The sequence below is a fragment of the Eptatretus burgeri genome, chromosome 8 (assembly GCF_056783735.1).
Source record: "Eptatretus burgeri isolate ZD-2024b chromosome 8, Ebu_testis_v1, whole genome shotgun sequence".
Lineage (NCBI taxonomy): Eukaryota > Metazoa > Chordata > Myxini > Myxiniformes > Myxinidae > Eptatretus > Eptatretus burgeri.
The window spans coordinates 97,150,154-97,222,242 of NC_140968.1; the positions used below are offsets into that span (position 1 = coordinate 97,150,154).

General features: G+C 44.0%; 1 long non-coding RNA gene across 1 annotated transcript; it reads left to right on the forward strand.

Annotated features, from left to right (window-relative positions):
• Positions 1–27,911: 27,911 nt before the first annotated feature.
• Positions 27,912–47,682, forward strand: LOC147022340 (uncharacterized). The gene is made up of 3 exons (XR_015061194.1): positions 27,912–31,215; positions 33,014–33,128; positions 47,430–47,682. It is a non-coding gene; the product is annotated as an uncharacterized LOC147022340 (long non-coding RNA).
• The last annotated feature ends 24,407 nt before the right edge of the window (positions 47,683–72,089 follow it).

Sequence of the window (72,089 nt, forward strand, 5' to 3'; positions counted from 1 at the left end):
ATGAGGCTGGCACTGAGCCTGCTGCTGTTGGTGCCGTGACTGCAGTGCTGTGGAAGCGATTTAACTCGTTCAATGAAAACGATTTCAATTTCCGAGCACCAGCGTCCAAAAACAAAAGGCGAGTGACAGGCATTTATTAAAAGTGAAGTTGCAGCCTATGAATAGAAAATCTCACGTAATCGTAGACGATACGCTGCCACGCTATGCGTATGTTCGACTATCGTTGGGCATAGGTTGTGGACGCCTAAAACACGCTAATCAATCGTTGGTTTAACTTTTCCATAAGTTATCGAAGCGTTCTGTGTTCATTACTAGTACATTATGCATTTGTCCAAGTCGTTTTGAATACTTTAAAAACTGAAACAAAAATATAGTTCATCGTGGGAATGAGAAAAAAAAATTAGCTGAAAAGAACATCGAACAATGGTGCAAAGTAGTCTCCTATTCGTGGACGCAACGAGGATTCATCATCACCCACACCCTCCCCATCACGCTCACCTACTACTACTGACATGGACCTACTACTACTACTACTACTACTGACATGCTCACCTAATGCTACTACGACTGAAACTGCTGACATTGACATCTACTCAACATGGAGTCTGGAACACTGACGGGTTCCTCTTGTGAAGCTCATTTGTATATACCAATTCCCCTAAACGCTGCCAAATCGCCATTATACGGTAGATGTAAGTTAGAAACACGTTCAGTAAGTTCTGTGGTCGTCCGGAAGACGTCAATCAAATTCGTCTACATACGACAATGTGCGTTTGAGATATGTTACACATAGGTTCAAAGCACGCTACTCATAGGTTCAAAGCACGTTACTCATAGGTTAAAAATTAAGTTTCGGGTATGCTAAACATTACCTCGACGTGTTTCGACTTATGAGTAACTTACAAGTAACGTGTGTCCGATGTATGTCAACGATTGCGGAGCGTGCCGAGAACTTATGCCAGCGTATGCGGAATTTGTGAGCCATACGTCGAATACGTCGTAAAACTTTCAGCATGCTTGAAATTTCACGACGTACTAGACGTACCACGGAATATGACAGCGTACTTCATTGTTTTTCAGCATGCTCCTAACGTATACACAACTTACCCATACCGTATTTGACGTGTGCCAGCGTTTTAGGCACATTTTTCATAGGTCGGCATACGCTGGCTAAATCGTCAAGGTGCGACTGCGATGTTGACACTTCCAATTTTCAGGCGGTTATGATTTAAATCTGCGTGTGGCTGGTTTTTAACAGGCTACACCACGAGTTCGTCGGCGATACATGCAGCGCGCTATGCTTAAGTTAAACTATCGTTTGGCATAGGTTGTGAACGCCAACAACAGGCTAAGTATTCGTTGGTATAAGTTATCTGTAAGACAACGAAACATTCTGTGCCCATTACTAATATGTTATGCATACGACCAACACGTTATGAATACGACCGAAACTTTAAAAGAAACCTCAAAACTTCAGCGTACGCCAACGTTTTACATACATTTTTATACGTTGCCATTGCTGGCTAAAACGTCAAGGTGTGACAGCGCCTTAACATAAGCTAAGATTGCAGAAGTGTATCTCAAGTTAATTCTGCTCTGTGTCCTTTTTCTTTTTGTACATAATTGCATTTTTTTCTCCACACCCACCATTCTTTGCTGTCTCCTGCTATACATTCTGTGAATCTACCCTTTTACTGTGCCACATGACTTTCCTTGCCCTCGCCTGTAATAAACTGCTTTTGTTAAAAATGAACCCAGCCCATTTCATCTTTTCCTTCATTGGTCCAGCATGGTCCGAACCTTGATTTAGCCAGGAAATTCTGCCCCACTTAATTTGCTCTTGTTAGCCAGCGCACAGCAACTGTATTGCTCGGCAGTAATCCAGATATGCACTGAGGGCGTGAGACCCCAATTGACTCAGCCATCCACAGGTAAGGTATCACACGAAGTAGTGTAACCCTGCCCGGATTGGCAGTGCCAAAGTTGCTTATCAACCTCCCGGTGTGCAGAGTCATTTCTGCCTGGCGGCCTCAGGACCGGTTAGTCGGGAGGAACCCGAATGCTACCCCTCATGGCGAGCCTCGAACGCGGAGTCTGCAACAATATAAAGAAAAGTTTGCTCTTTGTTCATTTATGCATTGTTTTGGGATGAGTCTTGACTGCAGTAACCAGTGCAACCAAACTTTTCATGGCTTCCTCTTTCATCCAGAGGAAGGCTGAAGGCTATGTTTGAATTTAAAAAAAAATTGACCCCCAGATAAAATCAGAAAATTGGCCTAAAGGGCTCAATCAGGTCTTGTGCTAATACATTACCTGGGTATTTCCCATGAGCGATCGAGTAATACATATTGCGAAGATCGTATGTTGAAGTTATGCCGAGTGTTGGCTTAATGGTTAGGATGGCAGGCTTGGGATCCTAGGGTCCTGAGTTCAAATCCTGCTCAGCTGTCGAATTAACACCAGGTGCGGTTAACTCAGCCTGTCATCCTTCCGAGGTTGGCAAAATGAGCGCCAGCTTGCTGATATCCTGTGTCGGAGTGACAACCCATCCAGGATTGTGCCCAATAGCCAAGGAGACTGCTTATGCAGCACCAACACTCTGTACAAAGCATGGTCCCAATGGATGGATGGTATGTTGAGGTTGTCGTGATTTGTTGTCAAGAACACAAATTTTATTATTGTGATGTTTACATGTCTGCGGTTCAAACCCCTGCCAAGCTATACCAAAGACTTTACAATGGGACGTGCTGCTTCCTTGCTTGATGCTGAGCATGTAAAATGATCGGGCATGGACAAACAACCCTATGTTGGTAAAAAAATAGCGCAGGTTTTGATTGGCCTGATTGCCTCCTCCTGATTGGCCTTGTGAGGGAACTCATATTATTCATTCCCCTGCTTGCTTTATTCAACTGTTGTCTCACTGCCCCATTGTCACTTGTCAGTCCATGGCCTTGTTACCCTCTGTCTCATCTGGTAGCAATAGTTGGTGTAAGTTAAAGATCGCCTGATATTCGTCATGAAGGCTAGGTGAGTTATTGCCGGCATGGCGGTACCCTGAACAAATTACAAATTCTTGCTTGGACCGCAGGTAGCAAGTGGTCCAGTATTACTGGAGGTTCCTTGACACCAAGTTACACTGCTTGCTGTCATAAAGGGTGGTTGGTGTCTAAGCAGCAGCTTCTGCACCACAAATAAATTAACCAAGTGGTTGGCACGTAACATGTGAATGGCCTTCGGTTACGAAGGGCAACCCCCACCACCACCACCACCACCACCACCACCACCACCACCACCACCACCCTCAAGCCTTGATTTTGTATATAAGAAAATAACTGATTGCACTGAAATCTGGATATAACTAAAGGGATTGTAGAAAAAATCTTGATATAATCAATCGTTTAAAAGCATTTCAAAGTGTGCAATCAACATTATTTTTCTCATGCTAAATTTGAAGTTCCAGATATGGTCTGTTTTGAATCAGCGTCACAGCCATATTTTGCAGGTTTTAATGCTTAACGATCATATTTTGCACTGCATGGTGTAACTAGAACGGCACTCAGTAGAGCACATGCATATCTCCGCCAGGATGAACAGTTTAACTTTTGTTCCCACTGATAGGCTGGATCTGGATTGCAATCTTCACCAAAATCGAATCAATTCTTCCTTGTCACACATCCAACCTAACCTGTTCACCAAGCTTTGTGTGAATTCATTCACAACTTTTTGAGAAGGGTTCAATTCTGGCTTAACTGGCAGAGGGATACAGTGAGCATCACGTTGCTTCCATCCTTAAAATTTCAAAGACGGCAGTTCATAAGAACAAGGTCAAGCAGCAGACATTGGGGACAAAAAAGCTACAGACTGGCAGAGGGTGAAAACGACTTTCCACTGACCGGGATGACCACCAACTCATTCGAATGTCACTCAACAACCGTAGGATGACATCAAGTGACCTACAAAAAGAATGGCAAACGGCAGCTGGGGTGAAGTGCACGGCGAGGAGGGTTCGAAACAGGTTTCTCGGGGCAGGGCTGAAGTCGTGCAAAGCTAGAAAAAAGCCCTTCATCAATGAGAAGCAAAGAAGAGCCAGGCTGATGTTTGGAAAAGACTGTAAGGATTGGACCGTAGAGGACTGGAGTAAGGTCGTCTTCTCTGATGAATCCAATTTTCAGCTTTGCCCAACACCTGGTCGTCTCATGGTTAGACGGAGACCCGGAGAGGCCTACAAGCCACAGTGTCTCGCACTCACTGTGAAATTTGGTGGAGGATCGGTGATGATCTGGGGGTGCTTCAGCAAGGCTGGAATCGGGCAGATTTGTCTTTGTGAAGGACTCATGAATCAAGCCATGCACAAGGTTGTCCTGGAAGAACACTTGCTTCCTTCTGCTCTGACAATGGTCCCCAACTCTGAGAATTGGTTTTTCCAGCAGGACAATGCTCCATGCCACACAGCCAGGTCAATCAAGGTGTGGATGGAGGACCATCAGATCAAGACCCTGTCATGGCCAGCCCAATCTCCAGACCTGAACCCCATTGAAAACCTCTGGAATGTGATCAAGAGGAAGATGGATGGTCACAATCGATCAAACAAAGCCGAGCTGCTTGAATTTTTACGTCAGGAGTGGCATAAAATCACCCAACAGCAATGTGAAAGACTGGTGGAGAGCATGCCAAGACGCATGAAAGCTGTGATTGAAAATCAGGGTTATTCCACAAAATATTGTTTTCTGAACTCTTCCTAAGTTAATACATTAATATTGTGTTGTTTAAAAATGAATATGAACTTGTTTTGTTTGTATTATTTGAGGTCTGAAAACACTGAATCTTTGTTGTTATTTTGACCAGTTGTCATTTTCTGCAAATAAATGCTCTAAATGACAATATTTTTATTCGGAATTTGGGAGAAATGTTGTCAGTAGTTTATAGAATAAAACAAAGATGTTCATTTTACTCAAACACAAACCTATAAATTGTAAAACCAGAAAAACTGATAATTTTGCAGTGGTCTCTTAATTTTTTTCCAGATATATATATATATATATATATATATATATATATATATATATATATATATATATATACATATATATATATACATATATATACATATATATATACACATATATATATATATATATACATATATATATATATATATATATATATACATATATATATATATACATATATATATATATATATATATATATATATATATATATATATATATATATACATATATATATATATATATATATATATATATATATATATATATATATATACATATATATATATATATATATATATATATATATATATATATATATATATATATATATATATATATATATATATATATATATATATATATATATATATATATATATATATATATATATATATATATATATATATATATATATATATATATATATACATATATATATATATATATATATACACATATATATATATATATATATATATATATATATATACATATATATATATATATATATATATATATATAGTTTTTGGTCCAATCTCTCAATGGTGAAGAATCACTTTTTAAAAATTCGCAGATTCGGATCCCAAAACTAAACGTTGCTGTCCTTGGCCGGTCACCTACACACACAAAACATTTCAGAACGATTGCTTGAAAAGTGTAGCCAAAATTGGTGTGATTAACAGATAAACAGACAGACAGACAAACGCTAAAGACCAACATACTTGGCAAAAATTTTTTTTCGAAGTAACAAACAAGGATGAAAACATAACCTCCTGTATTTTCATTGATTTCCCCCCCCCCCCTCTCCCCACAGATATTGGGGCAATTAACTTATGACTGCTTGAAGACGTAATCTTACTATAACTAGAAGCACCCGCTCCCTATGGGAGCCGATAAGGCCTTTGACTCAAGGGGGTCATGTTATTATATTTATACCTTTTTTACTCCAAGGGGTCCCAGGATTACACACCCGAAAAATGGTTACAATCGGTTCAGCCGTTTTTGTGGTATCTGCGAACAGACAGACGGACGGACGGTGAATCTTACTCTCTTACTATAATTCACCGTCCATCCGTCTGTCTGTTCGCAGATACCACAAAAACGGCTGAACCGATTGTAACCATTTTTCGGGTGTGTAATCCTGGGACCCCTTGGAGTAAAATAGGTATAAATATAATAATAACATGATCCCATTGACTGCTCCCGTAGGGAGCGGGTGCTTCTAGTGGTAATAAAATTATTTTTCAGTAATATCAGTTGCAAACTTAAAAACTCTTACTAATCGTTAAATAAACATTGGAGAGCAAGAAAATTCATGTTATCTTTATCGGCGAATAGGATGGTAAAGTATTAAGCAGTGGATCAATGCCAATTATTGCTCCTTTTCCCTGGTCAAAGGCATGGGAATCTCTGGAGACACAGCCCTGACCTCTTGTTTGAAGATCCAGTGTCTTCATTCATTGTTGAGAGTGAAGCAGCAGTGAATCGAAAATTCAGTGATAAAGAGAATCCACATCGAGCATCACAGATCAGGTCATTCGAGAAGAAGGATGCTGTCTGTTGCGATGGTTGATGCTTTGATTTCACTTACAACTGGAGCTAAGCTTACTGGCCTCGAGATGAGTGGATCTGTTTTTGTAACCATCTTATAGACATCATGTTGATTGACTTCCAAATACATGGAGATAGCCTAAGGTGAAAGACAAGTTGAAGAAAGCCGGCGGAGGAGAAGCAAGACTACGAGGGCAGAATATGAGCACCGATACTATCTGGACCCATTACCAAGGAAGAATCAAAACTGGTCAGAGCTTTCTCTAACTTCTCTTGTGAAAATGTCAGTGTCCAAAAAGTGGTGGGTATAGTGGAGTGGGGATGTGAGTGGATGTTGTCAACCGTTTGGTTGGCTACATAAGCTTTGGAGGCAAACACCGAGTTCAGACATTTTGCCTTGGGTTGAGCATCTGTCTGTCATGAGGCGATTTATAGTGAGGGACGCATCCGAACAGAAGCATACACCAGATACCAACCTAATCGGGTAGTACTGGGACTATGAGGAAGGAGGTAGGTTGGAGAGTTGATTGTTAAGATTAGCTCGACAATGTTTTCTGGCTCACCTGAGAATGGATACACACTTGTGAGGTTTGCAAAACTACCTGATGTTGTGCTTGGTTGAGTAAACTCTCCAAAATAAGAGAGCCAGCTGTTTAGTAACGACTGCCGTGTGTGTGTGTGTGTGTGTGTGTGTGTGTGTGTGTGTGTGTGTGTGTGTGTGTGTGTGTGTGTGTGTGTTGCAGAAAGAGAGAAAGAGCGTTTATGACAACATTTTTAGGCAGGCATGGGTGGCATAGTTAATATCATTGAAGACCATTATTTTTTATGAGGGAAGATTTAGAGACCTGCCAGCCAATGCAACAACAAGACATGGTGGCTCCAACTATAACCACAGATATGTAAACATTCACAAGAACATGGTCAGATTAGCCAAGTGTGGCAGGTGAGGGACAGGAGAGGTTTCAAGGAAATGATGTCATTACCGGGTCGAGGAAGCAAGATGGACCTTTAATAGAGATCCATGTTGCAAAGTTCACAGATTGCGTCAAACCCAAGGAGTGATATAAGTCCTTAGATGCAATGCTATGGCAGGTGGGTGATTGTCGAGCGAACTCCCAGTAAAATGGTTTGTTGGCTGTGGAAATCATCATAAATGAGAAAGGGGGGCAGAGAGACAGGGGGCAGAGGGGCAGAGAGGCAGAGAGACATGGGGGCAGAGAGGCAGAGAGGCAGAGAGACATGGGGGCAGAGGGGCATAGAGGCAGAGAGACATGGGGGAAGAGAGACAGAGGGGACAGAGGGGCAGATAGACAGAGAGCAGCAGGGCAGAGAGGGACAGAGGGCCAGAGAGACAGAGGGCCAGAGAGACAGAGGGCCAGAGAGACAGAGGGCCAGAGAGACAGAGGGCCAGAGAGACAGAGGGCCAGAGAGACAGAGGGCCAGAGAGACAGAGGGCCAGAGAGACAGAGGGCCAGAGAGACAGAGGGCCAGAGAGACAGAGGGCCAGAGAGGCAGAGGGCCAGAGAGGCAGAGGGCCAGAGAGGCAGAGGGCCAGAGAGACAGAGGGCCAGAGAGACAGAGGGCCAGAGAGACAGAGGGCCAGAGAGACAGAGGGCCAGAGAGACAGAGGGCCAGAGAGACAGAGGGCCAGAGAGACAGAGGGCCAGAGAGACAGAGGGCCAGAGAGACAGAGGGCCAGAGAGACAGAGGGCCAGAGAGACAGAGGGCCAGAGAGACAGAGGGCCAGAGAGACAGAGGGCCAGAGAGACAGAGGGCCAGAGAGACAGAGGGCCAGAGAGACAGAGGGCCAGAGAGACAGAGGGCCAGAGAGACAGAGGGCCAGAGAGGCAGAGAGGCAAAAGAGGCAGAGAGGAAAAAGAGGCAGAGAGAGGCAGGGGGCAGAGGAAGCCTGGCAGGCATGGGTGGTTAATAGTTGGTCCATGTTGGCAGAAAGAAGGAAGTATATGGAGTCATCATCATTCGGTGGATCATACACTGTACATTAACATTAGGTGGTTGCACAGAGGAAAGCATAGACAGAGGTATTCCAAAGATTTCTGAGGGGTTCATGCCAAACATGAGCTGCGAGGAATATGGAGATCATGGAGTGCTTCCTCGTACAGTTCAGAACAAAAAAACACTTCTAAAAGTAAATCAAAACAATGTCTCAAACCATGATACTTGGTAATAAATTGCAAATGTTTTTTTTTTTCCTGAATTAAATTATTGTATTGTAGATAAGCCTGAATTTTTAGTTTCCTGATTGGCATCTTCCTTTCCCAAATCTCTGTTGTGCAGCAGTCAGCGAGACAAGCGTTCAGCATGTGCACCCTTCTGCCGTCTGCCAATCTACCAGTTCCCATCCGCCCCAAACCCCCAACACTTTGCCAGGAGATCCGGTTAATTTTTTTTTACAAATTAAGGCTTATAATCTTGCTTCCTTAAAATCAACAACAACCACAAATTCAAACAGTAACCGTTTAACTTGAAACACAATTAGCTCAAGATAAACAAAATTCCAACAGCAACAACATGGTGAACATTGCCAACTGTTGGTTCTGGGTGGCTGAACATTTGGTTTTAAGGACTTTGTGCTTGTTTGAGAGATTTTGACCAAAGACAAGGAAAATGGACAGGATTGTTTTTCACCTAACACCGTGTTGAGCTCCCTATAAAATGTCTCATGTATCCATTGCTGTGTCTTGATGTCCGTTTGTTTGATTATTATGTTGCAACATGGTAGGTAGTAAACCTCATGTGCGAGTGTTCTTGCCAAATCTCAGTTGTTCTTTATATTTCTGCCTCATTTTTATTTTCTTCCTTCCTATTCATCACTGCTCCTGATATCTTATCCCACTGCCATCTCCCCAACCTTCACATAATATAACACGTTACCCTTATCAAGAGGTGGAAAGATAGCTTGGGGTTAGCAGACTCACCTTTGTCTAGTCTTGGTGGGGTTCCCTACCCAATTGCAAAACACGAGCAGAAGCCCCTTAGTAAAAATACTACGATAGATAAAAACACAGGGGGAAAAATGGAATCCGTTTTATTCTTGTGCTGGTTAAAAGAGTTGGATACTGGGACGTTCAATAAGGAATGGATCGAGGTGTTGTGTGCACCTGGCACTTAAAGAAAAGAAGGGTAAAATGAGTTTAACAACTTATTGATTTATTCAAATAATTTGATTAGTTAAACTTCCCATGGATTGTATGAACATAATTTTAGGGTGAGGAACGAAGTACAGGCTGTCCACAAAGTCTTGTTCCAGTCCTAAAATTATATAACAACGAAACCAAAAGAGATACAATGATGTGGTTTGTTGCATTTTGTCACATAATTCATAACGCTTATTTTGTTCTTCAGTACACCTCAACATGTGCACCTTTAGTGGCATAAAGCACATCCAAGCGAGAATCCACTTCAATTCACGCGTTGGCCAGCATATCCCTCATCACATTGCTGATGAAATTGGTGATCTTTGCATGAAGTGTTTCAATGTCAGCAACAGAGGTTTGGAAAACAATTCTTGATATACACCCACATGAAGAAGTCGAATGGTGTCGCATCGAGAGACCTTGGAGGCCAATGGGGACTGCCACACCACATCCAATCCATCCACGGGAGGTTCTCAGTTCTAAAGGTTGCACTATTTGCACTTTATATTCCCACAAATGCAATCTCTTGTGTACAACTTTGTTTTTTATATGATAATTTTCCTGCAAGTTTGGATTAATTTGAAGCAACTTTTACCAAAAAATGTTTTCTCCTTCCGAGGAGCATTTCCATGTTTCAGGGTGGAAGAGACAGACAGACAAACAGACAGAAAGCATTAGCCAACTGGATATAGACATGATCCTGATGGCTTTTCAGGTAGGGCATTACCTAAATGGGAACACCGACCCTCCTTTTGAGTGATATTAATACTTGCATGTGAGCCATGGTGTAGCTTAACGTTTTGGGTGGCTGGCTTGGGATCTTAAGGTCCTGAGTTTGAGCACTTATCAGTCGTTGAATTAACACCAGGTCGGGTTGACTCAGCCTGTCATCCTTCAGAAGTCGGCAAAATGAGCACCTGTGTACTGGTATAGGGGCATTGCATTAGTGGCACAGCCGCGCCCTCAGCCAATGATGCAACCTCCAGCCGTGTGCTGCGTATGAAGAAGGAGTGTGTGTGTGTGTGTGTGTGTGTGTGTGTGTGTGTGTGTGTGTGTGTGTGTGTGTGTGTGTGTGTTCGTGCGCACGCTAGTGTCCATCAAATTTAAAGATACTTGTCCTGACATCCAAATATTTTGTAATTTCATGGATAGTAATCTGACGATTCTCCCAAGTTATCCGCAGAGCACGTTTCACATTTGCTTGAGCAAGAGCAGTTGGTTGCATTTGAGAATGATCAAGATTACTCACCAATTCACTGCCATTTTCTCTTTCACTAATTCCTCCATTGAAACACATAACTACATGAAAAGTATACCTCGACAAATTCTGCAGCCACTCCTTGGGTACAATCTGCCACCATTTCTCTCCCCACCCACAGGATCCTGCTTCAAGATTTTCTTTTCAGGAAAAGTTAACTGTCATCGTGGTTCCACAACAAAATATTTCCCCCATCGCACAGTATTTGCACCGAAGGCAATGTCCGCAGTCAGCATGCCAGCAAAGAAATAAGATCAACATTTTTGGCCCCCACTTTTTATTTCAATGTTTAATGTTCATCGTGTAAGCATAGCTCCCTCTGTACCTGGTGCACAGGAAACAGGCTTTGGCCCTTCCTGGCATCAATTCTCTCAAGGCCGAGCTGTTTAAAAGCCTGCCTGTTGGCCAGGATGCGAGCAAACAAAGAAGCCTCTTTGTGCCCTCGAGTGTGGCGCCCTCCACCTCGTCCCGTCCGCAGATGCAGAGCAGAACCAGTTTCCAGTTTCCTTGTTTGCCGCAGGGCCCAACTGATGCAGGCCGGGCCTTTCTCTCAGCCAGAGTTGGAGCCCTGGTACGTTATGGAACAGCCGCTTTACATTAAGCTGAGCGCAGGCGGCTCTGTGGATAAACTTTTACTTATTAATACAAAACGATGTGTTCACTTTTGTATGGATGGAAACACAATTGTTAGAAAGTCATTGATAAAGCTCAATTCCAATCCTACTGAACCACATGATTCGACTTAACTTAACATACTATTATTGCAATACTATTAGTGGGCTTGGAGACTGCTGCTGAAAGAATCAAGGACTATGTCTTTGTGTAGGGTTGTAAAGATGCGAGCAAGATGAACACGATTAACTTCCTCGTTTACACCACATTCCAAGAATGATTCATGAGGTCAACCATAAAATTGAGGAACAAATAAGAAAACAACCAGAGCGGCACTCAGTCAAGCACATACAGTACATCTCTGCCAGGGTGAACATTTTATGTTTTGTATCCCACTGATAGATGGATCTGCATCCGGATCCGAAACAAAATCGAATCGGTTTGTTCTCGTCACCTAACCAACTCATCCACCAAGTTTTGTCATAACTTGCGCACAACTTTTTTGAAATATCGTGCAATACAAGATATAGATTTTTGGCCCCCATCTCTCGATGGTGAAGAACCACTTTAAAAATTCTCCTATCCAGATCTGGATTTGGATCTTCACCAAAATCGAATCAATTATTTATTCCTTGCCACACACCTAACACGCCCAGCAACTTTAATCCAAATCCGTCCACAACTTTTTGAGATATCATGCTACATATCGTATATGGTCGTATCTCAGACTCAATTGGGAAGAATGACTTAAAAAAATTCTTTGATCCAGAATATCATCTTCCTTCTGTGTTTCAATGATCCAAATTCACCAACACTTACACGATTTTTCTTCAACCTTTCCTTTACCTCATCTTACGTAATCTTTCTCAAAAAATATTTAAATTTTTTTTAAAAGCAGGTCCTTAAAATGTTACAACTTCCTCTTTCACACCTGTGATTCTCCGTATTGTATCATAATTCACCACTCTTCTTCTCATTATTCTTCTTCAAAGGACTGTTTTCAATTCGACCTCTCCTTCATCCCATGCCGAAAACGTCCCAATGTTACAACTTTTCTTTTCTCCATTCTCTTAATTCTCCTTTATTGCATCCTTCATGTAATGGCTTTAAATTGCATATCTGATTTAAACATTTTTAAAACCCCAGTTTGTAATGTATGTTCGTGTTCCATCAATCATCCTTTTTTTTTTACCAACTTCAGTGCCAATTCACCCCACGACCACCTAACACCTTAAATCTACCCCACTACCTTAAATCTACCACCACCTAACCCCTCACCTGTTATCCCCTCTCCTTACACCTATCTTGTCCCTCATCCTACCTCCGCTCTTGGAACCTCTTCACTGTCTTCTACTTCAGTATCGGCTACTCCTCTGTTGTCCCAAAGTGTGTAGTGTTCTAACATCTGTGGGTTCCATTCTAACCTCACAGATATCTCACTCTCTATCAATCAGTACACTCATCATCACAAACATTCTCCTTCCTTCCTATCAGCACACCTCCCCCTCTTCCCAACACCTCAAATCTTGTACCTCCCCCCTGCCCGCTCTCTTGTTCACCATACCACAACCAAGTCTCATCCGTTCCCTCTCCCCACCTCTCCCATCGCCCTCCTGCACCTTGGCCATGCCTGCTCTCATCATTTTGCCTCCCTCTCAAAGCAACCTTCACACTCTTCCCCCTCCAAGCTTCCCTCTCACCTTTCTCAAAAACTCCTCCTTCACCCTTCTCCCCCCACTCTCCCCTCTCACCCTGCTACCCCTCACCCTTCTCCCTCAACTCTCACCTCTTACCCTTCTCCCTCCAATCTTCCCCCTCACTCCTCCTTCCCAAAGTCCCCCCACCACATCTACAAAGGTGCCTCCTTCCACAACCCTCTCTCATCCATCTCATCACTCCACCTCCTCCAATCTTCAACTGCCCTCTGGCCCCTCTCTTATTACTCTCCACTGTACCTCAACCCATCACCACCGAGCCTTTTCTCATCCTCATCTGGTCCTCTCCCGAAGGTCTTCTGCAATCCCCCACACTCTTTGAACAACTCTCTTTACCTCCCCCCCCTCCTCCCTCGTCCTACGCTCTCCCTCCCTTCCACTGCACCCAAAGCCTCCTCTCTTCCCTCTTCCTTAACATTGTAGACCTCAAACATCCGGGGCCTTCGCTCAAACCTGACAGATATTTCCATACAGGTTGCCACTGAAAAACAAGACATAATCTGCTTCACCGAAACTTTCCTCCCTCAAGACGTCTCTGACTCCCGAGTATCTCTCCCTGGTTACTCCCTCCTCCGGTATGACAGACCTGAGCCTCGTCCTGGTGGCGGAGTTGCTCTTCATCAAAGACGCTATTCCTCACTCTCCATGCACTGCCCTCACTCCCCCACGCCCCCAGGAATACCTCGGGCTACGGCTTCCCCATTCACTCCCACCTCATGTTTATACATGTACTGTACCGTCCATCAAACAGTGATGACTCCATTTACACCTCACAATCCGAAAACATGGACCAACTTCTATCTTCTCATCCAAACTCTCTCTTCCTCATATGTGGTGACTTCAATTGTTATCATGCCAGTTGGCTCGGTGTGGGTACCTCTCTCACTTGTCATGGCACTTCAGAAAAAGCTTTCTGTGACTCATTGGGACTGACTCAATTGGTCAACTTCCTGACCCAGATCTCAACCAACCGTATTCTATCTCTTCTGGATTTGATTTTGACAAATTTCCCTGAAAATATCTGCTGCTCTTCCTTCGCTCCAATTGGTTCATCTGACCACGTCCTTGTCAAAGTGGACATCTCTCTGGCTGTTATTGGAGAACCACCTCAGCGCTTTTGAGTCTGGCATTTTACTCAGGCCAACTGGCAGGGACTTAAGGCAGCCATCAAACTTCTAGACTGGTCTACCATCCTCCGACATCAACTTGTCCTGGGAAATATTTCAAAGAAACTTGCTCTCTCATGCACAGATTTATCCCATCTCTTCTTCAGTTGTCCTACTCTTCCTGCCACCTATGGTACACGTAAGCTTGTGGCTAGGCAGTTGTCATGAAACAACTTTCCTTCACCTCATGGAGGGCTAATCCAACTGATGGCAATCTCAGTTCCCTCCACAAATCTTGGAACAAGTGTGTGTGTGTACCCTCAAGAGAGCCAGAAAACAACATCTTTCAAATCTCAAGTCTGAATGCTCAAACCTGTCTCCCTCCTCCAAATCCTGGTGGCATCTAATTAAGTCTGTTTCTGGTGTATGTTCCTCTTCCACCCCCCTTCCTTACTTCAAATGGCCGCACTGCTGACACTGCACGTGAAAAGGCTGAATGCCTAAACTCAGTGTTTGCTTCTAAATCTTGTGTCCCAAACCCATCGCTTTCTATACCCACCTTACCCAGTTGCACCCACCTGTTCCTGAACTCTGTGTCCTTTTCTCCTGACAAGGAGAAGAGTTTGCTGTCAAGCCTCGGCTCAGATTCTGCAACCGGTCCAGACGGCATCAGCCCACATGTCCCAAAAACCTGCTCTGCTCCTCTTGCTCACCCTCTCTCTGTTCTATTCACCCTCTCATTGGCTCAAGGTCATCTGCCATCTGCTTGGAAATCAGCAAACATTACCGCTCTGCATAAAGAAGGTGCAAAAAACAGATCCCTGCAACTACAGACCAATCAGCCTTCTCCCAAACATCAGCAAGGTTATGGAATCCATCTTCGTTTCAGACATGAAATCCTTCCTCTTCTCCATTGGCTTGGTTTTCGATCATCAATTTGCATTCAAACCAGGTCACTCCACCCTGAATATGATGCTTCTGCTCTCCCAACAATGGATGGAGATCCTCAATGCCAGACATGAAATCAGAGCCATATCCCTAGACGTATTACGTGCCTTCGATATGGTCTGGCACTCTGCCCTGCTCAACTGGCACCTGTCCATCAACTTTCATCCGAATCCGTCCACAACTTTTTTTAGATATCATGCAGTATCGTTTTTTAGTCCCATCTCTCAATGGTGAAGAATCAGTTAAAAATTAAATAATTATTATTTCCAGATCTATGACGGATCTTCACCAAAAATTAATCACTTCGTCCCAGTGGCACTCCCAACCTGTCCACCAGGTTTCGTGTGAATCCATCCATAACCTTTTGAGATATTGTACTATATAGAGTTTTTGGTCCCATCTCTCAATGGTCAAGAATCACTTGAAAAATTCTCAGATCCTGATCCGGATTTCGATCTTCACCAAAATTAAGCGTTGCCGTCCTTGGCCGGCCACATACACACAATAAACATTTCAGAACGATTGCTTGAAAACTGTGGCCAAAAATCGTGTTACAAACAGAAAAATAGACAGACAAACGCTCCAGACCAACATACTTGGCAAAAAAAACTTTCACCAAGTAATTACAACTTTATATAGACTAGGTGGCCCATTGGTCCATTGGACCAAATTCTCATTGGTCTTCACGGCCTTGGTCGTTTTTGCTACTCTGAACAAAAGCAAGAGCTTTCCCAGCCTGGAAGCCTTGGAACCCTAATCATAGTAATTGGAGGTCTTTCGGGGTCTTGGTGGTCCTAAGGGTCTTGAGGGTCTTAAGGGGTCATCAAAGGTCGAAGGGGTCTCAGCATTCTCAAGGGTCAAAAGGTACATTACAATAGTGCATAATTAATTCATAGACGAACGTAATTAATAGACACAAAAAGCATCTCACACACACACACACACACACACACACACACACACACACACACACACACACACACACACACACACACACACACACACACACACACACACACACACACACACACACACACACACACACACACACCTCATCCATATATAATATATATAACCATCATGATGAGATGGTGCATAGGCAGGGGAGCATAGAGGAATGCGTGCTCACCTCTAAGTTGTTTAGCCTGGGTTAGAATCTTGAAACAGCTTTAAGCTGCCATCCTGGTGTTTTGCAGGTAGGGCGAGGCATTGACATGTGCGCCGTCATCGGATGGATGTTAAACCAAAGAAAATAATTCGTTTGTGGATGTAAAAGATCCGATGGGAGTCTTTCACTAAGAGTAGATGAGTTATCACTGGCACTGAAAACAAAATTCAAGTTCCTGCCCTAACTGGCACCTGGGAAAGCAATGGCAAACCACTTATAGCAGAACACTTGCCAAGAGACTGCTTCGGCAGCAATAATACTTTCTAATGAGTATGCTACACAGATGATGATGTAAGGTCGAAAAAAGGACAGTTAGTGAAGGTTGCAAAAAAGGATAGCTAGTAAAGGTTGCCAAAAAGGATAGTGAATAAAGGTTGCAAAAAAGGATAGCTAGTGAAGGTCGCGAAAAAGGATAGCTAATGAAGTTTGCAAAAAAGGATAGATTGTGAAGGTCGCGAAAAAGGATAGCTCATGAAGGTTGCAAAAAAGGATAGGTTGTGAAGGTTGCAAAAAAGGATAGGTTGTGAAGGTTGCAAAAAAGGATAGGTTGTGAAGGTTGCAAAAAAGGATAGGTTGTGAAGGTTGCAAAAATGGATAGTGATTGAAGGTTGAAAAAAAGGATAGCTAGTGAAGGTTGTGAAAAAGGATAGCTCATGAACGTTGCAAAAAAGGATAGCTTGTGAAGGTTGCAAAAAAGGATAGTGATTGAAGGTTGTGAAAAAGGATAGCTAGTGAAGGTTGTGAAAAAGGATAGCTCATGAACGTTGCAAAAAAGGATAGCTTGTGAAGGTTGCAAAAAAGGATAGCTTGTGAAGGTTGCAAAAAAGGATAGCTAGTGAAGGTTGCAGAAAAGGATAGCTAATGAAGTTTGCAAAAAAGGATAGATTGTGAAGGTCGCGAAAAAGGATAGCTCATGAAGGTTGCAAAAAAGGATAGGTTGTGAAGGTTGCAAAAAAGGATAGGTTGTGAAGGTTGCAAAAATGGATAGTGATTGAAGGTTGAAAAAAAGGATAGCTAATGAAGGTTGTGAAAAAGGATAGCTAGTGAAGGTTGTGAAAAAGGATAGCTCATGAACGTTGCAAAAAAGGATAGGTTGTGAAGGTTGCAAAAAAGGATAGCTAGTGAAGGTTGCAGAAAACGGTTAACTTGTGAATGCTAGAATCTGTATTGGATTAAATGTCATCTTCTCTTACAAACAGAATACGAACACAAAGGTAAATGGGAAGGGTTGCTTTTCAGAAGGATCTGTAACTGCTGAGCAAACATCAAAGCCTCTCTCAAACTTCGAGTTTCTTGTGGTTTCCAAGTGAATGTACACTAACGCCATCGTTTGCCAGAGGTAAAACAACGTTCAGATTGCATTAACGATGAACATTCAAAGAACAACACATTGCCATTTGGGATTAATGTTTTATAAGATTTTTTGTACTATTAACTGAACTCATGCAACTGAGTTTTATTAGCACATGACCTTGGGAACTCTACTCCCTGGCACCTGTATTATCTGAGAAAATGTTCAACATTTTCCTCCCACAATGATTCCTCCCACATTGCTAACAACGCTGCAAACAAAGCTGTCAGAGCTTTTAAAATGCACCAGGGCAAAGACAACTTTGGAAAACTCAACAAAAGAGTTTTTTTATTTAATTAAACACCCAGTGGTGTTTCTTTCATTAGGAACAGACTTTGTATGTGAGAAAAGAGTTAATGAAGCACCAAAAGTGTTTCACAAGGAAAACATTACGGTGTCTTCAAGAGGTTCAATCATAAAAAGTAAAGTTTCCATCAATATCTCTCTCCGCTAATGTGAGGAAGAGTGTCCTTCTACAATGCTCCGTGCTGCAGATCGGCTTCGGCTTGCAAGGTCGAGGCTTTTTACATGCTCATGGGAAAGTGGCTATGTGGAGCTAAGTTGCCCAAATATTGACTACTCCAAGTGGCTATGTGGAGCTAAGTTGCCCAAATATTGACTACTCCACCATGACAATCTTAATTATTATTTTTATACATGGTCGAGGCTTGTGGAAGAGCGACGACACAATAAAACAAATAGTGGGGCAACTTAGCATAACAATTGTGCATTTTGTGAGGAAAGCACCAAATTTGGCACACTAGTAGCCGATCATATTATGAACAGATTTCGATATTGGGCCATCTCAAATTCAGCTTCTGATGGCTGTGGCAGCCATTTTCCACTGCCATCAAAAATTTTGAGATGGCCCAATATCCATATCTGTTTATAATATGATCGGCTACTCGTGTGCCAAATTTGGTGCTTTCCTCACAAAATGCACAATTGTTATGCTATATTTAGCTAAGTTGCCCCACTAAAAGGGAACAGTCAGAGAGAGGAAACTCCAACAGAGACAAATAAGGGATGCAGGTCAGCAGGTAATGATGAGGGGTAAGGGAGAACACAAGGGGTGGACAATTTTTTTTTATTGTGAATATCTATACTGTACTAATAAATGTCAGTGTGTGTGTGTGTGTGTGTGTGTGTGTGTGTGTGTGTGTGTGTGTGTGTGTGTGTGTGTGTGTGTGTGTGTGTGTGTGTGTGTGTGTGTGTGTGTGTGTGTGTGTGTGTGTGTGTCAGTGTGTCTCCTCCATAACTTCAAAACCATTAAACCTAGCAGCCTGAAACTTTGCATGCATACGAAGGGAACTCCAAGGAAGTGCATGACTGAGAATTGGGTGTTTGGGTTAATTAAAACACCCCTTTTGAAGATAATTAACGGCCTTATTTAATTATATCCTTCATCAGGTGATCCTCGGCCACCTCGCGCTCTGGGGTCTTAAGGTGTTTCCTTGGTAACCTCACTAGGGTCTGAAGCCGCCATGTTTTTTTGGCCTTCACAACCATGCCTTGACTTGAAACAGGCCGCAACGATTTCTTCACGATAAAGGTTTTTTTTTCACTTTCCTCACTCATATTATCGAATGCCTGTTCATTATGGCTACAAATCGCTGTATACTTCGCTTTTGTAAGTACGATAGTTTCCAAATGAGGAGCTTGGAGCGGTTTCATGCATTATATGATACGATTTTACATGATCTACTCTCATGGACTAATTAAAGTACATCATCGAAATATTATTTTGGTTTGGAGGATCGGATATCGTCCGAATGAAACAAATGCCGAAATCTGTTGTAAAATCTGATAATTTAAAGACATAACGAGTCATATAAACGAAATGATATACCTATTTACTTTAAGCAAGCAAGGCTGTGTTCCCTCTTTCTCAAGAGATACATACGAAAATATGAGATTTCCAAAGTCTTTCTCTGCTATTTGGAGAATTATATTGAGTGAAGAAAAAATTTCGGAACGTGCCAAAATTAACCACCTTCATTGAGCTCTATGATTTAATGCATTCACTGCTGGACATCGTGCCCTGTCCCCCAGAGGGACTGCTTATCCATAAAATCTGCCAGATTTGCTTCTATATTTTCAGAGGTTTCGCAAGGTGCTCGACACTCTACAGGGAATCAAACTAAATCTCGTAAAAAACGGATGTTTCAAAATAAAGTTATAACGTTTGCGCGGACCCCAGACTGATATAACACTTTGAGTATAGACGAGCAGGCAAGATGAGGGATTCTCTGCAATGTTTATTTCATGGGCGATTGAACTTTACGATGTCTCCAGGGTTGTTCTGCATTCAGCTGAAACTCTTGTGGATAAAGTCATTATTTGAACGAATTAATGTTATTTCATTAACTGCTGCGTGCACGGTGAAGACCGGCTTTACTATTGAAGGAATCCGATATGATATGCAGCGACAGCCTGGCCAACCGATCCTGAGCAACCAATGAATTGGAGTGCTTGCATGAGTGCTGAAGCCACTTGCTGAACGTCTTACATTTGATAGCGGAACCATGCTTTGTACTGAGCAAATCATTCACTCACTGAAGACGTTTTGCCCACCACGTCATTCAGAGCGAGTGGTTCATGGTCCATCACCCTGAGCGAGTGGTTCGTACTGCGTCACCCTGGGTGAGTGCTTCATGCTCCGTCGCCCTGAGTGAGTGGTTCGTGCTCTGTCGCCCTGAGCGAGTGCTTCGTGCTCCGTCGCCCTGAGCGAGTTGTGAAATAACACCTGATTTCCGAGCCTTTTTCCATATTAACGTGTTTTCTAAATTACTGAGCCAATTTTTTTTCAAGCCGTCACATGCAGCTGTCTATTAAGAAAATGTTTGTGATCATATCCCTGAAACGTCAATATAAATTATTACCATCTGTGACTGTCTTCCTCAAACCCCTCTTCTGTGGGGCAAGAGTAGGGGTAGGGGCAGAGGGCAGGGGGTAGGGGGCGAGGAGGCTTTTTTGGAGTTTCCATCTCCAGTTTAGTGATTGGAAGGTTGTGTTTGGTCGAACCTTTCCTACTGTTGGGGCCTACATGGGGCCTGTCTGAGGACTACTGTTGGGGCCTGCGTGGGGCCTGCATGGGGCTTGTGTAGTGCCTACTGTTGGGGCCAGCCTGGGGTCTGCCTGGGGCCTACTGTTGACGCCTGCTTGGGCCCTACCATTGGGGCCTGCCTGGGGCCTACTGTTTGGGCCTGCCTGGTGCTACTGTTGGGGTCTGCCTGGGGCCTACTGTCATGTATTCATGTATCAGATCAACGGGAAGCACGTTCATCGCGAGGCGGGAGCATGGCGGCGCACGACGAAGCTGGGCTCATGGATGGTTCTGAGGTTTCTGTGTGTGGAGCGCAATAAAAGATTGATGGTGCATTCAAACTGCTTTCCCTGCCTGATACATTACATGGCGACGAGGATTGGATTCTGGTGAGTGCATGGAAAGTAAGCAGAGCTGTTGCAGTTAGCTGTTGGCCTACGAATTCGTTATTTACCTACATACGCTACTTTATCACCATGTCTCTCAGCCGTATTGACGAGTTCAACCCACGTGAAGCAAGCTGGGAGGCGTACATTGAGAGTCTACAGTATTACTACAAAGCTAATGGCATAGAGGATGATGCCAGGAAGAAAGCAATCCTGATGTCGGTATGCGACAGCGAGATGTATACTATCCTGAAGAATCTCGCCATGCCCAGGACCACGATGGATTTAACACACGCCGAGCTTGTGGCAGCTATGAAGGAGCACTGCGAACCCACACCTTCAGTCATTGTGAGTCGATTCAATTTTTACATGTGTCGCCAAACCTCGACACAGTCCATTTCGGCATTCATAGCTCTGCCGAAAAAACACCTTGCTCAGCATTGCCAGTTTGATACCACATTCGACGACATGCTGAGGGACTTGCTCATAGTGGGAGTGGAGCAAGATTGAATTCGCCAGCACCTACTTGCTGAATGGACTCTGACATTTTCCAGTGCTAAGGACAGCGCCATCGCATACCAGCCTGGAGCTGACTGTCAAGTCATCTGTCAATCGTGCGGAACAACATCCAACCAGAAAATCCGACGCTAAAACGCTTGGAAACTGCTTGGTGGCTGGTGCAGGTAAATGCTGTTTCTTCTGCAAGGGTGAGTATTCTCCCACTACATGCCATTTTAAGAATTCCGCTTGCAACTACAAACACAAGGTGGGTCATATTGCCTCTGCGTGCTTGTCTCGAAAACGGAGGGCAAGGAGAGAGGAATGCAAAACCCACCTCCTTGACTCAGAGCATAACCAGGAAGACATGGCTGATGGAGACAGCCCAAACAGCCACAGTGTTGAGTCACATGACCTTTCCCACACAAAGTCTGGCAGACAGTCTACTCCTATACTGGTTATAGTAGATATAGATGGACGAACCGTGGAAATGGAGGTAGACACGGGTGCTGCTGTCTCACTCATGAGTGAAGCAGCTTTCCGTAACCTGTGGGGGAATTCTGAATAATCCAGCCTCCGTTTGTCCCTAATCTGACTCCTTCCATATCCTGGTGAGTCAATGCAAGCCCACGGGTCATGTGATGTCACAGTAACCTACGGCAACAACACTCACCAATTACAACTCTTGGTCATCCCCGGGGATGGACCCACACTTCTCGGACGAAACTGGCTCGATGTTTTCAAGCTCAATTGGGAACACATCCATCGACTGCAGGCTTCCAAGCCACCATATCAGTGTAAGTTAATGCCTTTGGGGATGAAAAATGCACCTGCTACCTTCCAAAGGTTAATGAACCAAATTATGATGGGTTTTCCGAATTGTGTAGCTTACCTGGATGATGTCATACTGTCTTGTGATACATGGCAAGACCATTTGAGACATCTCCGAGAACTATTTGAAAGACTTACCGATGCCAAACTTGTTGTAAACCTCAAGAAAAACGAATTTGCCAAAGCTAGGGTTACCTACCAAGGTCATGTTGTTGGTCAAGGTCAAGTATCACCTAAACAGGCCAAGACCCAAGCGATTGCCGATTTTTCTCTCCCCACCAGTAAGTGAGAATTGCTTCAGTATCTCAGTATGTCTGGGTTCTACAGGAAATTCTGTGTGAATTACAGCTCGTTTGTGGTACCCCGAACCAACTTGTTGAAGAAAAAATGCAAAATTTGTGTGGTCTGAATCCTGTCAAAAGGTTTTTGACAAATTGAAAGCTATTCTGGCCAATGAGCCAGTGTTGGCCGCTCCCGATTTTGGTAAGCCGTTCAAATTGGCTATAGACACAAGCGATGTTGGTGTAGGAGCGGTACTGTTTTTCAGGATGATGCATCAGGTGTTGAAAAGCCAGTAAGTTACTTGTCCAAAACGCTGAACAAACATCAAAAGGCTTATTCTACGATCGAGAAGGAGGCCTCGAGTCTGATTTTGGCTCTGCAGCATTTTGAAATGAATCTGATGAATGGCTCAAACGATGATACGGTATATACTGATCACAATCCTCTGGTTTTTCTGGAGAAGCTCAAGATGACGAATCGACGCCTTTTCCGATTGGGGCATTTGATATATAACCTTACCCCTTGAAAATTGCACATATTTTGGGGAGAGATAATGTCATGGCAGATGCTCTATCTCGACCTTTAGAGAATATTCATGCACATGTATACTGAACAAAAATATAAACGCACCAACCTAAATATCTAAGTCAAGATTGCCATTATGGGAAAATGGTCAAACCGATGATATGTTTGAGCAATGGTTCCTTTGTTTTGCTCAAGACAGATGTTCCCATTGAAATTGACCACTCTGAGTGTGTGGACTCACACGTTGAGTAATCCTTCCCATGAGCACCATGGGGCTTGACAGAGTGATGGTCAGTGAGCGTGACCAGGACACAAACACTCCCTATAGCTTGCCCTATAAAAGGCCTCCCCAAAATGTGGACTGGTGCCAAATGTCAACATGCCACAGATGTCACAAATCTTGAGGGAGCGCGCCATTGGCATGCTGAATGCTGGGACGTCAGTACGGGCCGTTGCAGCACACTTCAATGTCCACCACTCCACCATTAGCCGCCTGAGAACGCGCCTCAGAGAGACTGGAAGCACCGTGAACCGCCCACATGCCCGGCGACCACGTGTGACCACCGCCGGTCAGGATCGTCACATGAGGCTGCAACATCTCCGGGATCGACTCCGACCGGCCACGAGGACTGCCGATGAGACTGTCGGGCTGCATAACAGGCGCATTTCAGCCCAGACGGTGCGTAACCGCTTAAGGGAGGCCAAGCTTGAGGGAGGCCAACACCCGCGACTGACTGTGTGAACTCTGACAGTGACACCTCGGTTGTGTCGGCTGTTGTAGCGCAAAGACTGTCGCCAGAATTCTCAAGGAACTCTTTGAAATTTAATGCTCAATTCTCATGGATTCTATAACCAAATTGTTGTGAAGATTTAGTGTTAATGAGTTCGAGGTAAAATAGTAACAATCGCTTGGTGCGTTTATATTTTTGTTCAGTAGATATTAGCCCTGATGCCTGTAAATGTCAACGGGATGTAGCTGTTTGTTTACTGCACCGTTTGTGCTATGTTGAGACTAATCTGCCTTTGCCTTTATAATAATGTGTACCTGCCTTTGTAAAAAAAAAAAAAAAAAAACTGCTTGGGTAAAGTTTTCTTCTTTAAAAGGGGGGGGGGAGGTGTTACGGTCTGACCTTCCTCTTCTCCCCACCCTGCGTTAGACCCAATGGTTACGCCCATGGGTAGAAAGCCTGTGATTGGTTGTGGGGCAAGAGGAGGGAGCCAGGAAGTTGATGCAGAGGAGGAGAGGGTGGCTATATTGGAGTTTCCGTCTGCAGTATAGTTATTGGAAGGTTGTTTGGTTGAACCCTTCCTATTGTTGAAGCCTGGACAATGGCCTCTCTGATCAGTCGCTTCTTTGCTTGGTCATCAAACTGCCTTCTTCATATGTTGGCTTGGTGTGCTGCAGGCTGTAACAAAATACAACGTTGTTTTTTGGTGAAATCTACTCATGTGTTTTTTGAGTTTGTTTTTTGTGTCATGTTTGTGTGTTTGTTTTTTCATAAAGCATGTCTCTCTATCTGTCTATCTATCTGTCTCTGGACATATCCAGATGGGAGCTCGTCTCCAGACCTGTCCAAGTGGTGTTTTTCTCCAGACGCATCCGGGTGGTGTTTGTCTCTGGACATGTCTGGGCAGTAATTAACACTCCACTGCATGGCTGCCTTCCCTTCCTCTCACCTCACACTATCTTCCCTTCCCCCACACCTCCTTCATCCTGCACTCCTCTCTCCCCCCACCCCTCTCTCCCTCTTCTCCCCTCTCCCTCAGTCTCCCTCAGCAACAGTCTCCCTCCCCCTTTCGTATTCCCGTCAGCGAAGCGACGGGTGGTATTTGCTAGTTTGTAATGAAGCAAACATGTGAACTCTAGTGGCTAATCGGTTGCATCCTTCCAGAGAGCCAATCAACGCATGGGATGCTGTGACCAAGCGACCAAGACCAAGTTTAACAGTGACCAAGGCTATTGAGCGAAGTGGATTTCGTTTGTTTGATTCAACAACCGCGATGACAACTAATGAGTCTTTTTCTGCAACTAGTAGTCAATCAGTTGCTGTGGCATTTTAAAGCCGCAGCGGCTCAGCGCCAATAAATCCATCCTTCACCAACCGCTGGAGAGACGACGGAGCAACAGTCCATGACGTCATAAAAATCGAAATTTTGTTCATGCGGAGAATCGAGTCACGTGATTGGTTGAATGGAAGCCCTCTCAATGCTGATGACAGCGACACATTTTGACAGATAACAGATTGCGTTTTTTACGCTGAGGGCATGGCTGTGCTGCTGATGCAAAGTCAGTCCCCTGAAGGTTAGGGGCTTAGAGCAGGAATATATATATATATATATATATATATATATATATATATATATTATATACACACATATTTTTGGCATTTTCGGCCTGATTTCAATTAGTTAATGAGCGCAGATTTTGATGCAGTCAATACACCTTCATTAGCCATCAGATATGAAGCTTGTGGCTAAGTTTCATCAAAATTGTGTGTATGGTTCAAGCAATAATGACTGAAGTGTTTACAGACTCACTCACTCACTGACTTACCAATGGACACTGCTCGATTGCATAAGCCCACCGGACTAAAGTCCAGGTGAGCTAAAAATTGCTCCTGCTGTGTATTACAAAATAGTTCACTGCCACATTATTAAAAACACATCAAAGCCACATAATTTGAAACACCTCTTGCTGCACAATTCCAAAGTCCCATAGTCCATTTTCAAAATTAAAAACACCTCTCGCTGCATAATTAGAAATAGGGCCATGGCTCCTGAAACTCACCTGGTGTGCCACCGATTTGGATGTGGCTTACAGCCACAGGTCACCTGTGGCACGACTTCGGCCCCACAGGGAGTCTGGTGGAGTGGGGCATCTCTTCTCCATTGGGGCGCCATTTGAGTCTCGTGTCTCAGGCCGGTGGGGTCGCTGGACCTTGGAGTGGGATGAAGCCTCTGGGAGTCTGATGTGGTTCCTCCTGGGTGCCTATTATCGTGCACCATGAGAACCACTCTGGAGAGGTGTTACGGGCCGCGCTTTGGTGATGGCACCAGTAAGGGACTGGTGATGTGACCGCCAGGGCATGTGGTCTGGCAGCCTCTCCTTGAGGCTCTGGGACAGCCAGCATATGGCGACCTACCATGCTGTGCTGGTGTATGGATATGGGTTGATCCGCATGGACTGAGTATGAGTACAGTTCACCAGACACCATTGGACCATCTGTGGAACATTAGAGTGATTGGGAAAGGTCCAGAGAGGCCTGCATTGCCTTCCACAGATGGTCCACTGTGATTTATGGGTTCTCGGTTTGGGAGGAGAGCCCTGGGTTTTAATTGGCATGGGAGACGTGGGAATAATGGCTGCAGTAGGCGCTGCTGGTATTGAACGGGCTCCCGAGTGGTGATTGGATTGTGGTTAAATTTACCTTTCCCCATTGTCAAGACTCACCATGCTTTGCTATTCGGAGTATGCAGGTGATTTTGGGAATTAGTATTTGGCGACGGGCAAAAGTGGCCTTGAGAGTCGAGCATATGGATCGGGTGGAAATTGTTAAAATGTGATGTTTGTCGTAAATAAAGAATTGTGTTTTGTTCGAGTCTTGTGATTTATTAGTTTGTATGCAGGCCATGGCAGGTTAGGTGCACCATTGCAGGTGGTGGAGAATTGTATGGCAGTGGGGAAGGGAGTGACATTTGGGGTTTTGTGGGTAGAGAAGGTGTGTGTCTGTCCGCAGGTACGGATGAGGATCTGCAGGAGTGGTGACTGCGATCCCTCCCGAGGTAACTCTCCCCTTACAGCCGGTGAGATGTGGCGCCCCCACGATCTTGGTTTTGCAGGACCTCCCCGCTGCCGAGTTGAGGGCCACATCTGCAGCATGTTAAAAGATGAAGCCATGGCCTTGCAGGGAATTTGATGGTTGTTCTTGCATATGAATGATTGAATGTTTCACTTTGTCCCATGCGACTTGATGTGTGCTATGAAGGGCACGTAGCCCATGAAATTGGTTAGGTAATTTTCTAAATTAAGTATTTGGGCTCTGCTGACACCTGGAGCAGGTGACGTCCACTGGGAGATGTTGCCAAGCAGATGGGGTTTGAATTGGTTAAGGTAAATTGGAGATAAGCTATGCCTGTTGTGTTTTTGGAGTAATTCTCTCCCCGTCTCAGGACATCAGAGCAAGGATACAAGGGAACAAAAGAATAATTTTGTCCATAAAAATTGTACATTTTGGAATTTTGTTTGAAACGAAGAGGGTAATACGATAAGGAGGTTAGGTAAGTTGGTTACGGCTCACTTCCCACAGCCCTCCTGATTTATTTTGTTGAGGTGAATTAGGTTTGAGTCTGTAAATGTTAAGGCTGGAGCTGTGGTTCCAAGCTGGGGGAGAGGGGGGGGGGATGGCTGTGTTACATTTGTGGGGGAGGGGGGTTGGACATTGCCATAGAAGTGTATAGAGTAGTATGGTCCGTGCTCGAGTAGCCAGCCCATCTCAATGTGATTAGTGGAGAAACGTTAGCTGAAGGATTGTCTTGTTTGAATGTGCACTATACAGGGCATGGTGCGTCGTAATAATTAATTAAGGAGTAATGTTAAGGTAACATATAACCTCTTGTAGCTCCCACCGGATGAGGTGCCCCAGGTGAGGCCCAAGCGAAGAGAGAAGAGCAGAGCTTGCTTTGTCTCCGTGGGGGTGGAGTTTTTTTTTGTTGTTGCCCCAGGAGGGGAAGAGCCTGGATCACGTGGGTTCGTTGCTGGAGGAGAACAGTCCGAGGGGAGCCTGAGAAGAATCGTGGACTCGAAGTAGAGTAGAGCTGACTGAGGAGACGGGGAGAGAGGAGAACTAGTTCTGAGAACTGAACAGTGAGGGAGATCATTTCTGGAGAAGAGTGACACTGAGGAGAGCTTTGAAGAAGGATTGTGATCTCTGAGAAGGATCGCAAATTCAGGGGGAAGAGTTGTCTCTGAGGAGAGATGGACAGCTTCCTCTGAGGAGATTGTCCTGCTTGTCTTTGCCCTGTGCTCGTTTCATCTGCTTGCTGCCTCCTCCATTATCCTCACTATCTCCTCACCACCTGTTTGTTGCTTCATCGCCTGCTCGGCCACCAGCAGCTGAAGCCATCCGGTTTTTGTTCCCCATAAATCTGATGTGTGGCACTAGAGGTTTTAGTCTCATTGCATATAATTATTTGTTATCGATTTTGTATTACCCCTTTCTTCCCCATCGCAACCCACCGTCGTCTCATCCAGCGCGATCAGCACCCCCTAGTTCTTTTTACCTCCTTGGTTTGGGAAATAAACCCGTTGGTTTTAAGAGAGGAAAGAGCCTTGTGTCTCTCCTTGGTTCTTACTTGCATAAAGCCGCCATAATTTGAACTCAGTCTGGGGCAGTTAAAGTCAGTTCGGCCGGTCCATCCAGCATCGGTCTGAATCGACCTGGATACGACAGTATATATTTTTCGCCTCCTCTGTCCACTCGATTCCCTCATCCTTGCTCATGTCCCACGTGTCCATGTGTAAGAAAAAGAACATCATTACCCACTGCTCAGATTAGATTCGAGAATGTGTCTCATCAACCTTGTGCCGTATCTGTCCCATGTTCTCATGTGAATGAATACGATTAGATAGAGCCGTGTCTTTCCCGTGTTTTCCCATGTGAATGAATAAGATTAGATCGATAAGATCATCATGATTCTGAACTGGGGATTTACTGTTTTTATCTCCAGAATTGCAGTTTCAGAAAGTGGAACGGAGCCCTCCCAGGACTCGAAGTAGCCACCTTCGAGTCTTGGTGTGAAGGATCGTGATTCATGGCCAGAGTTGTGAAGTTATGTTTTTCTCAGTCTTGTTCTGAAGGCTCTTTTCAGGATCGGACAGACTCCAACTGTAGTTTGTTTTCGGTCATGTTCCCAGGGATGGTTTGTAGGATCTTTGTAAGATTCTTCTTTATCATTCCCTTTGCTCCAATTATCACTGATACAATTTTGTCATTCTTCAGCTTCCAGGATCTTTTGACTTCATTATTGGGATCTTGATATTTGGTCATTTTCTTGATTTCTGCATTATTTAGATCAAAATCACTGGGTACTGAAACCTCAATTAGCAATGCCTTATTTTCCTTTTTATATCTGAGAACTATGTGTGGCTGCAGTGCTTTGTTTTCTCTGTTCATGCTGGATGGGATCATAAGTGAGGTCATATGCGTGCATTATGTTCTTGTTTTCAACGATTGCTCTTGGTTTGTGTTTCCATGAATTTTGTGGAACTGGGATATTGAAATTTATACAGATGTGCCAGTGGATTTCTCCACATACCCTGTTGTACCGTTGTGTGTACTGCTGTTCTGACATGAGTCCTTCTACATCCTGATAGGAGGCGTCTCATGCTTTGTTTCGACATTGCAGAACCTACACTTGTCTGATTGGCTCAGTCCTGCCATTTTTTTTAAAGCCATTCGTGTAGTGTCCTTGGTCTTGGGAATTTATAATGATTCGTTCTCTGGCCCAATTGAGCTGACCTCTTCTTCGTCATTCCGGTGATCCTTTGTCTATCTCTATCCCCAATCTGTCTGCCTTTTAAAAACTAATTTTAAAAATATTTCCCTGCTCTTTTGTCTTTCTCCCAGTTTTCACTATACATCTGTTGGTATTTCATCTTGTATTTTCCTTTTTTTTTGTTGCAATATTTGGGGAAGTATTTGTTGCTATTTTGGTTTGGTGCATGGCATCTTCTGTGTGCGTGTGTGTGTGTGTGTGTGTGTGTGTGTGTGTGTGTGTGTGTGTGTGTGTGTGTGTGTGTGTGTGTGTGTTTGCGTGTACGTGCGCCCCTCTCTTCCTCACTCCCGCTCTCTCTTCTGTGGTACTAAACCTTTTTGTTCACAAAAAACCTGTACGACGTCATTCGAGGTATAGGTCTTCACCATTAAACGCGAGTGAATTAGCTTAAAAAAAATTGGTAATGGGCCGATTGGGAAATGCGTATTTAAAGCAGCACTTAAAAGAGTTGATTCATCAGTTTTATCAGAATGAGATAATTCATCAGATGGTCACAGATTGTTTAACCCCAATATGGGGCTCTTCAAAAATTATGTAACGCTATTTTTTTTAGGAAGGGCGTAAAACTTTGTTAAACCTTTGTTTTTAAAAGGGCTTTGTTAAACCTTAAAAATAATTTTTATTTGATCTATGATGAGATTTTTCGTAGTCCCTCATCTTATATATTATTTCCGAGTTTGTGGTTTCGTGTCGCGCTATCTTCGACTTTGTTCTGCGCTCGAGTTTCGTGATATTCGGCTTACATTATGTCAAAGACCATATGAGGTGCATGGTGCAAAAAGAAAGTAAATAAAATGGTTCTGAAACTGAAATCGTATTCCACTTTCTGCATTAAAGTAAAATTACTACTGATACTCTGCATCAGTTCCTTTCTCAAACACACCCACCCCAACATGTCGCGCAGAGTATGGGTTATGCTCGTCATGATTAACACTCGACCCAACCAAAGCCAATCGAAATCTGGCACAATGAAGTCGGACAGTGTATAATCAGCAGAGGCCTACAAGCCGAATGTGTTTGGCCCACCAGAAAACCAAGATGGTGGCCATATTATTTTGTGTGGGTGCGATGGTGGGTGGAGTCAAGCAACAGATGTGGGTGTGGTTCGGCAGCTGTCTGACCAATGGATACACATTTCAAAAATTGCCTCTCTCAACAAGAGCCCCAACAACAACAGCAACATAAAGCTCTTGTCAACCTGCAACATGTCGCAGGTAAAAACTACTGCATTGTATACATGTTTTCCATATAATGATAGCTTGGGGAATCTTCTTCTGTGATATGCCACACAAGGCTGTGGGGTAGCATCAATGGCTGAGAGTGCAGCTGTGTTGCTAATGCAATGTCCTCTATCGGTTAAAGCAGGAATTTGAAATTTGTCCAGGGTGCCTGGCGATGGCTCACCTACTCTTCGCAGGACACCGTGGGATCTTTAACGTCCACCAACTAATCCCAGAAGATGGAACACCAAGTTTAACGTCCATCCAGGGGATGGCACACACATTGATGAATCACCTTGCCTGTGAAACACCAGGATGACCCAGGCTAGACAACTTAAAGGCGAGTGTGCATATCTCTAGTCGAGGCCATCCTGCCAGCCTGCTTGTTGAGTGAACACATATCATTAATGAGCTATGAAACCATATATCATCACAAATGTCATGGATACCAGACAATGCAATGCAAAAGGGGATAACTTGTGAGAAAAGGTGAATGAAGTCTGATTTTGTTGAAGTGCAAACTTCAAAGCTTGTTTCGCAATGTGGCAAGAGTTTGTCCTCACATAATCCAGTTTGGGCCAAAATCTCTTGATGACCATTTAATTAGCTCAACATTGTTTTTCTGATCAGGTGACATTCATTCAAAGGGGGAGACTGATCTCAGACAAATATGCACATATTATGCCCAAAACAGATACACAGGTCAATATTTTTGTGAGGTCTTGTCTACACATTATAAGAAGCCATTTTTTTTGTTGTTGTTGTTGTTGTTGAGCCTCGACTTTGAAGTACAGTACTGGAGAGAGTGGATGGATTGATGTGACATGGGAAGGTGGTTAAAAAGCAGGAAAAAGAGGGGAAAAGGAGAATATAGGTGAGCAATTGATTTATTAAGTGTTGGCAGGAAAGTCTAGGCCCGAGAGTTATGTGCACGTTGGCCACCAAGTCATCTAGCCTGCAGGGGTTGAATCTCGACCCAGCTATAAACTCTCATCCTGGTATTTCAGGGGCAGGGTGAGACAAATCAATATGTGTGCCGTCCCTTAGATGGATGTCAACTTGGGCGTCCTGTTTGCTCGCATTTATTTGTGGACGTTAGATCCCATTGTGTCCTTCACTAAGAGTAGGTGAGCTGAATACATATACAAGGGTTGGCACCCTAAACATATTCCATATTCGTGCACTTTCAGTTGAGTATGCACATCTTGTTTACCCCGTGTAGCCCACCCCATCACTCTCCCTTCCACAAATTTCCTCATGTGTCTATTCCCCACTGTTTTGTGCTTCCCTCTCCCGTCCCTCATCTCCTGCTTCACTTGTTATATGTTCTGTGTGTTAACTCTAATACAAGCCTTGACATCGTATATATTAAAAAAACAATAAAAAAACTCCTGCATCAGTCACAGCATGTCCAGGGTTTGTAACCCCTGGCCAAGAAACTGCCATAGCTAAACAGACGTTGTAAATAGAACACGGTATAGATGACTAGCAGGGGTACCTGGCGTTGCCTAGTGCTGTTCTCATCCTGTTGGCATTTTAAAGAAATCAAATTTTGGGGTTTTTTACGATTTTATTTTATGGGTACCCAAAACGCTTCCTGACACCCACTAAGGAATGGGATCAGGGATCATTTAATATTACCTTTCACACAGCTACAAAGGCTTTGGCACTATAGAGCGATTCTTCTTCTTCTTATTATTATTTTTACTTTTTTTATTTATTTATCTATCTATCTAATAAAATCCAACTTTCTCTTTTCAAACATTTTTTCCCCATAAAACCCTCCCTCCAGGGTGCTGACCTTTGTGTATGAGTGCACTGATGAACCTCTGAAAGTTTTACGAGGATCCGTTTGGCCATCTCTGAGAAAAATGGTGACACACAGACAGACAGACATCTCTCTTATGGTATAGACTATAGATGATGGTGATGATGATTATTTTATTTACTATGTATGCAAAATGCATAAATTTTAACCCCTCCCCCCTCAGCATTTGGTAGAAATAAGTACCTTTCTTCAATTTCTCTTCCTCACCTTCTTCCCTCACCAACTTCCTTTCCCTTCTGTTTGCTTTCCAACCATGCAATTCTACTGTCTGACCCTTCCTTTTCTTCTCCCTTTCTCAATTTTATCTTTCGCGATTTCACTAACTTTCCACCCGCCTCTACCCCTCTCCATCCAAATAATGTATTACATCATAATTGGATGGCCCATAAATAATTATATATATATATATATTTGTGTGAAACTAATAATAAACTACAAATGTTATATGTGATCACATCACCCATGAAAGGGATATAACAAGCTCAAATTAGCAAAGATCCTCGTCCACTTAATGACGTCATAAAAACGAATATGACATCATTGTGATACATCAGGTTTGCGATAAATTATCTGTGCTAATGCCCAGCTTGATTCCCACAAACAAAATTCAAACAGCTTGCCGAGTTTCGGAGATAATGGTATAGGCGATTTCCATTAGCGGCGATATTATGATGTCAACTTTTTTTTTCTAGGAAGAATTTCCAAAATCGGAGATGGTTACTGCCTGCACGTGGGCTTTCTGCATATACATGGCAAGTTTCACAAAGATCCGATGAAAACTCTGGGTTGTGAAACAAAAAATGTCAAAAAATAGGAATGACGTCATAAAAATTGATATGACGTCATAGTGATGTATCATATGTGCGGTAATTCATCTCTGCTAATGCCCTGTTCGATTCCCGCCAACAGAATTCAAAAAGCTTGCCTCGTTTCGGAGATTATTTTTTAGGTGATTTCCATTCGCAGAGATATTTTCCCGTCATAACTTTTTTTCTAGGAGGAATTTTCAAAATCGGAGGTGGTTACTGTCTGCACAGGGTATTTTTACATATATATGTCAAGTTTCAGGAAGTTTCGATGAAAACTGGAGGCTGTGAAACAAAAAAGTCCACAAGAAGAAGATGAAGAACAACAACGTGAGTAAGACTTAGAGATCCTCCACGAAGATCTAAAAATGAATCTGGATGTAACGTTCAGATGTTCACATTGACTACATTCATTACATATTCACATTTCAAAAATGTTTATCAACAACTGAGTGATGGTTTCTAACAAGGTAGGGTTGTTGGGTTGTGGAGATTGTTGGGTTCAGTACAATATATTGAAGCCACTTTGGGTCATGCAATGTTCATGTTGAAAGAAATAGATGTAGTCTGATAGGATAGCTCAGAGGTGGTGCATCTAGATTTGAGCTGTCTAGTCTGGGTTTGATTCCTGACGGCTGACCCGATTACACACGGCCAGATTGAGACTTTGCAGCAGGGCGTTGAATCAAAGTGCACAGTCTGTTGAATGCCACATTCTATCATCATCGATTGCGAGTGCATGTTGAAGTTCCTAGTGAGTTTTGATGAAGAGTAAGCGAGTTATCAGAACCCTGACCAAATTACATATCTCTACCATGACCTGCTCTTTGGTCAAGCACAAGACAACCAAGGTCCAACCCCTGTGTTTGAATCCAATATACCATCACCAACCATGCATCATAATCCACGGTGTAGCCTGAAAGGAAGTTGGAAACATAAGTTATGACACAAATTGGTCCAAAAAGAGACCGATATCCTCCAAGATAACAACAGAATAAACGGTCATGATATGTTATGGGGTTCACGTCAGCCAAACGGCCGAGACGCTCAGAGCTGGATCAAGGGCCTATTCGCTCCTATCATCACACCATTTGAAAGCCTTTATCCATGAGCAGGGGTCAGCTTTTGTGGGCTCCAATCATGGTACCCTTTCTTGTGGCAATGTTTTTACGGCTGGATGCCCTTCCTGACGCCAACCCTTAGGTCGTCTTCGACCCTGCAGGAATAACCTATTCGCTCCTATACCAAGTTTAAATTAGAAGCTCCCATGGCAAGTCGAGTGGAGCACCGGTCTCCTCACCTCACCAGGGCCGGAATCAAATTGAAACCCGAGTGGTGTTGGTGAATGAGGTGATTAATTTAATAACTGCATTGAGCACCTATAATCTGAATTTCCTCTAAAATAATTTGAGCCAACACAACTATTTACACACAACGTCAGATTAATGGTCTGAATAACTCAAAAGAGACCCAGTTTGTTTGATGGTGTATAATTATAACTGGGTAGGGGAAGGAACAAGGAAGGCACTCGTTACAATATTGTGTAGGCCGACAAGTTTACACCATAAATGATATACGCGTCCTGGTGATTTGTACGGATGGAATTGCTCTTATTTAAATAACCTAAGACCTCAGCCACACCACAGGAGAAAGACCAGAGAGATCGACAATACGTGGAATATTTTATCACGGCCCATTCCGGCACCACACGTCCAGCAGGGTGTCTGGAGCAGCCAGAGGCAGGCAGGGACCGTGGTCACGCAGGTCAACTGGAGAGCTAGCACAATGCTGCTTGGGATGCATCTTTGGGCTGGAGAGGAATGGATGGGGCGATGGTGGGAGGTGCTTGGCCGTGCCTCTCCGTTCAGTCAGCTGTGCATCCACTTCCCTCCTCCGAGCTCCACTGCAGATATGAGCTTCCAGCAGAAATCAAGACCAGAAAGACTGACTTCCTGTTTTCCGGCCCTTTTACAACCTCGGGTTGTGCCCCGCCACATAACGTCACCTAACCCTACCTGCTGTGTACTCAATGGTCGTTCAGGCACCACTCAGGCTGAGGTACCACCCCTAAACTTCCTGGACTGTCCTGAATATCCGAGGCTTGGTGAAAGCATGCCTGAACTTGTGTCCCTCCTGGCCCACAAGGCCGCTATCTTTAAAAAGGACATAAAGCGCAGATTTGGAGGGAAACACACTAAAACCAAAAAAGGGTTGAGGAAGAAGCAACTTTAGACATGAATATTGAGAGGGGAGATGACCTACTTTTTATGCGAATATTGATGCATGGTCCTCTAATAGTTCATTTTACCTCACTCTAAAACATGAAATATGGGAAACAACAATTCTGATCTGTACATTCTTAGCCCCAAGAAGTCATTTCCACAACAATATGATAAAAGTAATTGGTTTTCTTTTTGGTGCCTTCTGTGGGAACTCCACCCAAAAAATCGGTTTTATAGTTTGAATTAAAAAAAATATATATATATATATACACTATGTTGAGGCTCATGTAAGAGCTCACACACAGAACATATAACTCAAATTAATCAATAATCGAACTTCAGAGCACAGAGCTCAGAGACTAACCCATCATCATTTTATACACTTGATAAAGTCCCCTTCTTCCCTCCTCTACTCCTATGTAAGAAATGTACGTCCATCCAAAACTGTCACAGCAGCTCTTTAGCAGACCCACAGTGTCCTTCGTTATTGTGGAAATACTTCACCATGCCAGTCTGCGGTCCATGAGCTGTGCATTGGAACCACAGGAAGATCAAACACGGATCAAACTGAAGTCTCAGTGAACGGGAAAAAGATCCAAGATTGATTCCGTGCAAGGAGCTCGCAGTAATTTACTGGCATCAAACAACATCCTGCGTCCCCAGGAGGCCAATCGTAATTTGAGGGTAGCACATATACAAGCCGTACCCACAGAAGGCTCTGGTCTTTTGGGACAGGGAAAAACAAGGAAAGAGAATAAACCTGGGTCATCCAATAGCATAAACATCTGGTTTGCCTTTTGAGATGCTTAACTATGCTTTTGATTTTCAGACTTGCCTGGCAATGGTTAAAGCCATGCACTTGTCAGATGAAATTGACTGTTGAGAGCTCGAAGGCCGCAGTCCGAGAACGTGATCAGACAACCGAGCCCTCACGCTTAACTCTCCTGATGAGGACTTTTCCTGGAGAAGGATCAAATATGGATTCGTCATTGTAAGCATAAACGTTTCAGTCGATTATGATACTGAACGGTAGTGACAGTGTGTATGGTAGCTAGAGTCTTTTGGAATGCACTGAAGGAGGAACGAAAGTCTGTACCTTCATACCATGATGAAAAGAGAAGTTAAAATTTCCATGTGATAGAACCTACTGGAATTCCTACAAAACTTTTGAAGCTTTCATTTGATGTGCTTGTATCCACTTGCCACCGACATTGTTATTCGCACCCGTTTCAGTTGACCTCTTAATACGGTTTAAACGCCGCATCCCTCTCCTCGTCCAACGCTCCTCTGCCCGCTGTTTGCTTGTACACCACACAGTTCTCTAGTTCTTTTATCAACAGAATCCATTTTACACTTATTGTTGTTAATGTGCGAAATCTGTCTCTAATGAAAAATCAATATTTTAAATGTGATTAATAGCCTGTGGCTAAATCTGGTGTGCTTTTACAAGTATGGTTGGATATGGTTATTACTTCATATCGAGTCCAGTCCGACGGGATGGTGCAGGGGGAGCACACTTACCTGGGTTGAGTTCTCCAGTCCAGGTTCGATTCCCGAGCTGACAATAAACAGTCGGATTGGTGTCAGCCATCAGGCTTGGCCAGCCGGCTCATCAAAGACTTGGGCTGAAAATTTCCCTGGCTGACCCTGCAAGGTGGAAATAATTGGAGCAGTTTTCTTGTTAATAAATAAAAATTGCTTTCACTGATATTTACTCCGTTTCATGAACCATTTTGCACCTGGCTCAGACGTCAACTCCGTGTTCGACCCACCATGTCCATCGGGACCATTTGCACAAGCGTCAATGTTGTACGGTACCAATAAAAAGCAACTTTTAAAATTTTATTCTGCAAGATTAATAACTTTTTTGATCTTCACATGTATGCACATTTTAAAATTCTTTGTTGACTCAATTTTTGGTGGCTGAAGGTGAACACGGTAAAGAGAGCTGCTTGTAAAATTCACATGTGAGGTTTATTGACATTGATGAAGTGGCACATCGCATTCAAATCGTATTGTGTGTCTCCTTGCTTGAAGAAACCAGAGCCGGCTGACCTTCTAACCTCCTCACTGTCCATCTTGTCTTGAAGTGGTTCTGGCCACTGCGTCTTCATCAGTAAAAACATCGATGACATTGTCTAAGAACATTGTGAAACCCTCCCTTCTTTCATCATTTTTTTTTTAAAACGAGAAACATTGTGAATGACAGCGTCTTTGACTTCAGGAGGCTCTGGGACTTGTATTCGTATGCTTCCTGCTGCGTAAATCTTCATCGCTTGAAGCAATTCTGAATTGCAGAGGCAGAAACGCGGTCCTCAGCTTCACAAAGATTTCTCTGCGACTCGAGCAGATCAAGTTAAAATTTGGGATTTGAGTCAAAGGGAAGGATGTGCTTTTTTGGGAAGGAGGGGATGTATATTTTTGGTAGGTGATGTATATTATAATCTTCTTGGTGTTGAAGTCCGCCGTCCATCACCTGAGCTTCAGCTATCGTGTTGCAAAGTTGTCAGATGAGTTCTCCCATTATTCAATTCAAATTTTGAATGCGTTCTTAAAAGAAATCTTCCGGGTTTTGGTGTTGCTTTTGTAAGTGACCGCATCTTCCAAATTTATTAAGGATAGGAGCTTCCCTGGCTTCCCAATCAGTTTAAATTGCAGTTTCTCATCGCAACATGATAGCCGCAATGAAAACAGTGATCTGTTCTTTGATATCCTTTCCATCATACGCTCGCTCACCTTTGAGCACCAATGACTTTCTGGACACAAGTTTCCAAAAAATTAGTCCTTGTTTCTTCCAGATTGAAAATGATGCTCTGGCACGGTGAGGGGGAACATTTGGCCAGAAGCTTCTACAAGTCATGCTGATATTCATCCACTGTGTAATCTGCCTGTCAGCACCACTCTCCCCATTCAAGATGGCCAAAGGAATTCCATGCTTGGCTTTCCACCGACTTATTAAGCCATCACTCACTACACTGTCCGGTCATACATAACCAAATCTGATCGCAAAATCTTCCGCTTTGTATCCCAGAATGGCATCGGCGATGACCATGTTGGAAGCTGTGACTTGAGTCAACGATGTGAACAAAGCTTCGACTTTGTTCTCGTTTTTCTGATGTTCATTTAAGGCTCATGGGTGAGCTTATTCATATACTGCTATTCAGCTGACATAGACATTAGTAGATATCAGTGTGATTTTTTACATTAATTAAAAGGTCATTAGTAGACAATAAACAAGCATATGGTGAATGGAATTTTTACCCGAGTTTCTTATATCTCATGAGCCAGGAGGTACAGATGGGAACACTAACAGGCCAAAAGCCTTGTTCATATTTATTATGTGTTTCAACTTATTTCGATAGGATTTGACTGAAAGTTGAATGATTGAGTTTAAACTCCGGAAACTTCGTAGTATTGTCCTTGTTTTTTTTTTGAGATTCGGATTGCTGTTGGCGAATTTGTTGATTTTTCACTTTGGATACAAGATGCAAGTTTTTCAACTTCTTATGCAACATTTTCATCATATGGTAAGCAGAAATCATCAAGCATCTATGGCAGCTCCTTGTCCCACTGCTTCCCCTCCCCCCACTTCCCCCCCCCACATCCCCCCCCCCATGATGTTTACATGCCTCAAGGGCCTAGTAGCCAACTGACAGAGTAAGAGTAGCTCACTGGCAGAATAAGAACACTGGAATGGTAAGGTTCCTGGTTCACAACCTTGGTTCATATGAGCTTTATCCATTCAACAATGGATATCTCTTGAAGCTGACATGATACAATGGCTTCACCAAGCTTAACCCCTCCTACCCATGTGAAACGTGGTACTGGTAGGCTTATATATATTCAACAGAATTCAACCCACCTGTACTTCTTTTTCTTCAGTGTGATATGCACTGATGTGAAACCTTTTTTAACAAAAAAAATCTGGGACAATTTTTATCCCACGCATGTGAAGCGAAAAGCGGGATTAAGCAATTGGTTCACTACTGTCTGTCTGTCCTGTGTACAAATGTCAGTTTATGATCAAGGAAATACTTGATTTCAATTGAATGTCGTATTTTGAACACAAATCAGAAAACTTTGGCCATGAATTTGTCCTGATCACACATGCGTAGAGAGGAGTGAGATAATTTTTACTCGGTCGGCCTGTCTGGCAGTCAAAATTGAAAATCATTCCAAACAGGAAATCAAATGTGTTTAAGGATGTCTTAAAAGACGCAAACAACAGGCACGAAGAATTAATGCTAAATTAGGTGTTGTATAAGACACTGCATCAATGGTGGTAAACTTCCGAAACAAATATTTTTTTCCTCCAACCTTCAAAATCTTTATTTTATTTCAATTTCATTATATAGTTGAACACTATAGAATACAAATCGTCTTTTTTTAGCATTTTCAAAACACTTCCATTTAACAGTACTTGGACAAAATATTACAGCATTTTACGTCATCACGACCAATCAAATTTGCCACTCGTAGACCCCGCCAATGTCGTTGTTTCCGAAGAGAGCGTGAGGTAAGGTGTTTTATGAATCTTCTAGTTTCTTATGTTCTTACCCGAATTGTGCAGTTGCGTGACATTCCCTTGTATGAAGTTCATTCACATTACAATAAAACGGTACATCAGTTCGTACTCACGGATCTTTTGCGATTTCGCGAAATGTGCACTTATCCGATATAACGTGCACATGTGGTCGACCGTAATTGACCTCGTCAAATAATTTCGAAAACATGCAAGTTTTCTTTTGATAAACATGATCATCTCACTTTAGTTTTGTTAACTATGAATGCAACCAAGGATTTTCAGTATTTACGATTATGAATCAGTAATTACAGCTGGGCAATCAAAATTCAAATTGTTTCATCCTTTTTCAACTTGGACAGTACAAGTATACCATTATTTTTATGGCTCAGGCTTATCCCTGCAAACATTTAATTATTTATTTGCATTCACAAGTATAATGGCCGGTGGTGTTTGCATTGTTATTTGGTGCAGTGGAAGTGCTTCAGGTTCGGGAAGAATTTCCGGTGTTTAACAAATCCATTGAAGAGTATTTTCAATCACAAACAATGTCTTAACGCACATTTAACGTGTCAAGGTTTACAATTGATCTCAAATACCTTTAGAACAACAGGGAAAGTTTTTGATAATAATTTTTTTTAATAGAACAACAGGGAACTAGTATCATGGCTACCTCTCAAGTGAGTCAATGTCGATAAGGATAGAGCAATAAGGTAGGAGATTTTAAAAAATATATATTTATTTGATCTTTAGCACAGTCACCGAAGGTGGATGGAGGTTGTGTTTTCACCCCTGTCTGTTTGCCTGTGAACAGGATTTCTTGAAATGTTATGAACCAATTCAGCTAACATTTAGTGGTCAGGTTGGGTGTGTGACAAGGACGAATTTATTAGAGTTCGGTGAAGATCCGGATCCGGATACTCGAATTTTTAAAACTGATAATTCACAATTGAGAGATCGGGCCAAAAACGAATTTGTCCTCCTTCCCTTCTCCTGCCCCAAAAAATGGAGGGGCCTGTCAAAGCCTGTCATCATATGAGACATTTCTAGCAGGAAGAGACATCAGAGTGAATGGGGGCAAAGAGGGGGGGGTGGGACGTGAGGACAGGGTCGGGGGAGGAGGGGTCGGTGGTAGGGGTGAAAGCACTCTGTTGTTGTTCGTCTTTCGGCTGCTCCCGTTAGGGGTCGCCACAGTGGATCATCCGTTATGATCCGCATAGTGATTTGGCACAGGTTTTACGCTGGATGCCCTTCCTGACGCAACCCTGGTCACCTCTTACGACACAGGGATAACGGTTGGGTTTCGCCATGATTCCGGGCTGCCCTACACCCTCTCATAGCATGGCCCAGTGCAGAGCTCCCGTCCTCAAGCGATCCTCCAACCCAAGCCTCCGAGTAGCCGGATTACAGGCGCACGCCACTACGCCCGGTGGGTGAAAGCACTCTATGCTTGGGTAAATTTGTCTTCCTTTCCTTCTCTTCTCACTCAAAATTTTTTGGCAAACACGACGACGAATCGGTCCGTCAGTGAAGTGATAGGTAGGCTCTCCTTGTGAATAACATCAGAAATAAAATCTCGTCGAATCTTGGCCAATTTATGGAATGTACTGTTTGTTTTTCATGTTTTTGTCTGAAAGCCTTTAATCAGGAACCAGAGCCAATCAGCTGACAGACATATGTGCGAGGTTAACATTGGAGAGAAATATTTATTTTCAGTTTCTTTTTTTGTCTCAACCATACTGTCTGATCTGCATACCATTACAATCGCTATTGGCAGGCGAAGGACAATGAATACTTTAAAGATGGAGTTTGTATGATTTTATTTTTCAAAAAAGGTTGGAGTTTTTTATTTATTTTATTTTTCGTACCATAGCTTTGGTCGTAAAAGCCCTGCACTTAATTATTGTGTCATCATTCCCGACAGAACGGGCTTTAGCAAGCCAAGTTTTAAAAATAACAATACATGCAAGAGCTGTTTTAAACTACTTATTTTTGGCACTTTATAAATATTTATCCATTTTCAACTTGAAATAAGTAATAAAATGTGTCGTTATTTGGGACCTTCTGCGTGAGACCAATACTGAATAAAAAATACAAAACTTCCTGTTGATGAAAATTTGAGATTGAATCTTCGTGAAATTCAATTCAACTAAAAACCACCGAACTGGATGATTTCAGATAGGTAGGGGGCATCGAGACTTTCAGATGAAAGTGAAAATCCTGACGATCCAGCCAATTACCTATGGAGGTGTCATCTCTCAATATTCTGGAGCTCACCTTCAGCCCAAACCTTTCCTGGACTCCTTACATCGTGAATATCGCAGATGGTGCCCATCATCAGCTCGGCTCACTTCACCCGTCGCACTACTTCTTGAGTCCTTCTCACCTCCACTCTGAGCTTTTGCTTCTTGACTCAGTTGATAATCAGGTCTTGAGATTCTCAGTCTCGCTGTCAAGAGCTGATTGTTTATTTCTCTATTGCTCCCAAGCAGCAAGACTTGTAATCGTATATCATCTCCTCTTGGGCTGTTTCCAAATCTTTCCATTTTTAGCTCGCCTGTTCGAAGAACAGAGAGCTATAGCGATACCCCCAGCGTGAGCGTCAGCGTCAGCATGAGCGTGAAAATGTTAAAGTTTTTGGTGCAAGTTATTTTTTCCTTTCTAATGTTTTTATCTACCACACTATTTTTTATACGCCCGATATATATATATATATATATATATATATATATATATATATATATATATATATATATATATATATATATATATATATATATATATTGGGGCGTATTATGAGATACCGTCCGTCTCTGTCTGTCTGTCCGTCCGTTCCTGTCTGCACTCTAACTCTCAAAGTTTTCAACTTTCACGTTTGATGTTTGGTACATCGGTACAGACTGTGGAGACGGTGTGTCGCAACATACGTTCGTCATCTAAAGTGGTTGCCATGGCAACCAGGATGCTGTTTTCCATGTAGTAGCACAATTCTGTATATACTTTCTTGTTCGGGCGTATATTGTGCTCACTTGCGTTCTTGTTACTGATTACAATATACAAATACATATATTGCTTTAAAATTATTTGGATCAGACTTCACTGCAATACTTTATAAAAAATATTAATTATTAGATGAGTCTTTTAAAAACGATTAAATGTATAAACAGGCGAGCATTGGGTGGCTTTGACTCCAACTCTGGTTCTTTTTGCCTTCCTCTGATCCTTTTATTACCTCTACCCAGATCCACACGTTCCTGCCGTACCTTTACTTACCATTTTCTTTCCATTTTCTCTCGGTCTTACCATTTTCTGTATATTGTGTTTGACCTTTTTAACCCCTACAATAGTTGCATAACTCATTTTAAAAGCGTGCATTGGAAAAGACTTGATTCACATATAAGAAGATATAGGAGTGGATGATTTTTTTTTAAAACAATATAAAAATAGGTTAAAATTGATTTCCATGTTGAAAATTGTGATGTGGCTGATACTTCCTGCCACTGGCCCAAAAAATGGTTTGACTTACCCTTGTCTCCTTATTTTCTTATCAACCCTTCTCTGGCTTCCACTACTTCCTTTACGCTTCCCTTTGAGCCTTGTCTTTCATTAAACAAATAAATATCAAGCTTGTGCTGTCGTTGACTGATCATTTTGCTTTTACAGCAATGTGCACGGAAACATGATAACCAGGAGTGTTATTAGTCTCGAGGTGGAGGATGTTGATGATCGGGATAAAACTGCCTGCAAAGCAATAAAATAGAGATAAAACATATTTATCTTAGGAAATTTTTCAGCTCAGCGTTGTTTATGAACAATTATGAGTTTTTGCTTGATGTTCATGCATAAGAGATTAAAATAATGGATAATGATTGGCAGGATACCACAGTGATAGCATGCTCACCTTTGAGCCTTCCGCTTTGGGATTGATTTGCAATAAAATGTAATTGGAGTATAAACTGTCACCCTGGCGCTATGCAGGGAGGGAATTGCATCGTAAACTAGAACGGCACTAGGTATAGAACGCATACCTCCGTCAGGCTGAACAGTTTACGTTTTGTTTCCAACGGATAGACCGGATCTGGATCTTCACCAAAATCAAATCGATTCTTCCTGTCACATGCCTAACGCCTCCACCAAGTTTCATCCAAATCTGTCCAAAACTTTTTGAAATATCATGCAAAATATCATTTTAGCACAATCACTAAAAAAAACTTATCGGATCTGGATTCTGATCTTCCCCAAAATTGAATCAATTCATCCTCTTCACTCATTGAACGTGTCCACCACGTTTCGTCCAAATATGTCCAGAACTTTTTGAGATATGCTGCCCATAGACACACAAACAGACTGGGATGAAAACATAACCTCCACGTTCACCTTCAGTGGCAGAGGTAACCTTGCAGTCCTTTCACAAAGGATCTTTATTAGCCTGTTGTCCCTTCTGCTAGTTTAATGCCTGTGGATGTGAAGATTCTTTAGAAAACGACAATCCATCCCAAGGTGGCACTCTCGATAAATCCCTCCCCCAGTTAAAGGTCACAATTTAGCAACAGACTGGCGACCTGTCTGGAGTTAACTTTTCACCATGATATGCTCGCAACATATCCTGGTGGATGTGTGACCGACGTGACATAATGTCATGATAGTCCAATTTTGGATATTGTTGATGGAGTGCCAATTCCATTTCCTTAACGTCCAGGCTGTCTGAGTCTATATGGGGAACACATGGGACCCGCTCAGAGTAAGATCTGCACAAGGTTCCAGCACAACAAAGCGAACACAAAGCATGCATGTGCCTGATTACAAACCTTGTTTTTGGGCATTATCAAAGCAAAAAATAAAGTGCAGGGAGTCACGTGGTACTGCATACACATCTGGTCCCATCCAGTGCAGGGCAAGGCTGAAAAATAGGCTTCAGCAGGTTCCAATCTTCCCTTGGCTGCAGCTCCAACAACGGGGCATCAACGCTTTTGGTTAAAATTACTTCTTTGCAATCATTAGATTTTTTTAAGTCACTCCAATTACTAAAGTTTGTTTTAAGCTCTGCTGATGGTTGTGGAAGAATCACAGAGCATTCCCAAAGACTCCCACCCTATCCCTCTTTCACCTTCTTCGAATGACGATGCTTTCATCTCGTGCGAACCCGAATTGGAGCTCCATTTAATGTGTAATGAAAAGCAAGTCAATGAAGCAGAATAATTGTCATCTTGGGATTGGAGGGGTGGGGGGGGGGGACACAACAACCTTTTCATGTGTCAGAGCTTCAGGCACAACCCTGTTACTCCATGGACGGCTGGCTGTGTGCCAGGCAGAACTTGTAATCAGTTTATCATGAGTCTAAACATCAAGAAGCAACTGCTGAGACCTCATAAATGCTCTCCCCCCCTAAGGAAATGATACAAAATTATTCCCATTCGTACTTTGAAGTTTGTTTAATCCCTAGCCAGAAGACCAGGAGCTTTGAAATAATCTGATCCTGATCTGATAAAGGGCCATCCTTCGAAAGGATAGTTTGTGCAGCTAAGGTAGCCAGCTACTATGTATGCAAGGAATATGTTGGGTACCTTGTCATTGCTTTTTCTGGACAAATTTCAAGGCAGGAGTTTGGGATTTGGTCAAGGTACCGATTTACAATGGCCTACTTTTCTCAAATGATGTTGTGGGATCTTTAGCATCCCCGAGCAAAATGGTCCAGCTTAATATTTCCTCCGAAAGGACGGTGTGGTCTATGATGCGACACCCCACCGGTGAAGCACTGCGGGAACAGGTTGTAAATACGGTACTCAGATCCCATTGGGGGTACAATCCAGATGAGAATCAGGATCATGATTATTATCATTCTGGATGGGCTGCTGATGCAGTGCCCCCTGTTTCCAGCCAGCTGGTTCTTCATTTTGCCAACCTCTGAATGATGATAGGCTGAGTTAACACACCTGTTGTTTAGCGACACAACAGGGGTTTGTGTGTATTGTTTGACACCTCATCTGTGTTTGTAGTACATTTTAGATCCTCGTGGAGGATCTCGAAGTCTTACTCACGTTGTTGTTCTTGTGGACTTTTTTGTTTCAGCCTCCAGTTTTCATCGAAACTTCCTGAAACTTGACATATATATGTAAAAATTCCCTGCGCAGACAGTAACCATCTCCGATTTTGAAAATTCCTCCGAGAAAAAAAGTTATGACGTCAAAATATCTCCGCTAATGGAAATGGCGAAAAAATTATCTCCGAAACTCGGCAAGCTTTTTGAATTCTGTTTGCGGGAATCGAACAGGGCATTGGCAGAGATGAATTACCGCACATATGATACATCACTATGACGTCATATCAATTTTTATGACGTCAATCCTATTTTTTGACATTTTTTGTTTCACAACCCAGAGTTTTCATCGGATCTTCGTGAAACTTGCCATGTATATGCAGAAAACCCACGCGCAGGCAGTAACCATCTCCGATTTTAGAAATTCTCCCTAGAAAAAAAGTTGACGTCATAATATCGTCGCTAATGGAAATTGCCTATACCATTATCTCGGAAACTCGGCAAGCTGTTTGAATTTTGTTTGCGGGAATCAAGCCGGGCATGAGCACAGATCATTTATCGAAAACCTGATACATCACAATGACGTCATATTCGTTTTTATGACGTCATCATTAAGAGGACGAGCATCTTAGCTCATTTGAGCTTGTTAATCATGAGATTGAAATTCGATTTATTATATTTTCGATATAATTTTATGTCATCGCACAATTTTGACTCGTGATATTTTACCCATAATGATCAAGTGTGGTTCACTTTGGATGAATCCATGTGTTTCCCTTCACCTGTGCACAAGGGATGATGGACTATCCGGGGCTGATGTCACAACGTGGAAACCTTACAGAGCTCTACGCAGACACCCACTGCAACTAAAGTAGAGTGGTTACATCTTGGCTGTATATCATGGAGGGAGAGTATGTTGCATGTATGTTTCATTTACTCATCCAAGAGGATTTGACAAAGGAAGCTGAAACTTTCAGGGATGACTTGAGACACCATGAAGGTGCGTTTTCTGAAGTTCCGTTTGATTCCATTACTTTTTGAAAGTAATTTTTCACCCATTTTGGCGTTTTCTTTGAGGTGGTGGTGTAGGGTGCGGGGGGGGGGGGAGCAATTATTGGAATTATTAGTTGTTCAGCACGAGGTATTAATGCACACAATCAGTATGCATGTTTTTACCTGTGATGTCATAAGCCTCCAAGAGCTTTGTGTGGTTGTTGTTGTTGTGGTGGTGGTTCTTGTTGTGGGACGATTTTTGAAATGTGCACCCATTGGTCGGACAGCTACCAGACCCCACCGACATTTGTCGCTTGACTCCACCCACCATGGCACCCAGATGAAATAATAAGGCTGCCATCTTGGTTTTCTGGTGGGCCTCTGCTGATTATACATTGCCAGGGTTTGTAGCATCAAATTTCCATTTGCTTTGTTTGGGTACAGTGTTACTCATGACGAGAGACCCCAGGAAATCTAATCTTATGTTGAATAAAAATTATTAGTAAGCTGTAATCAAGCCAGTCATCATGCACGGTATGTGCCTCTCTAAAGCCATTCCCAGGGGTGGATCCAGAATTTTTTTCGGGGTGGGGGTCGGGGGTTCACTTAAGGTTAAGATGTTCTTATATTGTGAAATATACCACCAAGCCTGATTCAGGTCAATGTAATCGTCGAGGAAAAACCGGTTCATCTATCCAGAGCGAGCAGTGTCCGACCACAAATTTACTTTCTCCACAGGAAAATTTGGGAGTATCGAGCAACTTGACGAAAAGGCATCGGGCATGTCACTGACCGATTCTTAAGAAAAGCTGAAGATTCTGCAATCTTTACAACATGTTGGGCGACTTGACGAAAAGGCCTCAGGCCTGTCACTGACTGATTCTAAAGAAAAGCTGAAGATTTTGGAATCTTCACGTGTCGGGCGACTTGACGAAAAGGCCTCAGGTCTGTCGAGCAACTTGACGCAAAGGCCTCAGGCCTGTCACTGACTGATTCTAAAGAAAAGCTGAAGATTTTGGAATCTTCACGTGTCAGGCGACTTGACGAAAAGGCCTTAGGCCTGTCGAGCAACTTGACGAAAAGGCCTCAGGCCTGTCACTGACTGATTCTAAAGAAAAGCTGAAGATTTTGGAATCTTTACAACATGTCGAGCAACTTGACGAAAATGCCTCAGGCCTGTCGAGCAACTTGACGAAAAGGCCTCAGGCCTGTCACTGACTGATTCTTAAGAAAAGCTGAAGATTCTGGAATCTTTACAACGTGTCGAGCAACTTGACGAAAAGGCCTCAGGCCTGTCGAGCAACTTGACGAAAAGGTATCGGGCCTGTCACTGAATGATTCTTAAGAAAAGCTTAAGATTTTGGAATCTTTACAGCATGTCGAGCAACTTGACGAGAAGGGCTCAAGCCTGTCGAGTAACTTGATGAAAAGGCCTCAGGCCTGTCAATGACTGATTCTTAAGAAAAACTGAAGATTCTGGAATCTTTACAACGTGTCGAGCAACTTGACGAAAAGGCCTCAGGCCTGTCGAGCAACTTGACGAAAAGGCCTCGGGCCTGTCACTGACTGATTCCAAAGGAAAGCTTAAGATTTTGGAATCTTTACAACATGTCGAGCAACTTCACGAAAAGGCTTCAGGCCTGTCGAGCAACTTGACGAAAAGGTATCGGGCCTGTCACTGACTGATTCTTAAGAAAAGCTGAAGATTTTGGAATCTTTACAACATGTCGAGCAACTTGACGAAAAGGTATCGGGCCTGTCACTGACTGATTCTTAAGAAAAGCTGAAGATTTTGGAATCTTTACAGCATGTCGAGCAACTTGACGATAAGGGCTCAAGCCTGTCGAGCAACTTGATGAAAAGGCCTCAGGCCTGTCACTGACTGATTCTTAAGAAAAACTGAAGATTCTGGAATCTTTACAACGTGTCGAGCAACTTGACGAAAAGGCCTAAGGCCTGTCGAGCAACTTGACGAAAAGGCCTCGGGCCTGTCACTGACTGATTCTAAAGGAAAGCTGAAGATTTTGGAATCTTAACAACATGTCGAGTAACTTGACGAAAAAGCCTCAGGCCTGTCGAGTAACTTGAAGAAAAGGCCTCAGGCCTGTCACTGACTGATTCTAAAGAAAAGCTAAAGATTTTGGAATCTTTACAACGTGTTGGGGGACTTGACGAAAAGGCCTCAGGCCTGTCACTGACTGATTCTAAAGAAAAGCTGAAGATTTTGGAATCTTTACAATGTGTCGAGCAACTTGACGAAAAGGCCTCAGGCCTGTCACTGACTGATTCTAAAGAAAAGCTGAAGATTTTGGAATCTTTACGTGTCGGGCGACTTGATGAAAAGGCCTCAGGCCTGTCACTGACTGATTCTAAAGAAAAGCTGAAGATTTTGGAATCTTTACAACGTGTCGAGCGACTTGACGAAAAGGCCTCAGGCCTGTCGAGCAACTTGAAGAAAAGGCCTCAGGCCTGTCACTGACTGATTCTAAAGAAAAGCTGAAGATTTTGGAATCTTTACGTGTCGAGCAACTTGACGAAAAGGCCTCAGGCCTGTCACTGACTGATTCTAAAGAAATGCTGAAGATCTTGGAATCTTTGCGACGAATCTTTACAACAACAATGTAAAAACACAAAATGCTTCCAATACATCCAAATCGATGAAAACATCGAACGGACAAGCACAAAATGGGGTGAAACGACCCTGATCACTAAACCTAAACTCGCCATTGTGGATCATCAGATCAGTCATTGTAATAATGGACCATGTAGCCACTGAAACGTTGAATTACCGGGTGAAATAGTTGAGGATTGTTCTGCGCTTTGCTGTAAGACATGATCCCGAAAATGTTGCCTTTCTCTTTGGAGTCAAAACTAAACACCGAGTCGCAGAGATTAATACAGAACCAGCGGAGAAAAGTATCACTGCTCGGATTAATTACTGAGTGAAAGCAAAACACGTCCAGTGATTTCTCGCATGACAATCATGTGACATTATTGTAAGGACGGAAGGGGGGAGGGGTTCACGTGCACCCGGTGACCCCCCCCCCACTGGATCCGCCATCGGATCCTGTGATAATTTTGTTAAACGTCATCAGATTTCCATCGGCTTCATTACTCATGATGCAGTCTACGTGTGTCTCTTGTTACGTCTTCTATAAATGAGTAAAATGTCCTTTGCTCATGATGAAAACTGCACCAACACTTGGCGAAAGTGGCTTGCTCAATTTTCGTGTTCTTCTTGAAAGTTTTCTTGATCAACTTTTGTGCACAATTATTTTGTTCGATGTAAAATAAGTGTACAGTAAACTAAAAGCGTGAACGAGAGGTCACCACGTCCACCCGTAATTTGTGTCCACAGGGGGGGGGGGGGGGTTAATGTCCAAACGTGAGTTACGGGGGTATTTCCAGTGGCATTACTTATAGCTATTAACCAATGACTATTTTGTTTACCTCTTATAATAATGTCACAGTTTTTGCATTCACATCTTACATAATAACAAGGACAAATGTGTCCAAGAGCCGCGTCCTAAAGGTTTTGTCTTCACCAGAAGAAGAAGAAGAACGAGACCCGTCATGGGCGATCGTCGTTCATGATGAGAAAATAGTGTATTTACGAAATTACAATACGATAAATGGAATAATCTTTAAATAGTAACGTGAACTTTTCGAAACGGTAAAGCAAATGTCTGAATATATTTAAAAGTTCATGATAGACGCTCTCAAAAGTCACCCTCAATGTGAGGATGTGTACAGGTGTTTAGTATTTAAGGAGGTCCCCCCCCGGACCTGGGGCCACCGCTCACAATATTAACTTCGTGATACGGTGTGTTGCTTTAGAACCACGAACGCCACTCAGCTAACCACTAGTTCCAGTGTCCACCGTCTAATTTTGCCATTTAACTGGAGGTCACGTGGTTTACTGAACGGGGAGCGCGCCCTCGGCAATGCACCAATCTTATCTTGATAAGATCTTAATTAAGGTGGCTGAGCATTTAACCGCTGGTGCGTGCCGACTAGTACAGGTCAATTTGTGTGGTAATTACGTTCCAGTCTATCTAGGTTCGGACAATGCTGGATCAATGGAAGGAAAGGACAAGCACGGACAGGTTGGAACGTCAACAAAGCAATTTATTAATAAGGAAAATAATAAATCAAAATAATTGTAAGCAAACAAATAATTTAATCAATCAGGCACTGAGAGAAAAAGGGACAAAGGGCAGATGCTTATCTCCATGCCTTACTTAACAATTAAACACAGACAAGGGTACCCAGCAGATCATTCGGGGGAGAGAGAGAAACTGTATTGCTCATCAAAGAGAAGTCATCCATCAAAAAAAACGTCCTGAAATGAGTGAGCGTGCCTTGTCCATAGCCAGCACCCAGTCCCGCCGTGCACCCACTCGCGAATAGGCTGGAACGCCAATCGATGTCACCCCCAATAATCAGGCACGCCAAGAGCAGGCCCTGAGCAGAACGAGCACCAATGGCCTGAGCGCCATCCACTGCCAGGAGCCACAACCGAGCACTGGAGCTGTGAAGTGCTGTGAGGCTGTGAGGAGCTGAGGCTGTCACCAACTCACTGGTACCAACTGACTGGTAAAGTCATCTGACTAACCCCGACTTACTGACGCCAAGTGACTCACAAACTGACTCGTTGTCGACTGACCCGCCAAGAACGAACCTCTCATCTTCTTTTTATAGGCGGCCCGTCTGGGCGGGCGCAGACTACCAGTCCAGCCAAATCCACCTCGCCCCATTTGCGAATCGTTGCCATGACAATCTGCCTGTCTCGGGATCACTCCTGGCCCACAATGCCATGCCTGTGGTGCTGGATAAACGGCAGAAAGCAGCCATCTGTCAGAATTACCGAGTGAAAATGTGAAGCGCTCATAAAACTTCAACAACAATTATCACCTCAATGTTCAGCCCGATATGAAAAAGAGTCAGTTAGCATCCATAGAGCTGCTGAACGGTGTGTCAAACGTCGATGGAAAAAGGTGGGTGTCGGCGTCGGTGAAAGAAGCGGGTGTTAACATCTATGGAAAGGGGTGGGTGTCGAGCCTCCGTTGGGCTAACGGCTATCTCACGTGCATGAATGTGTCTGTCGTAAAGAGAAAAAGGAGATTTCCATAAGAGAGGGAATCTATTCTTTACCTTTCTCAATGCATCACATTTAGAATCCCACCAGACATGGGGATAGGTCTATCCTGGACATGCATTGAGGGAAATAACTATCTGAGGATCTGGATGTTTGTTTGCATTCGTCGGATCGAATTCTGAAATCCGTAACAATATATATATATATATATATATATATATATATATATATATATATATATATATATATATATATATATATATATATATATATATATATATATATATATCCTTTCTGGAATTCACGGACTGGTGTTTGTTTGTTTGTCAGGCTACTCCTCCTACAGTTCTGGGTCAATTACATCCAGACTTGCAACATCGGATCAGCATGACCCCAATTAATGTATGGGGGTGTTTTTATCTTTCCTGTTGATCTTGAGAGGGAGGGGGATGCAAATTCTCTTGGTAAATGTGTATCATGTAGCGCCGCCTCCAGGTGGTGGAGGGTATTACAAGACTTCACCATTTACAGTGCAGTATTCCTGTCCCTACGTTTTCCAGTCCAGTGAAGTGTTTTAAATAATAAGCAGTGGGTATGTTTTTGCTTCATGCATGTAACCTGAGTTTTTTTTTTTTCCGCATATACAGAGCTGTCAGTTGTCTATACACCGCCCCAATAAAGGTATGCTTCAGAAGAACATGTTGCATGCTTGGAACAAGAATGCTCATAGGGAGGGTACTCTGCTGGTACATGTAATGGAGCTTTGGCGTGTGTCTGCATGTTTGTGATGGAAATAGCATCCTCTGGTGGTGTGTGTGATAAAATTTGTGGTGTCCCAGAAGTTCATATGTCATTGTGAAGATATCACCAATTTAAATTGTGCACCGAAGTTGGGCCGACACGGTATTAGTAATCATAAGGATAATAACATGATCCTCTCTGGCCACTCCCGTAGGTATCGGGTGCTTCAAGTTCCTTTGATAATCTTACGGTTGGTCGTGAGGAATTCATTTTGTGGTTGTGCAGTAGATCAGACAGTCAACCACAATCAATGGATGAAATCTCCCAAACCGCTGTGGGAAGGAAGGAGAAGCTGACATTTCTGGCATTAACTCTTCGTCTCAATAAAAGAGTCCTGAAACGCAGGCTTACCCTTGCTTCTCATGGCGGTTGGCATACCTCAATCAACATTCAGTTGATATCATCCATTGCTCTTCCTGCTCACCGACACGAGCCTTCACCAACAAGACTAGTTCTTCATTCTCTATCAACCAAAGTCGTCCGATTCACACTATTAATGATACAAGTTCAGAGGTCAAAGGTCGTTTTTGCAGACATATCCTGATAAATGAACATACGGAGCTAAACATGTAATTAATTATGAATTTGGTTTCACTAATGAATGTTTCACCAAAGGCTTTGTGGAGATCGACTTTCATTTTGAGGACAAGTCCAAGCTGTGCACACCAAACGCCACTTAGTGGAGTTCTAAACATCTGTTTCTCGACATGTAATATTGTTGCGGGCCAGGGATCGGTTGCGAGCACGACCGCTAGGTGGAGCAGTAGGGTCGACTCTGCCGAACACCCGGAATTTATAGGTCGTCACCCCGGATAACTCCGGAGCCGACGGGTCCCTTATCGGATCGAAGATCGCCAATAAGTCGGCCACGTGAGATAGGGTCGATTGCCAATTTCAATTTACATAAATACCCACGTCGTCCAAACTCCTGGGGAAATTCACTCTCGGCGGAGCTCGAGCGGAACGAGCCAGTAGCGTGCTCGAACCGTGCGTAACCCGAGCGGATGGTTACCGAGATCCGTCGGTCCAAATGCACAATTTACCCTCGCTACTTCCCAACACGCACCTTGCCAAACCAATGAAGGAAGGGACAGAAACGAGCTGAAACATTCAACAAATGGGGTATTTATTAACAGTAGGTGGGGAAGGAGGGAAGCACGTAAGGGCAGAGTTATCATGACTAATAAGAGATGCAAGGCAAATAATTTACAGCGAAGGCACTTATCCAATTCCTACTTACAGACAGGGCCCCAGCAACACACACACACACACACACACACACACACACACACACTCACACACACACACACAGACACACACACACACACACACACAGACGCACACACACACACACACACACACACACACACACCCAGAAGGACATGGACCTTCCCGCCTCGTGCGGTCTTCGACGAGACGAGCGACCCAGACCAGCGTCGCGATGCGGTCCCAAGAACCAGGCGCCAGCGAGGGGCGATGGAAGAACCAGGCGCCATCGAGAAGCGATGGAAGAACCAGGCGCCAGCGAGACGCGAGCAGAGTCGAGAGCTCCGTTCAACACTCGTACCGACAACCAAAAACTCTCCTCTTGTTCCTCTCACGCTCGTCCCGACAACCAAAACTCTCTCCTTGTTCCTCTCGCGCTCTTCCCGACAACCAAAACTCTCCTCCTTGTCCGATCATGCCGCAACCTTATTCACCCTAGTCCAGCTGGGGAGGGGATGCCTCCTCCCTCCCCGCTTTTCCTCACTGGACGGTTTTGGCGCGCAAAATGCGCTCGTCACCCTATCATTGGCCAAAACGAGCGCCAATGCCGTTGAGTGGACCGGGGGCGGGGGGGAGGGGATGGGGGCGTGATGGCCGTCGCTGCGAACCGCCCACCAAACAAGCAGAGGAACATTATCCTGCGTGGGCTCCGCCCATGTACGTGCTGACACGCACACGTGCAATGGTGCCGGTGGAGAATGGTGGGAGGAAGCGAGGTGAAGGTGAGGGTGATGCTGGTGTTGTTGTAGAAGATACGGGGTGTAAAAATCCTCCCTATAAAAATAACTCACAGCGCATGTTCATTTAATTACCCATTAAATCCAGGTAGGGGGCCTTAACTCTAAACACATACTTACCGATATAACTGTTGTATAGGGACCTGTATGTTGAGTGCTCATGGCTTCCAGATTCATAACATATATAGTGGTGGATTTGGCCAGGGTACTGTCCTGGTAAACAAAGGCCTATTTCTTCATAACAAGGCTTGATGATTAAACGAGATGGTAGTACACTGCTTGCTTGAAGTCCTGGAGGGAAGAGGGAGACATACAGAACAGCCTCTGAAAGGTAGTTTCATAGATGGGACAAGTGAGTAATAAAAGAGTTGAGATGGGCAGTTGACCTGGATTTTGGAAGATTAACTTTGAGAGGGTTCCTGGAAGAACATGTGCATCCGGGAGTTGCTGGGGAGTGTTGGGGGCTGAGGGAGTAGTGAGAGAAATGTTGGACAATAGATGGTGGAAAACAGACTACCGAGCAAAACTGAGATGAGAGCAACAGACCCTGTACTTCAGCCTCATAATGGGAGATTCCAATTTTGTTGAGAGCTTTAGATTCCACAGAATCCAGGAGAGACGTATGTGATGCTTTGATGCCAGCCTATAGTGGAGAGCATTACTCTGTTGAGGTATCGACAAAGGCCTTGTAGACTGTGAGTAGCTCTGATTTTCAAATGAAAGATTTGGATTGATTGAGGATACCTAGTCTATGCTTGGCTTTGGAGGCCAGCTCTGCTACGTAGTCGGCCCAAGAAAGGTCAGAGCCAATAGTGAGGCGTAGAAGTTCAAGAGATGGAACCTGTTCCAGTAGATAACCAAGGAAAGAGATGGGTGGGTTCGTTTGACGATCACTCCGGTGTGATAAGGTGAGACTGAGATTTCCCAGAATTGAAGGACATCCTCCATTTATTAGACCAGAGTTGAATCATTTCCAGAGCAGGAGAGTGAGGGAGAGGAGAAGCTGCTGTCTACCTCGCAGCGGGATGGGGATACTGTGGCGTCATCTGCCAAAAGGAAGGGCGCATTTTCTCGAGCATCAGAGAGGTCATTCATATTGATGAGCAACAAAACTGGGGCAAAACACTTCCTTTGGGGAACTCCAGCCTCCACTGGGAAAGGGGAGGAGAGGGTTCCATTGACGGTAACATTAACTGCGTGAGTGGAGAGAGTCAGAAATCCAGGAATTAAAGCAACTTTTGCTTCTCTGACAGAGCTTGGCAAGCAAAGCAGGATGCCCGACAGTTGAATGCTCGAAATATGTCCATGGAGGCGGTCCTAACCTCTTGTTTGAGATTGAGGGCCTCCAACCATTTCTGAGAGAGCAGCAGAAGCATTTCCAAGGTTGAGTGACCGGGACAGAATCCAAACTGAAGGTCAGAACGAGATTAGACTGTTTGCAAAGAGGAGATTTGACATCATAATATAATCTCATATAATGGGCGGAAGCCTGGAACTTCGAACACACTTTTCTTCAAACATATTCGGTTCATACTTCCGAAATCTTCACATTATGTGTTCCATGTATTTACGCAGGTGATAGCGGATTCAAAAAATCGAATATAGATAGAATTTTCAAAGAGGGAATCGATTACGTCACAATCGGCAGCATTTGGCGGCAAACCGACGGCCGGGTCCCAGACGACGTGCTTTACTTAACTAAGTCCATGAGTTCAAGACGTTTGTTCAACTCAGCATTTATGACTTTTATCCTGCCATGTTGTTAATCTGTTGATGGAGGTAATATAGAAACGATGAATATTGTCAAATCGTTCGTGTTACTCATCCGGCACTATGTGTCAAGGCCAACAATCTAAAGCGACCGGTCTCAAACGCGACCATGGGCACCCAGACACGCCACCAATATGAACTGAGCTGTTTAATGCGGTGCAAAACATCCAAAGAAACTACCATAACCAAGTATTGTGATCTGTCCTGTCCCCCATACCTGGCGTAGACGGGTATCTGCCAGTTGGAAGTAATGATGGATTCCACGACTTTGCTTGTAATATTGGAAGCAAGCTCACTGGTCCATCATGTGGAAGGAAGTGATTTTTGCTGACTTCTGTGCAGTAGGCAGACAGCCAAAGGAAGATGGGCTGAATATGGCAGATAGAAGGGGTTTGTGGGGGAGAATGGCAAAGCAGGATTTGAGAAATAGACACTGATGCCCTTTGAACAGGGTCAAAGCTGGACAGAACGTCCTCTATCTTCTCGGTTGCGAAGGACACAAAGTCCAGCAATCAGTGAGTATGTCAAGGTAAGATGTTGACAGAACGGCGTGGTTTGGGTACATGATATTTTAGAAAGTTGTGGACGAGTTCTGACAAAACTTGGTGGGTGAGTTTGTTAGGTGACGAGAACGAGCGGATTAGATTTTGGTTCAGATCCAGCCCATCAGTGGGATACAAAAAGTAAACTGTTCAGCTTGGTGGAGGTATGCGCTCTACCGAGTGTCGTTCTACTGAGTCATGGTTTACTTTTTTCTGGAAATGCCATACATTTATGTTTTTAAGGTAACCGCCATCTTTCTTGTGTGTGAGATTGCCCGTGTGCTGTCAAGTGTGACAGAAACATGTGTAACACTCCTTCAGAGCGATAACAAAGCAGACTTAGCAAGAGATAACAGTTTCTGTTGCATCAAGTTGGTGGTTCGATAGGAGCGAGGTAAGTGAGCCTCCGTTTCAGAGCTCCCTCTCTGCAATGAGGCCATTCTCATGAGATGCCAGGTGTACCCCCGATGGCAAGACAGCTGCGTTCGAGATGTAGAAGTAAAGGGCTGTCTTGGCACGACCTGAGGTACACCTGCAGAGGGCAGGTGTGGGAACACGTGGAAAAGCAGCACCTGTTTACAAGGTCACCAAAGGACGGCTCAGGTAAAGCAATCACTCAAAAGCCATTTATCTTCTGTTCGCACAAATCCTTTTGTGGAACGTGCGGCGTATCCGTCACGTATGGACTTGTTTTTATGCTCGACACAAGAATGATAACGCGAGGATCACGATAAACTCCTTCAAAACGGACGCGTTGATTGCGAAACGGAAAAGATTTTGTTTTCAATTCTGAAACACAACAGATTTTTCAATCAAAGATCCCCAAATAATTTATATAACTTCTCCTTTATTGAAATTCTTTCTTATTCCTCACGTGACCAAGGCCCACAGTTCCACGAAAGGAAAATGGGATTTATAAGATGCACCCGCCGATAAGACACGCAACTCCCTCGGTGTCTTGCTCACGTGGTTGACACAAGGTGCCGCAAGCCAGCTTTGCTGAGATAAGATGTCCCAAACCAACTGTGACCGACAAGATGTCATCGTCATGTTGTACGTTCAGTCGTTATTTCTTCCATTGATCTTCCATTTTATTGTCGTTGTGTATGCCTCCTCGTGCCTTGGCCTTGTTGTTTCAAATTTCCCTTCAACTGATTTTCTGAGGAAAGGTTGCGTGGGCAGCTTCGTGATCTGTAGAAGCTGGAGGGCATGTGGATAATTAGCAATGTTTAGGCTGAGCTGGATTTGAGTACCCACAACAGGCCTGTTTATAAATTATAAACATCCACAGGTAAGGGAATTTGGAGTGCATCCAAACAACGTAAGGAAACACTTCGTATTCGTGTTTGGGTGTTCTGCCCCGAGGCAGGTTCAGTGCTGCAGAAGCAGTTTCTTGGCAAGGGCTAAGAGTGGGTGGTTTGCCATTACCTTCTCAGCAGTAGTTCGGGCAGGAATTTGGAATTTGTCCAGGGTCCCGGCCATAACTCACCTACTCTTCACGAAGGACACCAATTGGATCTTTAACGTGCACCAACTGTCGTCGGCAGACGGGTCGCCCAGTTTGTCGTCCAACCCAGTGGCGGCACACACATCGATGAATCACCCTGCCTGTGAAACATCAGTTTGACAGTTTAGAACTGCGTCAGGATTAAAACCCAGGGTAGGTGGTTTATAGGTGAGTGTGCCTACCTCTCGGGCCTAGGCCATCCTGACAGCCTCAAGGAAACAGTATTGGGAAACAGTACTAACAGCAAGGAATATAAACTCCAGTACTGTCTGGATGAACGGTATCAATGCACCTTGGGAAACATATCCAGAATGTTCAGGAGAAACTGCAAAATAATCACAAAAAAAAATTCGCCATAAAGATGTTTTCATTTATTTATTTTAATTAACACCACAGAGGAAGAAGGGTCGATCCCGAATCCAAGAGGTGCTCTCTGGATGAAAAAGCAAAGAAAGAAGATGGGAAAACATTAATTAAATGAGATCCAGACGATTGATTCGTGACTCGAATCGTTGCAAGTTGATAGAAGTCGGGAACACGTATGTTCGAATGATACTTTCAACATTTCGAAGGTCTGACAAACGTCCGAACTGCTCAACAAACAAGGGAAGCATTTCATCTGTCATTTAGCATAAGGTTGCTTTTTAAATCAGCAAGACGTCAGGTTTGTGTGTTTACATTCCCTCTGGCTTTCATTTCTTTTTGTTTAAACCGACGCAGTCCAGGTCAGGACTCTATCATGTCAAAGCAACATGTTTCATTTTGCACCTGAAATCCCCTGTGGGCCTCTTCACTGTGCCACAACTTGGCACTTACAGACAGCCGTTGAAACAGAACATGCTGCCTGCTCAAATGTTTTCTTTACTTAGTGATTAATGTGCTTTATACTGTTACGGCTGTGGAAATTCGCATTACACCATGAAGGGCCCGTAGGTGAGATATCTCTAAGTACATGTGTAGTTAGCCCCAAACCCGTTGTTTAGAGGGAATAAATGTGATTCATTCGGGCTGCGACGCTTTGAGATAGCCGTTTTTCTGTTCTATCTTTATTTTGAACCAACCACATCTCAACCGCCATCACACAACAACCACCAACCACAACGCCGCTTCACAACAACCACAACCACACCTGCCTCTCAACAACCACGCCATCCTCACCACTCCGCCAGCAACCGTCAACATCTCCACGAACACAAAACGAGAACAACAACAACTCCCACCCCGATTTCTCTGGTAAACAAGAATGACGGTTGGAACTCAACTCCCACCCCGATTTCTCTGGTAAACAAGAATGATGGTTGGAAACTCAACTCCCGCCCCAATTTCTCTGGTGGAATGTCCCCCCCCCCACGTTCCGCGAAGGGAGGGGCGGGGTGCTGGGGAAATGAAAGGGCGCACGGAGGGGCCACGAGGGGGAGGTCAGGTCAGGGCGGTCAGTGAGAGTGTCAGTATCAGTCGGTGATTCATGGTCTTCTGCCCGTCTGGGTCTTGGAGAAGCGGTCATGTGTGCCAGGATCATCAAGCAACAATTTGCAAGCTGCAGGGACTGCCCTGTAGGTAGCCGCATCACGGGACCGCATTGGCGGCCCGTGCAACGTTGTTTGCTGCGTCAGATCGTCGCGCGTACTGCAGGGACTGCCCTAGAGGCGCCGCTAGGGGGAGGTCAGGTCAGGGCGGTCGGTGAGAGTGTCAGTATCAGTCGGCGGTTCATGGTCTTCTGCCCGTCTGGGTCTTGGAGAAGCGGTCCGTAGAACGACCCGCTCGTTGGAGCTTGCAGTCAGTGGAGAGTCCGGACGTCGCCGAGAGGACGCGGACTGGAGGCGCCGCTCTGCCAGCTGTCACGCGGACCTGCGCGTTCGTACAAGGAGCGCCGGAGAGAGCTCGCCCACCATCGCACCGCGAGGGTGCAGGTCACCTGCAAAGGTCTCGTGGGACTCGTTCGGTCTGCCAAGTCCCACGCCATAAAGGCCCACGGGCCCCGTCTGCCCCCTTGTCTTTGAGGGTGGCCTTTTCTTTTGTTTTTGTATGGATCTTGTGGTGCCGTGTCTTGTAAAGTAGAACTGTATAAGTGTTGCCGTGTGTACGCGTTAGTCGGTCGTATTACATTTGCTTTTTGTGCATTATTGTTTTAATTGCTATATGTGCATTTTTCATTCCTGTATCACTGTATATGTGTGCTCTCCATGTGTCGTGTAAATAAAGTGCTTGCATGTTGAACTTTTCCCGTTTCGCTTTGTCTTTTCTCCATTGACTCTCCATCCTGCTTCACGTAAAGGGTTCATAGCGGGTGCAAGATCCCGGTAATTAATCTGAACCGTCGAGGTCGACGATAACACCGCTCGGTTATCCCGATAGTACGGAACGGGCCGCCCAAGCGGCTCGTGTCCGGAGTCGACCTGCGGCGAGGTACAATCACCCGGTTTACCATCCGCGTGGGTACTTAGGTAGGTCGAGTTTGGCGAATAACCCTATCCTACGCGGGTGGCCGATTGGCACGATTGTGGTGAGGTCAAAAGGCCCACCCGTGACTGGCTCTGGGCGATAGTTCCCAGAGGCTCACAACTGAATTGTCCGTCCGGTGGGCGACGTGCCGCGATTCTAGTCACGTGGCCGTTCGCACGCCGGCGGGCGTGAATTCGCAACAATATGAATCCACAAGTTTACCTTATTGGTTTTTGTGGGAAAGAGGGTACTGTCAGCGTCGTGGCGGAACGTTCTCTTCACGCACACTCGGTTTGTTCCTGCTCATTGCTTTGTAATACAATCCATGTGTGGATCAGAATCTGGTTGCATTAAATTACCTAACCACGAAATTGTACGCAAGGATACGCAAGTAACTTTGGTGCAGGACGAGACCATTCCGCCCATCACGTCTGCTATGGACCGACCCCAGTACCATCACCCATCCACACGTAAGCTACCAAGTCTTGCCAATATCCACATACTCCTCTATCTCCAATGTATCCAGGTGTCTATCCAATTCCCATATTAAATTTATCCATCCCTCCACTGCTTCTACTTTTCTGGGGAGGACATCCATGCATTAACCACTCTTTGACTGAAAGACCCAAGCCTCAAAACTGTCAACTCTCATCTTCTTTACCCTCAATACATGGTCCTTGTTAGCTCACCTGGTACGTAGTTCCGGGGAGCTTATGGGATGGCGCGTCGTCCATCCGTCCGTCCGTCCACAAACACTTGCAACTTCTCTGAAACTGCACATACGATTTTGATGAAACTTTGCCACAACATTAATCACCCTGTATATACCAAAGTTTGCTCACAGAATTTAAAAAATCGGGGTCTAAAGCGATTCACAGAGGGGGAAGGGGTTGCTCCCCAAAAATAGGTATTGCTATAACATTTGTTCATTGGTACATTTTGCTGATTCTTCCTTACATTGACTTCCTCCTCAGTATCATTATTCCACAAGGTGAGCACCCAGGGGTATCCCTTTGTCCATTCCCATCTATCCTCCACCACCATGAGGTTAGTACAACTCCTTGTGGGGCTTCATCAAGAAGGTGTCAACAAAATGGTATTATTGAAGAATTGCGTGTCTTGAAGTTTTGTCCACTTTCGCACAGGTGACTCCATAAATGCTAAACAAGAGGTCACAGGTGACTTGGTGACAAATTCAGTGGCTGAAGGAGAATAATGGATTGCATATGGATACAATGACTGATTAATCATTGTAAGTACAGTACTGCACAATAAAACCTGCATGTTGAAAGTTTAATAACGAATGCTTCACTGGGGAGATGTAAAACGACTTTCAGGCCACCCTGTACTGCTGCTTTCAAGACAGTTTCAACTCTCAACGTCTCCGATGCCAGTTCAGTATTCTTACCATGACGTCACCACTCTACATCGTTGATGGAAAGCACTATGATCACTGTTTCTGTTATGTGAAGCAAAATAATATAATATAAACCTTTATAGGTATTGTTGGATTGATGATTTAAAAAAAAAAACTCCACTTGTAAATACAGTATTCTTCTTTTGTAGGTTCAGAAAAGCATCAAAATCTCTTTATCTGCTTTGTGTCAGAGTGCCTAAGCTAAAATATATACTTGCAGCAAGATTTATTAAAAGTGTTACCACTGAAGTTTCACGCCAAACGAGTGCACAGTTTACTGTGTACCACACGCCCTCCACTGGCTGGAGTAACAGTTACAAGAGGGTTCAAAACTAAAGGAAAACTCATTGCTGTAGAGAATGGTCCAAAAGAAAGACAATGAAATAAGATAAAGGTTTAAAGACAATGAAAAGACAATGAAACAAGATGTATGAAAAGACAACAAAACAAGAAAGACAATGAAACAGGATAAAACAAGATAACTTTAGCACGGTCGTTCACAAAGACATGCTGCCTTGAACAATGTGGTCAGGGGTTCATGGGGCGGGGGCACCATCTCTCTTGGAACCCCTTGGTTTGGACATCTGTCTCGGAACCTTGCCAAAGTGTACGCCCTGATGGCTTGAGTATTGTCCCCTACAAGAACGGGAGAAGTCTAACTTTGGACTGCACCTGTGTCGACACATTTGCCGAATCTCATGTCAACAACACAGCTATTACGGCCGGAGCGGCGGTCACCTATGCGGAAAACATGAAGTGCCAAAAATATGCCAGCCTTAGTCAGTCCGACATGTTTGAGCCTATTGCCATTGAAACAATGGGTCTATGGCCAATCAACATCCTGCATTGTCAATGACAATGGCAGAAGGCTCGCAGCAACCGCCATTGATAGTCGACACCAGGCATGGTTCAAGCAACGGCTGTGCTTGGCTGTCTAGCGTGGAAACGCCATTAGTATTTTGGCTTCGGCATAGAAAACTAACAAGTTCTGGTCACTGATAAGAATTTTTTCACTTTTTAAAATATATTAATTAATTTTTAATTTTGAGTTTTCTCTAAATGTGTTATTAATTTTAATTTTTAATTGCTAAATTGCAAGCCCTTTTAATTTTTAACTTGGATTTTTAAAAATGCAGATATAAATAAAAATTTATTATTAAAAAAATATATTCAGGCTATTAACGGATCACCAGCCCTTGATGCGTATATTTGGGCCCAAAGCAGGAATTCCACCACTTGCTGCAGTGAAACTTCAATGCTAGGCATTGTTGTCAGGGTACAACTACCACTTTTTAAACAAAATAAAGATACGATATCTAGAAGAAATTAATAAAGGATCAAAAATCTCACTCAAAGAATCTTTTTCATCTCTCAGCAAGGAAATAACTTGATAAATTTAGACTGGATAAGCTTACACTGAATATATTTAACCGGTGTAAAATTAAACTCAATAACTCTGCACAGGATACGTTTATACAGGATAAATTTACACTGTATAAAATGAAAACTCGATAAATTTACATGAGATAAAATCATACTAGATAAATTTACACTTGATAAATATACACTGGATAAAACTAAACTGGACAAATTTACATGAGATAAAATTAAACAATACGTTTAAACTGGCTAAAGTTAGACTGCATAAATTTATACTGGATAAAACTACACTGGATAAACTTACACTTGACAAATATACACTGTATGAAATTAAATTAGATAAATCTACATTGGATAAAATTTAATGGATAAATTTGCACTTGATAAATATACATTATATAAAATCAAACTGCATAAATTTACACTGGATAAAATTAAACTGCATAAATTTATACTGGATAAAATTAAACTGCCTAAATATACACTGTATAAAATTAAACTGCATAAATGTATACTGGATAAAACTACACTGGATAAACTTACACTTGACAAATATACACTATGAAATCAAATTAGATAAATCTACACTGGATAAAATTAAATGGATAAATTTGCACTTGATAAATATAAACTGTATAAAATTAAACTGCATAAATTTACACTGGATAAGTTTACACTTGATAAATGTACACTGTATACAATTAAACTGCATAAATTTACACTGGATTAATTTGCACTTGATAAATGTACACTGTATACAATTAAACTGCATAAATTTACACAGGATAAATTTGCACTGTATACAATTAAACTGCATAAATTTACACTGGATAAGTTCACACTTGATAAATGTACACTGTATAAAATTAAACTGCATAAATCTACACTGGATAAGTTTACACTTGATAAATGTACACTGCATAAAATTAAACTGTATAAACTTACACTGGATAAGTTTACACTTGATAAATGTACACTGCATAAAATTAAACTGTATAAATTTACACTGGATAAGTTTACACTTGATAAATGTACAATGTATAAAATTAAACTGCATAAATTTACACTGGATAAGTTTACACTTGATAAATGTACAATGCATAAAATTAAACTGCATAAATTTACTCTGGATAATTTTACACTTGATAAACATACACTATATAAAATTAAACTGGATAAATTTACACTCGATAAATTTAATATGGATAAATTCCCACTTGATAAATATACAATGGATAAAATTTAATTGGATAAACTTACACTGGATACATTTAAACTGCATAAAATTTAAACGGATAAATTTACACTGGATAAATTTATTCTGGATACAATTTACAGGATAAATTTACACTTGATATACATGAGATTAAATTACAGTATCCTATATTAAATTAAACTGGATAAATTTACACTTTACATTCACTGTATTAAATTATGCTGGAAAATTTTACACTGGATTTGTTGGATTATTTGCACAATATACATTGAAACTGGTATATTCCCCACCTGGATAGTTAATGGGAAATCAAAGTTGATTATTAATGGAATACATAGATTTTTAATTTGATTACATCAATAATAAGAATGGGAATGGAATATAGAAACGATGTTAAAAAAAATTTTGAATACCTTATCGAGGCTCGTATGAGAGCAAACGCACAACGCACATCAAGGGGGGCATGAGACAAGAGGGGAGGGAGTGGGAAGGACAAAAATCGTTGGAAACAGACATTAGGACATCTGTAGAAGGGAGAGGGATGGGATGGGGAACATGGGGAATAGAAGATGGACATTACAGGGACTTTCACGAAGGAAAGCAGGGAATTTGAAGGAGGTGGGCTTGGGTCGATTATCGGGGGTAGAAAAGATCGAGGATTTGGATGGGGGATGATAAGAGGTGGTGGTGAACAGCTGTTTTGAAGGCCTGGAGGGAAGAGTGGGATTGAATAGAGTGAGGAAGTTTATTCCAAAGGCAGGAAAAAAGAGGAATGAAAGAGTGAAGGTGAGCAGTGATCCGTGATTTTGGTAGTTTTACCAGAAGCGGGTTGTTGGCGGACCTTGAGCGCCCTGCAGAAATGTGGTGGGGACAAATCACAGAGAGAGCAGGGGGGGGCGAGGCTGGAGAGGAGATGGTAGAAGACAGAAAGACCACCGACCAACCTGCAGTGATTGAGTGAGAGGCCCAAAGACTCAGCCTCATTGCGGGAGATGCCAATGATCCGAAATGCCCTGGTGTCGACAGCGTGAAGCCGAGAAAGGTGGGAGGCAGGAACACCAGCCCAGGGGGAGAGCAGTACTCCATCAGGGTGCGGGCAAAAGCTTTGTAAGTGGTCAGGAGCTCAGGTGGGCCGAGGAAGGACTTTGCACGACGGAGGATTCCCAGTCGGCAACTGGCTTTGGAGGCGAGGTTTGAAATGTGGCTTTCCCAGGAAAGGTCATGGCAGATAGTGAGACCCAGAAGCTTGAAAGAAAGGACTTCTTCCAGAGGATTGTTGAGAAAGTGGATGGGGGGGGGGGGTTTCTAAACGGTCCTTTCAAAGAGACAAAGTGAGAGTGTGAGCTTTGTCCAGATTAAAAGACATGTTCCACGTGTTGGACCAGTTTGTGATTTTATTCAGATCTGCAGTGAGCGAAGAAGCTGCTGCTTGCCGGTCTGAGGGATGACAGATGGTACGGCAGAGGGTGGAGTCATCAGCAAAGAGATATAGAGGATTTTCCAGAGAGTTGGAGACATCATTGATGAAAACCAGAAAAAGAACAGGGCCCAGAACGCTACCTTGATGAACTCCAGCCTGGACAGGAATAGGGGATGAAAGAACTCCATTTAGGGCCACACGTTGACTGCGACAGGAGAGGAAGTCTGCGAGCCATGAGTGGAGATGGCTTTGGATACTATAGGAAGATAGTTTAGTGAGCATGGCAGGGTGCCAGACCGTGTCAAAAGCACGTGATATGTCCAGGGATACGGCTCGGATTTCCTGTCTGGCATTGAGGGCTTGCATCCATTGTTGGGAGAGCAGAAGCTGCATATCCAGGGTTGAGTGACCTGGTCTGAAACCAAAATTTGAATAAATAATGGGTAGATTTTTTCAGACCAGGGTTAGCAGGTTAGTGCTGCTCGAGTGGGCGTCCAGGCTGCTCGAGTGTGCATCAAGTCTTCTCGAGTGCATGTCTCAGTCAAGTCTGCTCGAGTGCGCGTTTCTGTCCAGGTCTGTGGCCCATTGAATTGCGTGGATCCGAGGCGTCTCGTCTGGCACATTGCTGCGGGCAGTCGACCATCTCGACTCGGGAGATCATCTCGTGTCGCCTGCCTGTGAGCCGGAGGAGCGTGCCAACGCCCAACGCTATCCTCCATACCTGGTGCTTGGAGCGGCCTCATTTTGCGGGTTCAAGCTCTGTTACCCCAAGATCGTCGAGAACCACACGAGATGGACAGGTCCAAGCTAGCTTTACTTCCCTCAGCCCGTCTTCCCTCTGAGCTGACGAGGTCCATCTCTTTCTGGGCATTTGTGAGTGTGTGTGTGTGTGTGTGTGTGTGTGTGTGTGTGTGTGTGTGTGTGTGTGTGTGTGTGTGTGTGTGTTTGTGTGTGTCCTTGGGCCCCTTCTTTAAGTAACAACTGTGTAAATGCTTTCTTTGCTCATGGTATATCGCATTTCTTATAGTCGTGATAACTCTGCTCTTTGTGTGCTTCCGCTCCCCGATCATTGTAAAATAAATACCCCTATTGTTGAATGTACCAGCTCGTTTCTGTGCTTCTTTCATTGGCTTAGCACGGTGCATGTCAGGAAATTGGGAGACGGTAAATTGTGTATTTGGACCGACGGGCCTCGGTAACCATCCGCTCGGGTTATGCACGGTTTGAGCATGGTAACGGCTCATTCCGCTCGAGGCCTGCCGAGGGCGTGAATTCCCCAGTAGCTTTGCCGCATGGGTTTTTAGGTATGTTGAAGTTTGGTAATTAACCCTATCCCACGCAGTCAAATTATTGGCGATTCACCATCCTGGAAGGGACCCATGCCTTTCGGAGTTCTCCGAGAAACATGATCGAGATGCCGGGTGTTCGGTGGAGCCGACTCTACTGCTCCACCTAGCGGTCGTGCTCGCCGTCGAGATCCGGCCCCACAACAATATTACTAAAACTCTCATCTTGTATATATATATATATATATATATATATATATATATATATATATATATATATATATATATATATATATATATATATATATATATATATATATATATATATTGTTGTGGTTGACGAAATTCACAAACCACCATTCAGGTCCCTTCGGTGAGATATCTCTGTAAGTATATGTGCAGTTAGACCCAAACCCGTTGTCTAGAGGGAATAAATGTCATTCACTCGGGCTGCGACTCTTCAGGATAGCCGTTTTTCTTTTACTATCTTTATTTTGGACCAGCCGCCATTACTACCACCACCAACCACGTCTCAACAGCCATCACAACAACAACCACCAACCACAACGCCGCTTCACAACAACAACCACCAACCACAACGCCGCTTCACAACAACAACCACCAACCACAACGCCGCTTCACAACAACAACCACCAACCACAACGCCGCTTCACAACAACAGCCACGACCTTTACCGTCACAACTCGCCACCATCGCATCCACACCATCTCGCACCACTCGTGGGCACCGATACTGGACTCATGCAGGGCGCGCACCGAGCAGCGTATTCAAAAACATCACGGACTTTCCGCAGAAAACGGATCAAAAACGACTCACGCCCACTTTTGTTCCGTCCAATCGGAGAGCGTGGGCGATTTGGCCCCGCCTCCAGGGCATTGGAGTGCGGTCGCGATATGCAAATTCATGGATCAAAAAGCATTCACGCCCACTTTTCCTCGGTCCAATGGGGAGCCAGTTAGAGGTGAAGGGTCGGAGGCAAAGGGTCAAGGGTGAAAGAGCGAAGCCACGGGGCTTATATAAACGGCTGCGTTCATCAGAAAAAGTAGTTGTGCGTAGTTCAAGAGAGTCGTCGGTGGAGCTGGAAAGAAGTGGGAGAAGTCAAGAGTGAAGAGTTGGGACGAGCCAAGAGAGGAGACGGAGAGGGCGAGTAGACGGAGCTGTGGAGAGAAGGCGGACGAGGGGGTGCTCGCGTCGGTGCCGGGAGCTGCAGAGGGAGAGGCCAGCAACGCGACCGGGGTCGAGGAGGAGACGCTCGCCGCGGGACCCGAGACAGGGTGATATCCTCCTTCCCCCGAGCATCAGCAACCCCCTCCTGTTTCCCCCCGCGCTGAGATAGTGCGACAAAGGGGGCCCCTTTCCCACCCCCTACCAGACACTGTCCGCGAGGCCCGCGGAGTTGAGGCACCACCGCCGCTCTGCGTCTCATCATCAGACGGGTAGGCCCGACACGGTCTCGGCCCCAGGCCCGCCTACCCCCCTCATCCTGGAGGGTGGTTCTCTTTTCTTTTGCTTTGGGAATATGTGTTGTCGGCGCCGTCTGTGAAGTAAAATTGTATAAGTGTTGCCGTGTGCTCGGTAGTCGGATAGCTCTGCATTGTGTTTCCTCTTTTATATTTGCTTTTTGTGTAATATTGCATTGTCTTCTTCTTTTACATGTGCTTTTGGTGGAATTGTATATGTGTGCTTTCCGTTCATCGTGAAATAAATGTAAATTATGTTGAACTGTTTTCCCGCTTCGCTTCGTCTTTTCTTTCATTGAATCTCCATCTTGCTTCACGTAAAGGGTTGGTCGTGGGCTAAAACGCCCGATAATTAATCGAACCGTCGAGGCCGACGAATAACACCGCTCGGTTATCCCGATAGTACGGAACGGGTCGCTTAAAGTGGCCCGTGTCCGAAGTCGACCTGCGGCGAGGTGCGATCGCCCGGTCTACCCTCCGTGTGGGTACTTAGGTAGGTCGAATTTGGCGAGCAACCCTATCCCACGCGGGGGCTGATTGGCACGATCGTGGTGAGACCGAAAGGTCCACCCGTGACTGGTTCCCGGCGTTAGTCCGAGAGGGTCACGACTGGATTGTCCGTCCGGTGGGCGACGTGCCGCGATTCGAGATACGTGGCCGTCCGCACGCCGGCGGGCGCGAATCCGCAACACTGGTGTCAGGTCGTGCGATATAAACTCATCGCCCTCCTCGCGGCACTGGTATCGGAGAACGGGAAAACGGGCTCTCCTGTCTCCAATTAAATTCACGGGAATCGGTCCAGGGGTGAGAGGAGCGACCCCCGATTCCCTCCAAATTACGAGCGAGCTAAATTAACCCTTTAAGAGAAGCAAGATGGCGTCTCAAGGCGAGCGGGAGCCGGGGGTATTAGAAATGGATGTAGAATGTGTAGAATCCATGGCTCAGGATGAAATCCCCGTGCAGGAAATGTTGATTGTACAGGAAAACGAACTCGCCCAACTGAACCCAGAGCCCGAAATAGGTGCGGCAGCGGCCGCGGTGTATGACACCTCCCCTCCCCCTCTCCACCAAAACCCCCCCGACCCTTGCCGAAACGGCTCACCCAAGCGCACCCGACATGGCCCAGCTATGCGCCATGCTGGCGGCAATGACAAATGAAATGAAAAACGAAATGAAAGGCATGAACAAACAAATAAACGAAAAGATGGATGCGAATACACAGCAAACGAACAAGCAAATAAACGGAATGGAAGCAAACATGAAGGAGGAAATGAAAGAGCTGCGGGGTGAGACGCAGAACATGGGCCGATGCCTGCAGGCGGGCATGAAGGCCGTCAGCAGGGAACTCAAAATGGCGACTCCACGTGTAGGAACGAACGAGCTGGGAGGGGGTGCAACGGCTTACAGGCCCGCGGTGGAGGCGGGTGAAAAAATAATTCGGGGGGCGTGTTGGGCGAGGGTCGTGACGATGACCGAAAGGGAAAAATTAAATGGGGAGATCAAAACGTGTGAGACGAGACAGGAGGTGACGACAAAGGAAATAAAGATAGTTGAGACAAGGGAGGTAAAGGGTGAAGAGTTGGCAGAGACACGGGAGATGGGAACGGTAGAGGGAAGACTACACGATGAAGACGGGGTAAGTGACGCACACACACACACGGAGGTAGTGGAGGACGATGAGGGTGAGCTCGCGGAGCGTGTAGGGACCCAGTGCGAGCAGCTGGATGGCCTCCTCCAGGAACGAGGGGAGGGAGTATGCCCCCTTGAGGCGAGTCACGACCAGGTGAGTTCGGTCGTGCTTTGCGAGGTTGAGAGGACGAGTGCTGCGGACGGGTGCACGGAAAGCTTGGGGGGTATAGAGGCCCCGGAGACCCTTGTGGGGACACAAATCCCCAGTGTGGTTGTCCCTGTGTGTGTGGTGCAAGGCGTGAGTGCGTCCCCGTGTGTGGAAGCGACCCCGTGTGTGAGTGGTGTGGTGGCGATGGTGCCGGAGTACGTGCTTCCCAGCACGCCGTGTGTGGATGAGGCACCGTGAGTGGAAGAGGCCGTGTATGTGGATGAAACGGCCAGTGTGGATGAGGCACCGCGGGTGAGTGC